We start from the raw sequence: 72,089 nt of genomic DNA on the forward strand, positions 1-72,089 counted from the left end.
ATCAAATAGCATGTCCCTTCAACTGTTCACAAGGCAAAGTGCTAACTGTACTCAACCAGCCCATGGTAGCAACTTTCAAAACAGAGTGTCCAACTTTAGATGTGTTTCTGCGATTGGACAACACTTGAAAACAATCTTGATTGTGGTAACAATTACACTGAAAGCCAATTTTAGATTGTCAGTTTGGCTTGCAAACTGACACGTGACAGAAGCCACATATATTAACACACAGGACCCTGTCCTTTGCAGACAGAAGAAGCATGTCCATGCTTTGTGCCTTTTCCAACTAAAAAAAAAAGCTTGGGGGACCACCATTTCCTGGTTCATTCCCTTTGACAATGCCTTGACCAATCAGAATCGACCTGCCTGGTTTGAATTTGAAACAAAGGCTTGGCAGGCAACAGTTAACTGTTCTCTGCTATATTCTCCATGGCAAAGCCTCTACCAATCAGAGTCCACATGCCAACCAATCAGCACTCTCTTTTCATGCAGTATAAATTGTTGTTCCCTTTACTATTGGTTTATTTTGCGTAGCTATCCTGATAAGTGCAAGATGAAAAGGTTTGAAAGTATGTATCTCTTTTAAGCAAAATCAGTAACACATAACTATTTACATATGTCCAAGGTATAGCCCAAAGTAGGAGCTAAGATCATGCTGACATCTCCTTGACCCTTTTTTTACAACTCTGACTCCTGTCTACTGTTATGTGTCTCTCTACATCATACTAAGGATAGTACTGTTCTCCAGTCCCACATTAACACATTAAGCCTTGGTATGCCAAAAACCCTCATACTACGCCTCCCCCAAGTCTTTACCCAACATATTGACAGCACAATCCTTCTTTACGTGTTATCCCTTTTCCCTGCCTTGTCCCCCATCCCCCCCCCCACCCTGCACCACCCCGGACCCCCCTCCCTCAATCTCCCAAGCTTCTGAATTTGTAAATTCAGACAACCCAGAGGCTTCACAATTCTTCCAGGTCTCATTCTGGTCATGTTTGAAGGAGTGATAGGTTCAGTTGCTTTGGAAAAGCTTTGTTGACTTGGAGTTGAAATCATAGAATTCTGTGTTCCAGGCGCTTGGTAATCTCAATCTGATTAGCTTTTTGTACTCGTTGGAGTTGAACTTTTCCTTATCAACAACCCATCTACTTTGCGGACACCATAGGCTTGTCCCATTCCAGAGGGAGTGTTCATTCCATTCTTTCATAGTATGAATGCAGGATTTCTTTTTCCATGGAGTCTGCCATGATCTTTTTGGGAGTTGACAGTGTATCTCCATTCCATTTGAATGTTCCTCATCCATGAGCTCAACCTGCAGTTTGGCTTTCATTGCCACACTGTGTTCCTTTCTGTGCCCTTGTACCTCACTGAGGTGTGCTCTGGTGAGTTGATGGTGGCTAATTTCCTGCTCCAGCATCACCTTGCTACTGTGCACTTCTGCTGTAAATTGCAGTTTCATTGCCACAGTACTCCCAGGTTGTGTGACAGCAACTGTTTCAGCCTAAGGTTGGGGCTCATCATTCTGTAGCTGACCATTCCTATGTGTCTTCCACTCGATGTATAGTGGCACTTATCTGAAGGTTTGGCTAGTCTGACCAACGAGGAGGTTCGGCCATCTGCAAGGGAGTTGGAGAAACCGGTTCTCCAAAGAGTAAAGACAGTTCAGAGCTAAAGTCCCAATCGAGAATCTCTTCACTGGTGGGCCTCTTGGGAACTTCCAGTTCTCTGTAGTTCACAACAGAGGTTGCTTTTACATCTTCTGCCATTTTGAGGATGTTAAGGGCAACCCAGGCATCCCTGCTTAACAGGGAAAAGGATTAATTTTGGATGATGTACAAAATTTTGAATATTTGCCTGTTACCATACTGGAGTGGTTGTAGGATCATGCCTAAAAGCGGAATTCAGGTTCCTCTGGGGCCATAGAGTGGTATGTCTCTTGGTCATGGCCAGAGCTCTTTCAGCCATGGCTCCTTATCTGAGAGGACTGTCACACTGGCTCCCATGTCTAATTTGAAATATGGTGAGGTGACCATTTACAGAGATGTCAACATTCTAAATGGAGAATGCAGGATCCTTGATCTCACCCAAGAAGCACAGTTAAAGTTTCTGGGATCCTTTGCATGACTCAATGTCTTTGACTTGCACAGCTTTCCAAAGTGTCCCAGCCAGTTGCAGTTGAAACACTGTGTAAAGATTGCTGTACATTGCTCTCACCTGTGATGTCTTCTGGCTCCACAGCACTGACATTGTCTCCCACCATGGTGTGGACTGTTTAGGTATTGCCTTCCTTGGCCTGGAATCCCTGCCCTTTAATTGCATTATGAGCTGGACATTCGGGTTGCTCTGTACTATTGCTTAACCTCACCATGTAAAACAGACCAGTGTTTTGGCAAATTTCAGACTGCCTGACTATTTGGATGGCCTTTTCAAGAGTCAGACCTTCTTTTACCTGTATTATGTCTGAAAGGGTATGATCAGCCACTCCAACTATTATTCAGTCTTGTATTTTTTTAATTCATTCATGGGATGTGGGCTTTGCTGGCTAGGCCAGCATTTATTGCCTATCCCTAGTTACCGTTGAGAAGGTGGTGGTGAGCTGCCTTTTTGAACTGCAGCACCTGTGGTGTAGGGAGACCCACAGTGCTGTTAGGAAGGGAATTCCAGGATTTTGACTCAGCAACATTAGAGGAACAGTGATATATTTCCAAGTCAGGATAGTGAGTGACTTGGAGGGGACCTTCCAGTTGGTGGCTTTCCCATCTATCTGCTGCCCTGTCCTTCTAGATGGTAGTGGTCGTGAGTTTGGAAGGTGCTGTCAAAGGAGCCTTGCTGAATTCCTGCAATGCATCTTTAGATAGCACGTATTGCTACTACTGTGCATCAGTGGTGGAGGGAGTGAATGTTTGTGGATGTGGTGCCAATGAAGTGGGCTGCTTTGCCCTGGATGGTGTTAAGCTTCTTGAGTGTTGTGGGAGCTGCACTTATCCAGGCAAGTGGGGATGTTCCATCACACTCCTGACTTGCGCCTTGTAGATAGTGGACAGGCTTTGTGGAGTCAGGAGGTGAGTTACTCATCACAGGATTCCTAGCCTCTGACCTGCTCTTATAGCCAGCATATTTATATGGCTAGACCAGTTCAGTTTCCGGTCAATGGTAACCGCCAGGATGTTGATAGTGGGAGTTCAGTGATGGTAGTGCCATTGAATATCAGGAGATGATGATTGGGTTCTCTCTTGTTGGAGATGGTCATTGCCTGACACTTGTGTGGCACGAATGTTACTTGCCACTTGTTAGCTCAAGCCTAGAAATTGTTCAGGTCTTGCTGCATTTGGACATGGATTGTTTCAGTATCTGATGAGGCATGAATGGTGCTGAACAGTGTGCAATCATCAGTAAATATCCCCACTTCTGACCTTATGATGGAAGGAAGGTCATTGATGAAACAGCTGAGGACACTGCCCTGAGGAACTCCTGCTGTGATGTCCTGAGATGACTGACCTCCAACAACCACAATTATCTTCTTTTGTGCTAGGTATGACTCCAACCAGCAGAGTTTTACCCCCTGACTTCTATTGACTCTAGTTTTGCTGGGGCTCCTTCATGCCACACTTGGTCAAATGCGGCCTTGATGCCAAGGGCAGTCACTCCCACCTCATCTCGAGAGTTCAACTCTTCTGTCCATGCCAGGCCATGAGGTTACAGATTGTGTTCAAGTATAATTCTACTGCTGCTGATGGCCCACAGCACCTCATGGATGCCCTTAAATGCTTATGAGCTCTGACTTAAGGTTGCCGTAGTCACAGCCTTCAGCCAATCTGTATAATTTGTTTATGAAAGAGTAAACAGGATCTCCAGGCTGTTGGACACATTTGTTGAACCCTGCTTACTCTAAATTTTATTACTTCTTAAATTAAAATAGGTATAGAAGATCTCAGAACATCTTCAAACTTATTTGAAGATTCATTTATCCTTTGCCTCGCAATTATGTCATTGTCATTAGCTATCAGGCCGACTGAATATCGTAGTGTATTCACTTGTTCAGCCTCCATCTTCTTCTCCAATCCTGACGCTACCATGTTTCTTGAAAATCTTTTCTGCCAAAACCCCCAATTCTGCACCTGGTCTGGCCTTTGTATCAGCACAAATTGATCTGGTAGGGTTGATTTGTTATCCATTTTTTTCAACTCTGGGGAGTACAGCTTTAAATGCTTTTTCATTTTAAAGATGGAGCTGCTGTAACCATTTTTTTCAATGCTTCTTCCTGCCTTGTTGGGCTTTGGCGGGCTCTCTTGACAATCGTAGACCCCACCTCAAAGGGATTGATCTCTTGCAGCAAGTTTTTCAATCAAAGATTTGGGCCCTTTAGAACATTTTTAGAGTAAGTTAGTGTTGTAGTGTGGTCTAGTTGCCAATTGTAACAGAGTTGATCTGCATACAACTTTCTAAATGGAAAGATTAATCTTATTTACAATGCAGCCAGCAACAACTACATGTGTGCTTTCAACTCCATCTCTACCTCTACACTGACTTTGGAGGTAGCCTGTGCTTCTAACTATTGGTTTACACAGATCATGTGATTTTACATCACAGGCCTATTCTTAAAGGCACAGTCCAACATTTAACATAACCATGGGAAAAATGTTCAATGGCGGGGGGGGGGAGGAGAGAGTGCAGGAGCGGGCATGGGCAGGCGTGCCTCCAATCTGTGCCCCCGATCGGGGGCGTGCCACCATTTTACGTGGGCAGGCCAATTAAGGCCCGCCCAGCATGACGTCCACCAGGAAATGCTATGTGCTCCCTGTGCGGGCGGGGGTGATTCCCTCAGCCAAGAGTACGCTCTTACGTGCATGCGCGCAAAAGAGTGCACTGATCTCCCTGAGGCTAAGTGCTGCCTCAGGGAGATCGGCTCCAAATGTAAAAATGTTAAAGAGGTGAAAACAAAATTTCCCTGATGTGTCCCTTCATGTGGCATTGTCACATGAGTTGGGACATATCCATCACTTTTAGTGGAACCTTTATTAAATATTTAAAATCCCTCATGAAACCTCATCCCACCCTAAGGTTGGACGGGCAGGTCCATTAATTATGTTAAGTACTTTTTAAATGGCCTCAGTAGGCTGTTGACAGGTTGGCGGGCGCACAGCTGGTTCAGCTGCACCTCCGCTGACCTGAAAATGGAAATGATGCAGGGTGACATTGGGAGTTCCGCCCAACATCATCCCATGTGATTATCCTGTCCCATAATCACTACAGTTTGGGTGATTAAAAGGCGATTCCTGGCTTTGGGGCAGTTTTTAAAACTTCTTTTTTCAATGGAGCTAGGCTGCCGTGTGGTATGGCATCAACTATGAACACTGGCTCACTGCAGTGATTAACGAAACAGACTGCTCTAACTGATTAATAGCCTGAAGACTTTTAAAGTCTAGTTCAGTCTTAGAACTGAATTTTTCTCACTCTTGCTAGGTCGTTTGACTCTGCAGTTGATGGGGATTTATGTAATGGACTCCATGTGCCTTTCAGCTCCACACGTGCAATGGAGCTTCTCTTTAGGTGATCTCCAGCTGTGTTTGGTTCAGGTGCACTTCAATCTGGTCAGGATGCTGTTCTTTTAGTTTTTCAGACACTAGAGTCCTACACCAGCTTCTTTGGTTCTGGGTTCATATATAAGCTGTCACCATGTTGTAAAGGTTTGCTCAGTAGTTTTCGCTAAGAGGTTCAGAGGCTTGGAAGGTTGGACAGTAGTTCTTATTGGTAACCCATAGTTATTTATATACGTACAAAGCATAGCCGAAACTATGAACCAACTTCATGCTGATTTCTCCTTGAGTCTTTCCATACAACTCTGTATCCTGTCTACTCTCATGTGTCTCTCTTCGTCATACTGTGGGTGGTACTGTTCTCCAGTCCCATATTAACTCTTGCCAAGCCAAACACCCTTATACTACAGTTTTCAGATAACAATCCACTTTTCTCTTGAATGCTGAGAGGATATTTCCCCTTGCAGGGGAGTCTAGAACTAAGAGATACAGTTTAAAAATTAGCAGGTTTCCCATTTAAGGCTGAAATAAGGAAAGATTTTCTCTCTCAGAGGGTTGTCAGTCTGTGGAATTCTCTTCCCCAGAAAGCAATGGAGGCTGGATCATTGAATATATTCAAGACTGAGTTAGATTTTTAGGGAGTCAAGGGTTATGGTGGCAGGAAAGTGGAGTTGGGGCCACAATCAGATCAGCCATAATCTTATCAAATGACTCAGCGTTCAAGGGAAAAATAGTTTACTCCTGCTCCTAATTCTTGTATTCTTGTGTTTGTTGAATGCCTCAGTCGAACTTGCCTCCACCACACGCTCAGTGCATTCCAGATCCTAATCACTCACTGTATGAAAAAGTTTTTCTCATGTTGCTATTATTTCATTTTCCATTTACTCTTCCTTCTTAGGTAGTTCCTCGGCTTTGGCGATGACTTACTTCCACTCTAGTTCAGTGAATTCTGAGATGGCTGATAAGTCCAATAAGTCCAAAACTCTATCACATGTGGGGCAGGTGTTGCTTGGAGATTCAGTTAGATGAGTTGTTTGGAGGTTTTTGTGCTCTCATCACTGCTTTAGTTTTGTCTCTGTATGTTCCCCATGAAGGCTCTCTGTGTTAAATACCTTCTCAGATGAATCTTCTCCCATTTTGATCGGTCACCATGGCCTGAATTTTTCGAGCATCTGGTGGGTTTGGCGAGAGGCTTCGCACAGCAATTTTATGCGGGCTGGCCAATTAAGGCCCGCCCTGCATGGATTGCGAGCTGTGAATGCTACCTGTACGGGCGGGGGGAGGATGGACAGTCAGGTCTAGTGCGCAGTTTGCGCATGCGCACGAAAGAGCACTTCAATCACCCTGAGGCAAAGGCTGCTTGGCCTTTTCGCCTGCCCGCAAACCGTCAGGTTGGATGGGCAGTGTAAAATTCAGGTTAATTAGATCCTTAAATGCCTTAATAGGCCTTTCAATTATCGGTGGACACACAGCTGACTCTGGTGCGTGCCCGCCGAACGAAATATCGCGTGAGTGGGACATGGGAGTAGGACATTGGGACGCACGCCCGACGTCATCGCACATCATATTATGTTCCAGCATGTCGGGTGCACGCCCACATGCCAAAGGTAAAATTTAGGCCCATGAGTTGAAGATGTTTGACCTCTTCAGGGATGTTTTGAAGTCACCCTAAATTGTTTCAGTGGAGGTGGCTTTGCACCTCAATGCTGGATTCTTTCACTTGCTTTAAAACAGCCTTTCTGCTTCACCTGCTGCAGGGTTGAACAAGGGTCAGACTTGGGGCTCCAAAATTAATCAGAAAATTGCAGAATCAATTTCCTGAATGTAAGTACTATACCCGTATCTTTCACTCAAACAAGTCTTGACACATGGAAAGAAATTTTACCTGTGTACTGTACAATAGCAAACGAGGTGCCTTTCTCTCAAATACTTTAAAATGGCCTCTCCGCCTCACCCAATGTAAAGCTCCACACCAGGCACACCTGGGGCTCCAAAATTAAAATCAGCTTACAGTCAGAAATGGGTGATTTCTTCACAGAAACAAGCAGCCCTGGTTTCAACTCCTTCATTGAAAAAAAAATCCTGTCTGTTTGGATATCCTTCTTGGAAAGCTTTGTTCCAGAATTTTTGAAAAAGAAATCACTTTGAGTGCAGTAGAATGCCTCTCCTTGCACTTAATTCAGAATAGTGCTGATCCGGCCATGGGACTTTCTTCAAATCATTGTGAAATGACACAAAATGGTGTAAAGCAATGACCCGCGACAACGACGCAAAACAATGTAAAATTGGAACTGAAGAAGCAATTCAGGAATCCTGGCCCTAAAAACAGTGTGACTTTAAAGCAAAATGATTTAAAGTAGTGCAACATAAAGCAGGGACTTACTATATGCATGATTCTGTACCCTATCACTTAAGTTGTTCATAAATATAGTGAATAATTAAGGCCCAAGCACAGATCCTTGATTGACACCATTAGGCATATCCTGCCAATTAAAATACCTGCCCATTATCCCTATCTCTTTCTCCTACTATGCAGTCAATTTCCTAACCAGGTCAATAATTTCCCTTCTATTTCCTGGGCTTCAACTTCTGCTAAAGGCTGTTATGAGCGACTTCATCAAATGCCTCTTGGAAGTCCAAATGAATAACATACATAAACATTCCCCCATCCATTACTTTAATCACATTTTCAAAGAATGCAGTTAGGTTCTTCAGACATGACCTACCCTCTACAAATGATCAGCTAAAAATTTCAAGGCGTTAACTCACCCTATTCTTAAGTCTAGGCCTGGATTTTCACCAAGTTGGGATGACTCGGAAGGCCTTTAAAAATGGCAGGTGGGTCCAAATTCCAGGATCCTTGACCCCATTCTCAGGCTGTCTGATTTTCGGGAGTGCTTTTAAAGGGCATGGGCTGGTTCCTGTCAGAAGCCCACATCCAGCAATCCCAACCTGGCGGGCTTCATTGCTGAGATACATATGTCCTACTCTTTGGCAATTTTCATGGAGTCGGGCTAGGTTTTTAATGAGTCATAGTTCATGGCTTCTCAAAGGAATCATGAACCCTAGACAGCAAGAGGGGACCTTTTAAATGGTAAGTTAAAAAGGTCCTCTTCATGCCCCCTGTGCCAAGCTCTGCCCTACTGCCCACCCTCATGGCCCCCATGCCCCCCATGCCAAGCTCTGCCCTTCCATACGCCTCCATGACCCCTCATCCTCTCTGTGCCAAACATTTCCCTTCCACCCACCCCATGGCCTTTCATTCCCCCCATGCTAAGATATGATACTTTCATGTCCATTGACCCATGATACACCGTTTAGAATGAATGAACCCTGTAGTGAAAGTAGGATGTGTAAAAAAAAAAATTGAAAAAAGTAATTCATTCATAACTTTCCCCTATGTTGAAAAAAGGATAATTTCACTACAATCTAATAAAACAGTCAATCATCCAAACCCTTTAAAGCATCAGTATCAAAAACCACAAGCCCTTGAAACTAATTAACATTGTGTAAACAAACATTGAGAAATTGACAGCAGAGATCAGCAAGCCTAAGCTGTCAGTCAAACAATGTTTTCTCTGGGGCACAGGTGTTTCAACAAGAGTAATAGTTGTCTGGGCTCTCAGGGAAAATCAAAGGTGAATAAAGGAAGATGTAGGCTGATGGCTTCCATTTACAGGGCCCAGGTGCAAGTATCCATGGACATGCCTATATCAACAAAAAGAGGTCTCTGGAGTAAAGCTCGAGGATGGACTTGTCCATGGTGGGGTGGGCAGAGATCAGGGTGTGGGTGTTTCTAAGTATAGGGCCCCCCATTGGTCAAAAGTACTCAGGACAGAAGGGAGGGCTTTAAAGACTGTGCTGACCACATCTTTGCCTGCCTTTTGTTCACAGATCACCTTAGGCAGGCAAGATGGATCAAGTGGATCCAGTGCGTCTTCCACCTCTGGCATCTCTGGAGAGGGACCGGCAGAGGGTAGTCCAGGGCCGAGCGTGACAATGACCAGAACACCATCAAGGAGCACCAGTAGGGAATCAGGCAGCTCAGGATGCTGGCAACCAGGGGTCAGTGCAACATTGAGCATTGGCATGTAATCGAATATACTGCAAACAGTGCAACGACCAGCAAATGTCAGAGATGCAATGTCAGAAATGGCTGAGAATGTCATGGACTTCTGTCATTCACCTATGTCTGTTCCTCCAGGAAGACCTAAGTCCTCATGAATTGGGAGGCATTCCAATGCCAGTAGCTTTATAAGTCACTGCAGCACTGAATATCTACGCCGCAGGGTCTTTTTAGGATTTATCCGGGGACATGTGTGGCATCTTGCAGGCAGCCACTCACAAATGCCGTATTCACAACAGCCCGTGAATTTGTGAAGTTCAACACAGACTCTGAGAGTCAGACTGCCAGAACTGTGGAACTCGGTGCCATCACTGGATTTCCACAAGAATAAAGGGGCAATTTATTGCACATATGTGGTGCTGAGAACTCCTTGCGAACAGCCAGAAGCATTCATAAACCAAAAGGACTTTCACTCTCTCAATGTGCAGCTGGACCGTGATCACTACAAATGAATCCTTTAGATGTGTGCTCACTTCCCAGGTATTGTCACTCACTCTCAGATGCCACAACTCCCCGTCTGCAACTACAGGGGTGGCTCCTGGGTGACAGGGGATATCCACAGAAGACCTGGTTCATGACACTTGTGTGGAATCCACAAAACCCAGCAGAGGAAAGAGTCAATACTACCCATGCCTCAACAAGTGCAACAATAGACCAGGCCATCAGACTGCCGAAGATGAGGTTCCACTGCCTTGGACCACTCAGAGCACTGCAGTACATGCCATAGAGAGTCTCCAAGGACCATTGTGGCCTATTGTGCCTTACACAACCTTGCACAGCAAAGGGGTGAGGAATTTGCAGACAGGGAGATGGAGAAGCTAGATGCCTCTTCAGAGGAGGAAGAAGAGGAAGAAGCTGATGTTCATGAAGAATTGAATGATAAAGTTGAAGCTGCAGGTGCCAGAGCGATGCAGCGACATGCCAGACAGGCCTGCGACAGCCTCATTGCATCCAGATGCCAGCCAAAATGAGGCCCCTGCAAGTTCTCTTGATCTCCTCCTCAATAAAAGTCACAGTGGAGTGCCAGCAGAACTGGAATAGCCCTCCCAGACCATCCTACATTCCCACAACCTTTGGCACCTAGAAAAAAAAAGTGCTGCAGGGCTTGGCATGAGAAACCCATCTTCATGTTTTCATGGAAGTCAGATACACATGTGATTTGGAAGGAAGTTGCATATGACTTAGTGACACACGCTCCAAATGTTGGCAATGACTTACTAAAAACTCTTTGCACTCACCTGCAATATATGTAATGCCTCAACTACAGATGCTGTTTAGGCAACAGCTTCTGATGAATGATAAGCGGGTGAGCTTGCCAGGTTCCAAACCCCAGACTTACAAGAGTTGACTAAGATAAAAACCTGCGCATGTCAAGATACTCACAGATGTCATTACTTTCGAGGCCACTCAATAAATGTTTTTTCCATAGGGCCACATCACCCATCGCTGATTGTCCATGAAGTGTAACACCCTCTCTATGGAGAAAGCCAACCATTCACATGCTCGAGCCATGGCAGCACTCAGAAAGTATGCAGATGCATCCACCTTTTGCTCAAGATTGCTCATGTCCTTGGATATCTCCACCAGATGTTCCCCCGCCTGTTTCTGCAACTCGTTCAGATTTCCTCTGGCCGATTTCAGAGGTATGTCATCGGCATGGGCCTCAGCATGTCCTCCAACTTTCACATCCTCCTTCAGCTGCGGGGAGGTCTCTGTGATGTGCTCACCAGATTGTGACCCCAAGCTTAATCATGAACGCGTACTCACTGAGGTGAATGTCTTTGCATGAGTGGAAGGGCAGGGGAATTACATGACAGTGCATCCCCTGGGTGTTCTGTCTCACCATCCTCAGAAGTGGAGGTGGAATCTGGTGAAGGCTGCCTCTGCCTTTTCACCTTTCTGTGGGGACATGTGGAGAACAAAAATAATTAGTTCACCATTATGCACAATCCCTTCGGCCATCAATGTATCAGGAGTTACTCCTATATGACCAATTGTCAACACCAAGAGACACCCTCACTCAAATGTCTTGAGATTCCAGCCCCTCTGTCTGCACAGAATCGTACTTGTTGCTCCTGGCCAGTTTCACAACCTCCTCTTTGTGGGTCAATATTCCAGTGTCTGGGACATCTCTACCAGTCTTCGAGCACTCCTTGGGTGTTGTGAATGAGGTGCTTTGTCTTGCAGGCAGATGGAAGGATTGGGTGCCATCCCAATGATGCACAGCCATTTTATGAGCATGCATGCCTATGACAGCTCCTGTGCCTTGCATAGTAAGTGTTCCATATATGCACTGTCCTGCAACAGGTGCAACTTTCATGCCATGAAGTGGTTCCCACACATTCAGTCCACGTGATCCATCTGATGTTGAGGCCTGCAACCCAAACTGCTCTCTGGCATCCCTCTACACTTACACTTTTACATTGTTTGATGCCCTAATGGGTGTCACTTTACAAAGACTACACATTGCCACTTATCCTTGTAGAGTGCGGGAGATTGTTTGTTTATTCTTTTCCTGAACAGAACCCTGTTTCTGTTGTGGACCCTATGGCTGATGACCTCCATGCCACCTCCATCCAGGCCTCCTTGGTCAGGTGGGAGGCCCTTCTGCTGTTTACAGGGAAACAGGGCCTTCTGCTGTTCCCAGATGGCCTGGAGGTGGGCCTGCAGGGAGGCATCGCTGAACTGTGGGGCCACTCATTGTCTGCTCTGAGGCATCACTGCAGAATAGCAAGTGGCAGCATTAGTCAACGTTATTTGCGGAGGAGATCAGAAGGTTCTGACAACAGCTGGACTCTCAAGGTGTCCAGTCACATTGCCAGACTGATGCTGCTGGCTTTCAGGGAATGAATGACTGTTCAGATGCCCTTTAAATATAGCACTCGAACCTTTGACCCGGTGAGGTAACAGCAGTGTCATTGACTTCCTGCCTGCTGCATGACTGGCCAGGATCCTTGACTATGAACCGCTAATACACTGGCTGCCGAATGATCGCATATGGCCAGCTGTCCTGCCTACAAGTGGAAGTGCTGTGCGCTTCCAGTCCCACCATCAAGAGCCTCAATGCTACAGGAAGATTCTACCCATTGTCACCATTATCAATTTTTAAAGGGCCTACATTTCTCCTAACTAAACTCTTCTCCGCAATGTAATGATTTTTTTAAAAATGTGATTTTGATAACCTTTGCAAGTTAATTTTCATGCTCCCTTTTTGTAGCTCTTACTATTTGTTTTGTCACAATTTAGTGACCTGAATCTTCTGGTTGACATGCGAGGGTGAACCCCCACTGGGCGGGCCTTAATTGGCCCACCCATGTAAGATGGCGGCGCATAGCCCAGCCTGCCTGTCAGGAAGAAAATTCTCCCCACTGTCTTTTTCATCTCCCATTCATCAGGATCCAGTGCCATCTTTTGCATTTTTGTGTGCTTTTCTTTTAACTTTAAGTTGTCCCATACCTCTTTAATCATCCATGGATATGATTTTGGGAAATAGAGCTCTTAAGCCTTGGGGATGTAAACTGGTTGAATGGGGAGGATTTTTCCCTTGTCGATTGGGCATGGCAGGCGGGCCCGGGAGCGGCTGTACAACTTTCCGTGATCAGGCCCCAACCACGATTAATGGCCAGTTAGCATGAATCACGGCGCTGAAACATTCAGCTCTACATGGATGGGTGGTGAGGAGGGCGAGCGTTGAAGTTAGCGCATGTGTGTGGGTACACTCACAGAAAGCCTCCTGAAGGCACAGCTGCCAAAGATGGTAAAATTAAGCAAAATATATCGCCTCATGTTTATTTAAATGAGATTTAAATATTTTTATTTTATTTTAATTAACATCGGAAGCCTTATTCTGCCTGTGGATGAGGTTTCCTCAAAAATCCAAAGGCCGCTTAGCCTATTTGTGCACCCGCCAACTGTAAGGTTGGATGGGCAGTGAAATATTCAATTTAATTAATGACTTAATGGGCTTAACAGCCCTCTTAATTGTTGCCAACTTCTGTGCGGGACCGCCGACCAAAATATCACATGAGTGCACAATGACGTCGGGATGCTCGCCTGATGTCAACATGCGCTATTTCACACTCGTGTGTGTTGGGTGCGCGCCCGCACGCCAAGATGAAAATTCAGCCCTATAAGTTCTTTTTGAACACCTCCTACTGATCTTCCATCTTTTCACCCATTAACAGGTTTACCCAGTTTACTATGTTAAATCTCCATCCCTTGCCAATTAAGTCTGCAGCCTTCCCTAAATCTAGAATCAAAGTTGTTTGTGTCTCTCTCATGTCAACACTGCGTTGAACTTGATTATATTATGATGGCTATAAGATAAATTTTCAAGCATTGTTAGGCTGTTAAATAAATCCAGTTCACTACCAAATCTAATATGGCGTGTATTCTTGTTGGTTCAAGGGCATAACGTTGCATAAAAATCCCACCCGCACTCAAGAAATTCACTACCTTTCTGACATGTGTTAGTTTGCTTATCCAAACCTGTATGAAATTTAAAATCCCCCATTATAACTACTCTGTCTTTGCTACATTCTGTCTTTGCATTTATACAATCTATTGCTTCAAAGCTGCTACCAGGAAGCCTATACACAACTCACAGTGCAATCTTAAATCCATTCCTATTTCTCAATTCTAGTCACAAAGTCTTCACTGTCTGCTATAGATCTCATTAAATCCTCTCTAATCATTGACGTGATTTATCTTTCCTGTAGACTTTATAACCTTGGATATTTAGTTTCTAGTCCTGACCATCTTGCAGAAAACTGAACCCATTCCATTCTGCTTCAATTTGGGCCTCCTTCCTTGCTCCACGACCTGCTTTATATAACTGCTCTGCACCCTGGTTCTTTATTGCATTCCTTACTGACTGCTCCACTCCCTGGCCTATCATGAATTACCTTTAAACAGTAGTATGCAATATCTACTCGTATTAATGCAAATTTATGGATTATAAACACAAGCCATGGGACAACCAGTTATGAACAATTTCTGTTAGAAATCAGCAAAGTTTTTAATGTTTTGTTGTTAGATTTAAGAAGCAAAATGCCAAGTCAAATGATTTTCTGTTTAAACGTTCAGGTGCAGATCCCTTTCATTCACAGTCTGTTTTTGTGTGTCTATTACTGCTGATAGGAGAGACTGGTACATAACTATTCATATCAATGAAGATGTTAAACAATTAATTTTATTAATTTACACAGAATTGATTTCATTTAAATGAATAGCTAAGAAGCACATTGAAATTGAAAACAAAACATTGTTCTGTTTACATGAACGGCATCTCTTGTTAATGCATAACTTAAATGCCGTAAAATGCAACGATTTTTATCATGCAAATGGTATGTATTACAGGTTTCTCATGCACTCAAAGCTCAATTCTACAAAATGGCTGCAGTAGTTTAATCACTATTAAAGTAGTAGTTAAATATAACTGCAAGAAATAGCTTTACTTCATATTTTTAAATAAGCTTTACTTGAACTTTTTAGAAGTTCATATTTTGAACACATTCATTACAGTTTAATGAAATGTTCTGCAACAGGAAACATACATATAAATAGTTGAAAAGTAAATATTATCATGCTGTAAACTAGATATTTAATGCAATCATCATATAGTAGAGCCCCTTCTCATAAACAGATTGGCTTTGTGATTTCATCATGAACCTCAGCAACAGTATCAATGGGCAGAATTTTGCCCTCGGATGGCATGCGGGCCCCACCGGCTTGGCGGCAGGCGGCCAGCTGACCCCCACCACTGAAACGGAGACCGCCACCATTTTAAGTGAGTGGGCCAATTAAGGCCCACCCAGCGGCATCCCCAAGCGCTTCCTGTTCCGAGGAGGAGGGAATGCCCATCAGTCAAAGTGCGCTCTTTCATGCATGCGCATGAAAGAGTGCACTTCTCCTTGAGGCAAAATCCTGACTCAGGGAGAATACTGACAGCGGAAAAAACTTTAAAAATAGAAACATTAAAAAATTATTAACATGTCCCCCTCATGTGACAATGTCACGAGATGGGACAGGTTAATAAAGAACACATAAACTTTATTAATTTTTTACAAACCGGACATAAATCTTCATCCTGCCAGTGGATGAAGTTTCATGAATAATCTGGAGCCCGCAGGGGCTCCTGGCTATTGACAGTTCGGTGGGCAAACAGCTGATTTCGGTGTCCACCCACCTTCCTAAAAATTTAAATGGACCGGGATGGCGTCGGGGGTTCTGCCTGACGTCATCCTGCGACATTTTCCCCTCAGCGAGTGGGCCCCGCCCCCAAATCGCCGAGGGGAAAATCCTGGCCAATATATCTGCAAAAAGCACCAAAATGGTCACGTGCAGTATGCAGGCCTTCACAAACTACATCATTCCATTATGGATTAATAAATTGAGACTCAGATTTTCTCTTCACAACATCCCATTTTGGGACAATATTTAGGTAGAAATCCTGACAACAGATCCTGGCACACTTTAACATCCTTGTAATGCTCCAATGTCAAGTCTAACAGATATAGTGGCAGAATTTTCCGTTCGTCGGTCGGGCGTGCCCGACTGACTCGGCATGGGGCGGGCGGCCAATTGCCACTGGAGAAACGGGCAGCGCCACCATTTTCCAGGTAAGCAACTCCCGTGGAGAATGGGAAAATAGTCGCAGGGGACGGGTGGTCTCAGACCACCGGTTCCAATGGGGAACCGACAGCCTGTATAAAGAATGGCCAGGCAGCCTGCTTGAGGCAGTGCATCTTGGCCGCTCATGGAGAGAGGGAGGGAGGACCAACTGGACAGCAGCATGAGCAGGAGGAGGGGGGCAGGCTGCAGGAGAGAGGCCAGCGGGGGGCCATTGTGCCCCCCCGATTTTCAGATGCATGCCTTGCTGTCCTCCTCCAAGAGGTATCTATCCGTCGGCACATGTTGTATCCAGATGATGGGAGGAGGAGGGCCCCCCATGTCACTAGCCAGGCATGGGAGGAGGTGGGTGACGCTGTGAGCACCCGTGATGATGTGCGGTGCATTGGCACCCAGTGCAGAAAAAGATTCAATGATTTGCTGTGCTCTGGACGGGTGAGTGCCCTGTCGGTCTTGGCCATTTGTCCCAAAAGGAAGCCTTAGCCTTTGAGCCCCCCCACCATGTCTTGCTGTCGTTACTGCATAGGGCATCTGGTGCACGCTGGGTGGGCAAATGGGTACTGACAATGCTTACATCAGCTTTAGTGGTTGAGGGGAAGAAGGGTTCTCCCCACAGCATATGTTGGTATTTGTGGCATTTGAGTAGTCTGAGGCAATCTGCAGGGTAGGCCGCACGACACATACTCAGATCTCCAACACATGTCATACTGATGGCAATGAGATGGTGCAAGGGGTGCCTCAAGGTGTTTTGACCAAGTGGCATCTGCTGGCATCGGCGCTGCACCTAGTTGCGCTTCCTTTCCATGGGCGCTAAGACCCGTGTGCTATTCAAATGTGTCCAAGGTGGCCATTGGAGAAGGGGGTTGGGACCAGCTGTACTATCTTCTGGGGACTGATCACCAGTGGTGTGGACAGGAGCCGCTAGAAGCCTCAGATGGCCCACTGCATTGGAATGCGGCGTGCGCATGCAGACTACATGAGCAAACGGCCTCAATCAATCCTCTTCTCTGTTTTGCAGGCAAAAAGTCACCACAATGCCCAGGAGCACCAGAGGACTGGAGGTGGGCGCGGCCTCCTCCAGCGCCTCACAATCTTTGAAGAACAGGCCATGGAGCTGGGCAGAAGGCAGGAGGCCAGGGCGGCCGAGGCCAGTGAGGCTGGGGTCCAGCGGCTAGGTATTTGAAGTCCACAGTCCCATCCACTCTGTCTGCCCACCATCCAAACCACTGATGGTTGCTGCAATCGTTAATGCTGAAACAACGCTCATTCACAGATTGAGATATTCTGACGTGTGGGTCAAACAGAAGTGACCTTCGTCCCCTTGAGGATCCACCATCTTCCAAAGTCACCTTATCCGATTTGTGACCACTATCACCATGGTCTAACATGCCATTGGATCGTTGCTGCACAGCCAAAGAGTTATTGCATCTTAGGGGGTTTGGGACCTCCAGCACCCCTTCAGCCAGTGAGCCCCACATTACTTTGTCCAAAATGTCCTCAGCACCTCAGCTGTGAACCTCATGGCACTTAACTTAGGTAAATGTCACCACTTTACTCATCTCTGTGCCAAGGGGAAATGTTCCCTTCTGCCCACCCTATGCCTCTCCTTATGGAATGAAGGCCAATAATGTGACCTTTCAATCTCCTGTGATCCACAGCAAATGTCGCAACTGTTTGCAATGTTTCCTTAGCCCTGCAATTATCCAGGCCAGAATGCATCCAGGTCAGGTACCTCTGCATTCTCCCTACTCCTATGGTACATAATATGTCATGTGGCATTCCTGAGGCCATCTGACAAGCCTGTCTGCATGTACATTTAATGGTTGGAACTCTTCTTGACTCTTTCCCACTTCACCAATGTTCGTCTCCTTAGGGTCTTGAAGGGTGAGCGACTTATGAGGCTGGGGGGGAAAGGGATGAAAAGTTGAACTGAATGTACGCTAACTGATGCACTGTCCTTGTTGTTAATTTCAGCATCATCACCAGAGCGAGCTGCACCTCGACACCGCAGCCCCCCCTCCACACCTGAGGGCCAACATGTGCAACTTGTGGTGCATCATTTCAGCCAGCCAGGCACCAGCGCAGACACACACACCTCGATGGGGACTTTACCATCGGCTAGTGTCCCGGATCACAGTGGAGAGGGCACATCACAATCGCTGGAGGAGATGGTAGGGGCAGAGAGTGCCGACGGCGCCAACAGCTGGAAGGCTGTAGGGGACGAGGCACATGCTGAGTCCGGCACTGATGACATGCCTTTGGAGTTGTCACCAATGCAGCAGCTGCAGGAACGGCGGCAGGAAGTGTGTTTGCATCTGGCAGGGTTGAATGAGGGAATACTTCAGTTGCTCTCTGCAACGGAGGAGTCTAGGCAGAGTGCACATGAAGGTTTGACCCTCAGGGCAGAGCTTCAGGCTTCCTCTAATGAGAGATAGATGACTCTCATAGAGAGGGGCTTCAATCGAATGGAACATTTTTTGATTGGGATACACTCTGACCTGCAAGCCCTCACAGCGTTACTGGTCATGGGTGGTTATTCCCAATGTGGGAGATGTTGTGGGCACCTAGCGTCAGCACTCGGTGCCCATGCATTTGTGGTAGGCAGAGAGGTCGTAAGGGACTTTACGTCGGCGCAGCAGCTGCCTGTCGTTGCTGCGAGCTCCTCTCAGGATGCTCCGGATGAGGGCAGCAGCTCCTCCACCCCTCTGCCAATCAACGTTTCTTCCATTGAGGCTGCGACAACTGGGGAGGTGCCAGTTCAGGAACTGGCCACTCCCTCCCAGACAGAGCCATCACAGGCTTCACAGGCCAGAGGTCGCCCACCAATGTTATCGAGGCCAATAGGACAGCAGACTCAGCAGGCTGTCTCTCAAGCCACCCCAAGCGATGGGGCGGCACCTAGACATAGCACCCGAAAACATAAGCATAAGGCACGATAAGCACTCCCCGGATATGTCACTGGTGATTTTGTGTTGCCCTTAGAATAGGGACCCAAATTTTTCTTATTGCAATGGAGTGTTGTTTGCTTTTCTTTTGGACAGAATAAAGTCCACCTTTCTTACTATGGCTGAGGGTCTTTTGTTTGTGGTACATTTTTCTTTTTCACATATTTATCATGAGTGTTTGAGTGGACATTGATGTTTCTGTAATAAGCCCTTATTTGCAGCTGAACAGGTGGAAGATGTGGCACTTACATGTGGAAGTTCCAGGCAATGCTGTTCCTGCTGATCCATGTGTGTGGAGCTAGCTGAACATTCTTTGGATTAAATTGTCCCAGGTGTCCCTCCTTCCTTGGTGTAAAAGCAGGTTGTCTTCTGCCCCTCATCATCACCCTGTGCTTCCTCATATTCTGAGGCACTGCTGGATTCATCATGTGCAGCCTCATCCAGCACGTCAAGGTTTTCATCGTCAACTGCATCACCCCTTTCCAGCACAAGATTATGCAGGGCGGATCAGACTACTACTATCAGAGAGACGTGATCTGGGGGGTACTGGAGTGCACCCCCTGAGCGGTCCACACAACAGAAGCGCATCTTGAGAAGACTAATGGCTCTCTCCACCACAGCCCTTGTGGTGCCCTGGCTCCTATTGTACTGCTGCTCAGCTTCTGTTCTTGGATGGCGTAGTGGCGTCATGAGCCACTTTCGCAGGGGAAAGCCTTTGTCACCCAGCAGCCAACCATCCAGTCAAGCCGGAGCACTGAAGAGCCCCTGCACCTGGGAGTGTCTGAGTAGGCATCATGGGAGCTCCCTGGGTACCTTGCACAGACTTGTAGAATCAGCATCCTGTGATCACACACTATCTGCACATTCATGGAGTGGAAGCCCTTCCTGTTGATGAAGGCACCAGGCTCACCTGCTGGCACCTTGATGGCCACATGTGTGCAGTCTATTGCACCCTGGTTGCGGGGGAAGCCAGCAATGGCCGCAAAGCCTCTGGCTCACTATGCCTGACTTGCCTGGTCGCAGCGGAAGTGGATGAAGGTGGATACCCGGCTAAACGGGGTCTGTAACCTGCTTGACACAAGTGTGGACAGCTGATTGGAAGACACCGCAAAGATCACCCACCGAGCCCTGGAAGTGGAGGGCAACTGTGAGCTTCAGAGCCACTGGCATGGGGTGTCCACCCACACAGTTAGCAGAGATCTCAGGGCCAATCATCTGTCTCCCTTGAGCATGCACCTCAGTCATATTGAGGTAGCTTCTTAGTCACCTGTATACCCTGGCAGCAGGATAGTGGCGTCGTCTGCGGCCCCTTGCGCCTTGGACAACCTTTCGGCCCTGCGGCCCTTGTGCCTGCGCCTGACCTCCCAAAGGTGGCTTCCTTGGAGGCTGATTGTCCAGTCCTGGCCTCCTCCTTATGCTATCCCTCCCTTCCTTCTCAGGGGAGCTGCCTCCAGTGGAGAGGTCAGAACCCATATCCCCAGGCTAAATGAAGGTCTCCGGAAAGCTGCAGGCCCAAGAAAGATTACTGTCTGCAGACTGGTTTCAAAGTACACAAGAATCTCTTGGAAATTGATGAAAACTGCTAATAATCACACAGGCAACTTTTAAACACTTTCAGCAATTAAAACTTTGTATAAAACATGAACAACCCCTCTGAGTCCACATATCCCAGAATTGCATGAGTTTTCTTAAAAAATCTCCTACCCGCCTGCCCATTGGGCCCGTGCTCCAACCCGAAGTTCGCACGGTCCCCTCACAATCCTGGACAATTGGCCAGTCAAGGGCCTTAACGAGGCCTTCAATTAATAGCAGGCGAACACCCCATGGTTGAGCGTGCCCGCCAGCTGAAACATTGCGATGCCACGCGCTGACGTCGGCACGCTCATGCAACATCAGTGTGCAACATTTTAAGCGCTGACGTGCGGGCTCTGCCACCCACACATCAGCCGGAAAATTCTGGCCGTTGTTACAAGGAGATCAAAGTTGGGAACTAAATATTCTGTACGTGACTTTCTGAAAGGACAGGCAGGAAGGAAAGGGTGGTGGGGTAGCTTTGTTAGTACAAGGCAGCATAATTACGATCGTGAGAAAGAATCTTAAAATGTCGCATGCTGACATGTGGGCTCCGCCACCCGCTCATCAGCCGCAAAATTCTCGCATGTATCTATAATTAAATGAGGCAGTAATGAACATGATGACATCATAAATACCATTTTCCATTCATTATGGCCTGATTTACACTTGGGGTAATCACATCTATATTTGGATTACTTGCCTCTGGAGAAAAACTGGAATTAAATCTAAGAACTAAATCCATTTTAAAGTTTTGTAGAATATTTCTTCACAGATCTAGGGTTGATTTTAGGTTTATTTCAACTACTTTTGACCACCAGTCTGTCATTTACTGTTGAGCCTGCAGTTCATTCTTAAACAAGACACAAAATGGATTCTGACACAGGGATCTCCCTCTACCTTTCCTTGCTGGAAGAAGAAGGGCAGAATGAGACTATATGGTTGAGATTGCACTGGAGACAAATAGAACTTTTGCACTCATATGCATCCATCAGAGGGTACTAGAAAAGGTATTGCTATTTGCAATTACTCTAGGAGCTGTAACAGCACCTTAAAGAGAAAGCAAAGGACTACCATTTTCTGGCTGCAAGGTGCCTTCATGCAAAACTTTTACAGGAGATCTTCTCTCAATTACTACACAATTTTAGTGATTTAGAAAGGGACCAAGCAGAGGTGAATTGGAAAAGGTGATTGCAGGAAGCAGAAAGGCAGCAATGCAAGGCATTCAGGGAAGAAAAACTCAGGTGCAAACAAGGCATATTACATTGAAGGAAAATTCTAGAATGCTAAAAATTGGATTTGTCCTGTTTGCAGGTGTGGGGTTCTGGTTTCAGAGGTGAGCAGCAGTTGGCATCGCTGCGGCGTATCTGCAAGTCTGAGAACTATGTGAATAGCATTTTTGTGGAGGTAATCATCCCGCAGCTTATGGGGAGAATTTTCCCCATGTCGGGCAGGCCAGTCGGGAGCAAGTGCAGGCAGACGCGGACCCGATCGCCACCTGCGATCGGGTCAGCGCCGCCATTTTAGGTGGATGGGCCAATTAAGGCCCGCCCAGCATACCTTACAACTCCCATGCATAGCAGGAGTGGATGGGTGGCAGCGAGTGCGCTCAGCCTGCTGGGTCCAATGGCGACCCGGCGGCCTGTATAGAGGCAGGCCTAGCAGCCTTGGAAAGGCTGCTCACAATGGCTGGATGAAGGGCTCTACAGAGGGGCAATGTTGGTGAAGCAAGTCCACAGGGTAGGCCATCGGGACAGGCCAGGCCAGAGGGTAAGCCAGCGGGGCAGTGTGCCCCTCATTTTTCAGAGGAGTGCCTAGCTGCCCTCTTGGAGGAGGTGGCAGCACAGCGGGAGGTCCTTCTTCCAAGGGGTGGGAGGCGGAGGACCACCCACCTGACCAAACGTGTGTGGGAGGAGATGGCCAAGAATATTAGCTCCCATGATTTGGTACGGCACACAAGGCTCCAGTGCCACAAAAGGTTCAATGATCTCCTGCGCTCAGGAAGGGCGAGTACCATGTTGCCTCAAGTCACTTAATACAGTCAGCAACTTTTCCCCCAAACCCCTCCCCCCACCCACCCCTCGCCACACCTCTGCCAACTCTGAGTACAGTAATGTCATTGAATCCCTCATGGAATGGATCCCTCACTGGGTGTGACAGCAGAGATTGCCCATGCCCAGTTCATCCTGAGAGGGTTGAGCTAGGATGTGTTCCGCATCCGCAGCATGTGTGACACTGACGCCCAGAGTATAGAATGGGGTTGAAAGTCAAGGGTCTGCACCTAGGCGGAGTGCTGGAACTGTGAAGCATGTTGAAGTCAGGGTGCTAAAATGCTGGGAGCAGAGCTACCAGTTGGCGGGGCACCAATGCATCATCTGGTGCTTGCGCTCCATGTGCTTGTGCTTCATTGCTTAGCAAAGTGGCATCTTGTGGTGCCACACGTGGAGGAGGCAGCATTTAGCCAATGTAGGGGAGGTCAGCCCTGGCTTGTTTGGGTGAGTGTGCAGCAGCTGCGGGGTGACAAAGAACTGGAGTCCTGCAATTCCCACTCTGGCTGCGTTGGCAGGTATGTGATGGGAATTTAGATACAGGCTGAACTAATCAATGCTCCTCTCTCCTTTTCAGGAAAAGACTGCGCACAATCCGTTGGAGTGAATGTAGACTGGCAAACAGTAGGCCCGGTTTGCCACTCTAATGGCTTTCAAGCAGCAGGCCATGGACCTTGAGAGGCGCCTTGCCCCCAGGTCCATGGTGGCGTTGGGGCTGGGGTGCCATGGGGAGGTATGTTTGGTGAGCTGTCAGGTCACCATATGTGTCACAGAAGCAATGGCACTGCTGAATGCTCCATGATCAAAGTTAGCAACATGGGTTTATCCTTGATTTTGGAAGGATGAGCGCATAACGATCCGGGGGAGCGGCATGCAAGTTAACATTGTCTGCACTGTAACTAATTAAATTTCATTTTTCTTTCTTTCAGCATCTCCGGAACCGGGCCGGGAAGAGGAGACAGAGGCGCCCACCTCTCACCCCTTAAGCCCCCAAGCAAATGCACTTACCAACATCAAACCATCTCAGCCAGGCAGGCACCAGCGCAGATATTTTGCACCTCGGTGGGAATTAGATCTCGGCTATTGTCCCAGGGCACGATGATGAGGGCACTTCATACTCGCTTGACGTGTGGGCAGGGACAGAGAGTGCCCAGGGCGCCAGCAGTTGAAGGACTGCTGGGGACTAGGTACTTGCTCAGTTGGTGGCTGATGATGTGCCTCTGGAGTCGTCCATGAGCGAGCGAACATTGGAATGCCAGGGTATGCAGGACAATCTGGCGGAGATACATGAGGCTATGTGTGGCATGGTGCCCGCACTGGAGGAGTCCATGTGGAGCATCACCGATGCAATGAGACTCATGGCTGAGCACCATGCTTCCTCTATGGAGAGAGTAGCGACGCCCATGGAAAGGCACCTCCAGAACAATCAGGTCCTCCTGGGGTTGTGCTCGGACCTGCAAGCCCTCACAGCGGCATTGGCCTCAGCTGGTCAGTGCCAGTGTGGGAGATGGTCTGGGCACCAAGTATTCCAACTCGGTGCCCATCCATCTACAGTGAGCAGGGAGGTCCAAAGCAGTTGCCTGTGGACTCTGTGGGCTCCTCTCAGGGTGCTACGGATGAGGACAGCAGACCCTCCGACCTACTGCCAGTGACCATGGCATCCGATGAGGCTGTGGCAACTGCTCCCAAGGGCCAGAGGATGTCCACCAAGGTCATCGAGGCCAACAGGACAGCACAGTGACCAGGCTGTCTCAGATGCCAGTGCCAGTGAGGGAACAGCGCCTAGATGTATTACCCATAAGCGTAAATTCAAGGCATCTTAGGTATGCCACGGGTTTTTCACTGGTGCTTTTATGTTGACCCAGCTGTTCCTAGCAGCTGGTATGAGTTTTGAAGTCTTCCTGCTCACTCAGGCAAGTAAAAGTTACTTTCACACTTAAATCCCTCAAACATCTCCTTCGCGACCCCACTCACCCACTCTTATCCCACCTGTGGATGAGGTTTATACAAATGTCCCCTACCCACCTGCCCGTTGCGCCCATGCGATATCCTGGAGATCACACGGGCTGCAAAAAATTGAGATCAATTGCTGCCTCAAGCACCTTAACTGGCTGTTAATTGATGTCGGGTGCGTATCTGAACTTACAGAACCCGCCTTCCCAAATATCGTGATGGCGTGCGGTGACGTTGGAATGCTTGCCTGACATCACCATACATCATTTTACACATGAGTGTGCAAGGCCTGCCCCTGCACACCAGCAGGAAAATTCTGGCTTATAATTATGCAGGCTGAGAGGTAATGTGCAGGCGGAGAGGTAATAAGCAATCACCAGATAGTCAATGAGGACTCAGAGTGCATCTTGTTCTCTAACCAGTTTTCAATCCTGAATAATGGTGAGGTTGATGGTTCTTCTGGTAAATACATCTCCCAGAGGCCTGGTGCAGGCACCATCAATGGGTTAGCTGGTGGGGCAGGGGTGGGAGAAGGAAGATCAAGAAAGTATTAGTGATTGGGGATTTAATAGTTAGGGTGTTTCTGCAGCCTCAGACATGACAGAATGGTATGTTGGCCCCCTGGTTCCTATTCCCAGGTTGTCACTAAGCGAATTCAGAAAATTGAGGTGTGGGGTGGTGGGTTGGTGAACAGCTAGATGTCATGGTATATATTGGCACCAGCAACATAATTAGAGGTCCCACTGGCAGATTTTAGGGAGCTAGGAAAGAAATTAATAAGCAAGGCCTTAAAGGTAGTAATTTCTGGATTGCGCCACATGTTAGTAAATATGGAAATAGAAAGATAGTGTTGTATGGTGTGCCTGCATGCCATTGTAATAGAAAGGTGCTCGGCAGAGCAAGGGTTAACATGGGACTGGAGAATAGCACCACCCACATTATGAGGTACAGAGTCACCTGGTAATACTCTGGGAGAACAGTCTCAGCCTGCATGGAGGCAACAGCAACACACATGACAGTAACCTGGGATCTGTAATTAGTTAAAGACTAACAACAAAGGGTTAATGTTTAAATATAAAAGTCTCAAGATCGCACCATTGCGGCATCTAAAAAACCCATATTACAACAGATAATACAGATGAAAGCCTGACTGAAGAGATAGTGCAGGAGGGCTTTAGATTCCTGAGGCATTGGGACTGCTTTTGGGGGAAGGTGGGACTTGTGCAGGCCATATGGGTTGCACCTCAACAGAGCTTGGAACCAATGTCCTTGCAGGTTAGTTAGTGCTAATGGAGAGGGTTTAAGCTAATTTGGCAGCGGAATAAGAACATAAGAAATAAAAGCAGGAGTAGGCCATTTGGTCCCTTAAGCCTGCCCTGCCATTCAATAAGGTCATGGCTGATTTGCCCCAGGCTTCAATTCCTCTTTCGTGCCAGCTCCTCATATCCCTTAACTCCCTGATATTTCAAAAATCTATCTACCTCCTCTTTAAATACTTTCAGTGATCTAGCCTCCACAACTCTCTGGGGTAGAGAATTCCAGACATTCACTACCCTCTGAGAGAAGAAATTCCTTCACATCCCAGTTTTAAATGAGTGTCCCATTATTCTGTAACTATGTCCCCTAGTTCAAGATTCTCCCACTAGTGGAGACATCTTCTCAATATCTACCTGGTCAAGCCCTCTCAGAATCCTATACATTTCAATAAGATCACCCCTTCTAAATGCTAATGATTAAAGATCTAACCTGGTAAGCCGTTCTTGATAAGTTAACTCCTTCAACCCAGGAATCAGCCAAATGAATCGCTTTTGAAATAATAGGAACCAGGTAACATTATAAAGGAGGAATAAAGTGCACAATGGATTTGGAGGGACAGGTAGCACTAAAGTAAGAAACAATAAGGTAATAGGTGGGAATATAATAAAATCAAAATTAGGTTTACAGTGCATGTGGATGAGCTGCAGGCTAAATGGCCTCATAGAATATAGGCGGTGGCGGAGAGGTATTGTTGCTGGATTAATAATCCAGAGACCCAGGGTGATGCTCTGGGAACTCGGGTTCAAATCCCACAATGGCAGGTGGTGAAATTTGAATTCAATAAAAATCTGGAATTTTTCATTTGTCCATTGTCGATTATTGTAAAAACCCATCTGGTTCACTAATGTCCTTTAGAGAAGGAAATCTGCTGTCCTTACTGGTCTGGTCTACATGTGACTCCAGACCCACAGCAATGTGGTTGACTCTTAAACGCCCTCCGAAAAGGCCTAGCAAGCCACTTAGTTGTATACCCCATGAAGTTTCATGCCAACAGGTCAGACATGGGCAAGGAAACTTCCTGCTAAATACCATGTACCGCTCACCCACAGCTGATGAATCAGTGCTCCTCTATATTGAACACCACTTGGAGGAAGCACTGAAGGTGGCAAGGGCACAAAATGCACTCTGGGTGGGGACTTCAATGTCCATCACCAAGAATGGCTCAGTAGCACTAATACAAACTGAGCTGGCTGAATCTTAAAGGACATAGCTGCAAGACTGGGTCTGCAGCAGGTGGTGAGGGAACCATTAAGAGGGAAAAGCATACGTAACATCATCCTCACCAACATGCCTGCTGCAGATGCATCTGTCCATGACAGTATCAATAGGAGTGACCACCATTCAGTCCTTTTGGAGACGATGTCCGATCTTCACACTGAGAATGCCCTCCATCATGGTTGTGTGGCACTATCACCATGCTACATAGGATAGATTTCAAACAGATCTAGCAAATTAAAGCTGGGCATCCATGAGGTGCTGTGGCCACCAGCAGCAGCAGAATTGTACTCAACCACAATCTTTAACCTCATGGCCCGGCATATCCCCCACTCTACCATTACTACCAAGCCAGGGAATCAACCCTAGTTCAATAAAAAGTGCAGGAGACCATGCCAGAAACAGCACCAGGCATACCTAAAAATGAGGTGTTAACCTAGTGAAGCTACAACTCAGGGCTATTTGCATGCCAAACAGCATAAGAAGCAAGTGATGGACAGAGTTAAGCAAATTCCACAACCAACAGATTAGATCCAAGCTCTGCAGTCCTGCCACATCCAGCAGTGAATGGTGGTAACCAATTAAACAACTCACTGGAGGAGGAGGCTCCACAAACATCCCCATTTTCAATGATGGGGCAGCCCAGCAGGTCAATGCAAAAGGTAAGGCTGAAGCATTTGCTACAATACAAATGGATGATCCATCTCGGCCTCATTCAGAGGTCCCCTGCATCACAGATGTCAGTCTTCTGCCAATTCAATTCACTTCACATGATATCAAGAAACGGCTGAAGGAATTGGATACCGCAAAGGCTTTGGGCCCTGGCAATATTCCAACAAGAGTACTGAAGACTTGTGCTCCAGAACTTGCCGCGCCCCAGCCAAGCTGTTCCAGTACATCTTCAACACTACATCTACATAGCCATGTGGAAATTGCCCAGGTATGTCCTGTACACAAAAAGCAGGAGAAATTCAACCCGGCCAATTACCACCCTATCAGTCTACTCTCAGTCATCAGTAAAGTGATGGAGAGATTATCAACAGTGCTATCAAGCTGCATTTGCTTAGCAATAACCTGCTTACTGATGCCCAGTTTGAGTTCCACTAGGGCCACTCAGCTCCTGACCTCATTACAACCTTGGTTCAAACATGGACGAAAGAGCTGAGCTCCAGAGGTGAGGTGAGAGTGACTGCCCTTGACATTAAGGCTACATTTGACCAAGTGTCAAGGAGCCTTAGCAAAACTGGAGTCAATGGAATTAGGGGGAAAACTACCTGCTGGTTGGAGTCATATCTAGCAGAAAGGTAGATATTTGTGTTTGTTGGAGGTCAGTCATCTCAGCTCTAGGACATCAGTACAGGAGTTCCTCAGGGTAGTGTCTTAGGCCCAACCATTTTCAGCTACTTCATCAATGATCTTCCTTCCATCATAATATCAGAAGTGGGGATGTTCACTGATCATTGCACAATGTTCAGCACCAGTCGCAACTCCTTAGGTACTGAAGCAGTCCATGTCCAAATGCATCAAGACCTGGACAACATCCAGGCTTGCGCTGACAAGTGGCAAGTACATTTGTGCCACACAAGTGCCAGGCAATGCAGGCAATGACCATCTCCAACAAGAGATAATCTAACCATCTGCCCTTGACATTCAATGGGTTTACCATCACTGAATCCCCCATTAGCAGCATCCTGGGGGTTACCATTGATCAGAACTGAACTGGACTAGCCATATAAATACTGTGGCTACAAGAGCAGGCCAGAGGCTAGGAATCCTGCGATGAGTAACTCACCACCTGACTCCCCAAAGCCTGTCCACAACCTACAAGGCACAAGTCAGGAGTGTGATGGAATACTGTCCCCTGGCCTGGATGAGTGCAGTTCAACAAGATGCAAGAAGCTTGATGCCATCCAGGTCAAAGATGGCACCCCATCTACAAACATTCACTCCCTCTATCACCGACGCACAGTAGCATCTACAAGATGCACTGCAGAAACACACCAAGGCTCCTTAGCACCTTCCAATCCCAAGACCACTATTTTCTAGAAGGATAAGGGCAGCAGACACAAGGGAACACCACCACTTGGAAGTTCCCCTTTAAGCCACTCACATCCTGACTTCGGAATATCACTGGTCCTTCACTGTCGTTGGGTCAAAATCCTGCAACTCCCTTCCTATCAGCACCATGGGTATACTTACACCACATGGACTGCAGCAGTTCAAGAAGGCAGCTCACCCCCCACCTTCTCAAGGAAAAAACCATAATGGGAGTTATGTACAGGACTCCGAACAGTAGTTAGGATGTGTGGCACAAGATTACACCAGGAGATAGGAAAGGTGTGTAAGAAAGGCAAGGTTACAGTGATCATGGGGGATTTCAATATGCAGGTAGACTGGGAAAATCAGGTTGGTAGTGGATCCCAAGAAAAGGAATTTGTGGAATGTCTACGAGATGGCTTTTTGGAGCAGCTTGTGGTGAAGCCAACTAGGGAACAGGCAATTCTAGATTTAGTGATGTGTAATGAGGCAGATTTGATAAGGAAGCTTAAGGTGAAGGAATCCTTAGGAGGAAGTGACCATAATAAGATAGAATTTACCCTGCAATTTGAGAGGAAAAAGCTGGAATCAGATGTAACGGTATTACAGTTGAATAAAGGCAACTACAGAGGCATGAGGGAGGAGCTGGCCAGAATTGACTGGGAGATGAGCCTAGCAGGAAAGATAGTGGAACAGCAATGGCAGGAGTTTCTGGGAGTAATTTGGGAGACACAGCAAAAATTCATCCCTAGGAAGAAGAAGCATACTAAAGTGAGGATGAGGCAACCATGGCTGACAAGGGAAGTCAGGGACAGCATAAAAGCTAAAGAGAAAGCATACAATGCGGCGAAGAGCAGTGGAAAACCAGGGGATTGGGAAGCCTACAAAGACCAACAGAGGACAACTAAAAAAGAAATAAGAAGGAAGAAGATTAAATATGAGGGTAAACTGGTCAGTAATATAAAAGAAGATTGCAAGAGTTTTTTTTAGATATATAAAGGGTAAGAGAAAGGAAAAAGTGGAAATTGGGCTGCTGGAAAATGATGCTGGAGAAGTAGCAGTGGGGAACAAAGAAATGGCGGAGGAACTGAATAGTTACTTTGTGTCAGTCTTCAGAGTGGAAGACATGAGTAACATCCCCAAAGTTCAAGAGAGTCGGGGGGCAGAGGTGAGTATGGTAGCCACTACCAAGGAGAAGGTGCTAGGAAAACTGAAAGGTCTGAAGGTGGATAAATCAGCTGGACCAGATGGATTACACCCCAGAGTTCTGAAGGAGATAGCTGAAGAGATAGTGGAGGCATTAGTGGTAATCTTTCAGGAATCACTGGAGTCAGGGAGGGTCCCAGAGGACTGGAAAATCGCTAATATAACCCCCCTGTTTAAGAAGGGTGTGAGCCAAAAGACAGGAAATTACAGGCCGATCAGCCTGACCTCGATCATTGGTAAGATTTTAGAGTCCATTATTAAGGATGAGATTTCAGAATACTTGGAAGTGCATGGTAAAATCGGGCAAAGTCAACATGGTTTCAGCAAGGGGAGGTCATGCCTGACAAATCTGTTAGAATTCTTTGAGGAGGTAATGACTTAAACAAAGGAGAGCCAATAGATGTTATCTACATGGACTTCCAGAAGGCCTTTGATAAGGTGCCGCACAGGAGGCTGCTCAGTAAGATAAAAGCCCATGGTGTTAGAGGAAAGTTACTAGCATGGATAGAAGACTGACTGTCTGGCAGGAGGCAGAGAGTGGGGATAAGGGGGTCCTTCTCAGGATGGCGGCCGGTGACTAGTGGAGTTGGGACCACAATTTTTCACTTTATACATTAATGATCTAGATGAAGGAACTGACGGCATCCTGGCTAAGTTTGCAGATGATACAAAGATAGGTGGAGGGACAGGTAGTATTGAGGAGGTGGGGAGGCTGCAGAAGCATTTGCTCAGGTTAGGAGAATGGGCAAAGAAGTGGCAGATGGAATACAATGTGGGGAAGTGTAAGGTCATGCACTTTGGTTGGAAGAATAGAGTTATAGACTACTTTCTAAATGGGGAGAGAATTCAGAAATCTGGAGTGCAAAGGGACTTGGGAGTCCTAGTCCAGGATTCTCTTAAGGTTAACTTGCAGTTTGAGTCGGTAGTTAGGAAGGCTAATGCAATGTTGGCATTTATTTCGAGGACTAGAATATAAAAGCAGGGATGTGCTGCTGAGGCTTTATAAGGCTCTGGTCAGACCACAGTTAGAATACTGTGAGCAATTTTGGGCCCCGTATCTCAGGAAGAATGTGTTGGCCCTGGAGAGGGTCCAGAGGAGGTTCACGAGAATGATCCCAGGAATGAAAAGCTTAATATATGAGGAACGTTTGAGGACTCTGGGTCTATACTCGATGGAGTTTAGATGGATGAGGGGGGATCTGATTGAAACTTACAGAATACTGAAAGGCCTGGATAGAGTGGATGTGGGGAAGATGTTTCCATTAGTAGGAGAGACTAGGACCTGAGGGCACAGCCTCAGAGTATAGGGAAGGCCTTTTAGAACAGAGATGAGGAGAAACTTCTTTAGCCAGAGAGTGGTGAATCTATGGAATTCATTGCCACAGAAGGCTATGGAGGCCAGGTCATTGAGTGTATTTAAGACCGAGATAGACAGGTTCTTGATTAGCAAGGGGATCAAAAGTTACGGGGAGAAGGCGGGAGAATGGGATTGAGAAACTTATCAGCCATGATTGAATGGCGGAGCAGACTCGATGGGCCGAATGGCCTAATTTCTGCTCCTATATCTTATGGTCTTATGGGCAATAAATGCTGTCCTCGACAGTGATGCCCACATGCCTTGAATGAATTTAAAAAGTATATATAATACTGTTGCACACATAGCGCAAAGATACATGGGTGGGTAAACAGATGCTCCGCAACAGCTGGTTCCAAAGGAAATGCATGCATGCCATGAAAGGGCTGTGACAGGCAGGGATGATGTTGAGTGGACCACCCTCAGATGTCCACTTGGCCACTCTGAGTGAGATACCCCCATCTACACTGCAAACCCGGGTGCAGGTGTGGCAGTGACTGCCACTTTCCCACTGACACTGTGATGCCAAGGTCAGACACCAAAGACATCACAGTTGCTGTAGGCATGAGCAAGCAGCCTGCCTGCATCTGTGCCTCCACCACAGGAGCGCTCCCCATAGGAGTGGGTATGTGCAGATGGTGCCCCATTTGTAGCTTCACTTTGTAGTTCTCCTGGGTGACTTTTGTAATGTTTCTGTTTACTGATGAATCATCAGTGTAATAAAATGGTTGATGGTTGCACCCTGAATTATATGTTCCCACTGCTTTGGAGGCACTAAGGCATGATGAAGTGTATGTGTGATGTAAAGGTACATCGCACATCGAGGACACCATGTCTGGGATATTCCATCCCTGTTGGCATCATGCATCATGATGGGCGTGAGCGGATAGTATGGCAGGAAGCCCAAAAATTGGTTTCACGCTGTCGTGAAACTAGTTTGCAATCGTCCACTCTACCTGTCAATGACGGGCCACCTTCCTGCCATTGCACGTCAGGAACATCATTTTAATACATCTGCATCTAATTTTAAGTCCTGCTTACCAGAATCATCCCCCCACCTCAAATTTACCGCACATGTCGGAAGGAAAATACCCCGGCCCAGAACACGTCTTCACAAATGTGACGTGCAGAAGTCGGGACTTAATGTTTGGACCTTGCTCACATCATGGACACCCAAAGAGCAGAAAGTGCTGGAGCTCTACAGCTACTGGACCCTGGAGGAACATATGCATTGCATGCTGGGTAGATTCTGATGGACATGGCTCCACCAAGAAGCAGTTCATTGAAGGTGGAAGGTCATCGTTAATGTCTGGGGTCTACATCAGGGCATCAGTGTCTTGGCCATGGTCTGCTATGGATGATCACTGAGGGAATGAATAGGAAGGTCTAGGTTTAACTGGCAGAGGAAGGTGTACCAGGAGGGATGGGGTTGGGAGGGGGAAAACAATGGTATGGTGGGGGGAGTGAAATTGGGAGGGATGGAGTACAGAGGAAGACAGTATAATGGGGTGAATGCGGCAACTGAGGAGGTAGGTGAAAGGAGGGAGGAAGGTGTAAGGGAAGGAGTTCAGAGGGGGGAAGGAGTTTGGAGGGGGAAGGACTTCTAAGGGGGAAGGAGTTTGGAGGGGGCAGGACTTCTGGGGGAGGAAAGAGTTTGGAGGGGCAAAGGAGTCTTGGGGGAGGAGGGCATTCAGGGGGAAGGAATCCAGGGGAGGAAGGAGTTAGTGGGGAGAAAGGGGTAAGGGTGGAGGAAGGAAGGAGTAAGGGGGAATGTCCAGGTGAATGTGCAAGGGATGGATCTGTGGAGTTGCTGACTGCCTCTTGGGGAGAGAAATGAGGGTGGGTGTGGTAGAAGGGAATGGTGGGAATGAGAGAGGGCAGAGTGACCCAGTAGAGTAGGAGGGTGAGGATGCAATGATAGTGATAAAAGGGGAGGACTCAGGGGCAGACACGGACCTTAGGGGAGAGATGATGGAGGTCAGGGAGGCCAATGTGGGTGGGGTGGGATTCTCGGGAAGAAAAGAAGCACGTACATTCACCTGCACATCCCAGAAAGGGAAGGGTTCTGGTTGGTAGGAAACAGTGGAGAGATAGAAGGTGATGCCGGGAGGTTAACAGTGATGGGGGAAAAGGCATGGTTGACTGGGGGAAGGGAGAAAACAGGGGAACTGAAGACATACTTAACAACCACCATGCTTCTAAAATTGAAAGTGAAAGGAACCTCATGTTACGCGGTCACAGGTGCTGCATGGGAGTGTGATCAGTGGGTGGGCAGAGATGCAGGTCAGCTCAGATGGACAACTGAAAGAGAACCCCAGCAGGCAGCATTGAAAATGCTCAGGACAGTGAGATGAATGTGATGGAGGAAGGATCCGCATGCATGGAAGGATGCTTCCACAAGGCTCCAAAAGGCCTAGCCACACACAAACTTAACCTTCCAGGATCGCTCATGGGCCAGCTGCATGCAGTTGAACTGCTAGTGAGGCAGGATGCAGGGGGATGACTTATGAGGCCTATAAAAGAAGGTGAAAGACACCATTACACACTATTCAGTGAAAGTGAATATATTTTCAGATTATAAAGTTACAAAATGTGTTCACCACTTGTGATCAGAAATCCTTAACTTTTCTAAGTCTACCACTTCTAGGTGCTACCCTGACATCCTCAGCCTGAGCAATAGTTGAGTTGGTTGCCTCTGGTGACTTTGGCGTGGATCCTCAGTAGAGACAAGGCCTTGAGGGCCCTGGCTTGCATTGGCTGTCCTCCTGTGGGCCAGCTGCTCCCTGGTGACAGAGGGCATGGTTGAGGGGCTTACAGGCAAAGGGGACTCGGAGGAAGAGGACAGCCTGTGAGATTCCTGAGTGGATGACCCAGGGGTGTCCAACTGCAACTCCACCCTTCAGGTGCCTGAGGGCCACAGCCTGCTCTTTGAGGGGAAGGAGCACCTGGAGGGATGTCGAGGTGCCCTGTTTCCCCCCAACGTTGCCACTGCAGGAACTCACCCATGGCTACTGCAATGGCGTGCAGGTCTGCACACATTTCCGTGTTCTGTTGGATCGGATCTCTATGGCATCCACCATCCTTCCCATGCAGACCTCCATATGTACACATGTGGGCACCATCTCATCAGAGAGCAAGCAGATGCACTCTTGCAACTCACGTGCCACTCTGTTCTGGGTTTCCAACAGCTCTGTGTGATGTTCCCCCACCTTCTGCTGACTCTCCATGATGAGTTGCAAGGATGAATCCAGAGGCTTGTCATTTGTCCCGGACCTCACAGATGCCTCTTCCTCAGCAGTCCTCCAAGTGCCGGGGAGCTCGGCTGAACTTGCTTCCTCCTACTGCAGACACCTGTCCGTGCAGTAATCATCAGATTGTGAATGTGTCTCTGAGCTGGCGAAGGGTGTGGGTAAGAGCTCTGATGGGTCTTCCAGGCTGCTTATCGCCAGTTTTTCAATGGAGGACGTGGCCTCTTGGTTGGTGGTGAGGACCTGAATGGGGCTGAGGGGCTGGCTGTCTGAGGGTGTCATTCATTTGACAGATCTCCCTGTGAACCAAAGTAGAGATCATTAGTGCATGGCAGCTGTCAAAAGCAGGAGAGAGAGCACCCACAGTTGCATTGAGAGAGGAATGATATGGTGCAGGATCCTCAGGAGGGAGTTCACCGCCAACCTCACTGTTGGCGCATGGTCCACTTTCTCACCAGTCAGCGCGATGGCACACTCGTCAAACTGAGTAAGGGGCCTGATGTGGGCCATTCCAACTCCCAGTCTGGGACCTCTCCCTGCTGTTGTGAGCCAGCTTCTCCTGCATGAAAATAGTTGGAGAAAGTGTGAGCAGGACACATGGCACTGCATGGAATGTTTGTATAATGAGCGGAACCATGAACAGGATGAGGACATGAGCTCCAGAGGATATGAACCTGATGGAGATGTGAGGGTGTGTGTAAGAGTTAGTGGTGTTGTCCTTGAGGTGTGAGTTGAGAGTGATGAGAAGAGTGACTTAGCCTGGCGGAACGGGTAAGACCATTCATCCTCTGTCTGCACTAGATGGCTGTCCTCTTTTGCAGGGTGTTGGCGCTAACCACCACTGCCACTGCCTCCCATGCTGGATTGGTGACCTTGCTTGCTGGCCTTCACCCAAACAGGGGTCGAGGACATCACAGCAAGCCTCCACTGCATCCAGTAGGCACTTCAGGACGGCATCACTAAATCTGGGGGCAGCATGTTTCCTCCTTTTGGCAGCCGTCAGTTCCCAGCAGCTTCCTATCTCTTGAAGAATGCTAGCTTTTTGCAGGTGCAGACTTTAAATATGGCGCCTGGTTTACTTATGGCCTGAGGTGATGGTGCGGCAGACAAACCAGGGGACTCTGGCCAGTGACCCGCTGTTTCCCAGGAATGTATAATTAATAAGGTGGGAATGGGATGATATGGCGTGAAAATCAATCATTGCAGCCAACGGGTAAAACATCCTTTTTCCCACCTGCTACCGCATTTCAAGCAAATCTGGGACAATTCCACCCTATGTGTCTAGTGGTGACAAGTCTTCCAGATATTGTGGGGAAAGAGGGGATATCTCTGCGTGGTAGGTGTTTTGGATGTGCTCGTTTCTTGTAGGAGTTTCTTGCAGTACAAGGCCAAATAGCATCCATGATGAGCCATCCTCAAAAGAATCCTGCCTGGATTAGTGCAGCCCAATCTTCCCTGCCAGTTGGCTGAGTGACAGGGAACAGAGTAGTGGTGAACAGTTGCTTATCAAGCTGGGAGAACGTATATAATGGATCTTCCCAGGGTTTGGTGTTTGGGCTACTGTTTTTTGGTAGGAAGAATGAGAAGAGATAAAATAAACAAAAGAGTGAAATTCTAAAAGAAGTGCAGGAACAGAGACCTGAGAATATGTATGCACAAATCACTGAAAGTAGCAGAGCAGGTTGAGAAAGTGGTTAAATAGAGATTATGGGGTCCTGGGTTTTATAAATAGAGGCATAAAGTACAAAAGCATGGAAATTATGTCGAACCTTTAAAAAACATTGGTTCTGAACCAAATGAAGTAGTGTGTCCAATACTCAGCACCACATTTTCAAAAGGATATGAAGGCTTTACAGAGGCTGTAGGAAAGATTTACCAGAATGTTTCCAGAGATAAAGCACATCATGGCTTTCAAATGGGAATTAGATAAGCAACTGAAGGAAAAAATGCTATGGAGCAAGGGCAGGGGAGTGGGAATAGCTAAATAGATCTTGCACGGGCTCAATAAGCCAAATGGCCTCCTTCTGTGTAACCATTCTATGACTCTACCCCAGGCCCAATCAAGATAACATGTAAATTTCATGCTGCCTGCTCATCTCCATGGATTGTACCATGCAGTCCAGTGCTACACATGCTACTGAATGCACTTTCAGCAGGAGACCCAGGTTCGTGGAAGGCGCTGAAGTCCTGGCTATGGTGCCTGAACAAGTTCAATAGCCTCACATCTGTGGTCAAGGTCAGTGAATGCATCTTCAAATGCCATATCCTGCCTATCACACTACCCCCCTCACACTATACTCAATACACTACAACCCCATTACTAAGCCATCATCAATCTCTACCAATCAGCATTCATGCTTAACATTCAGGTGCTCCATCTCACCTTCACATGTTTACCACTGCAGCGGGCCTCACACCCTATCTCACCGTTTCCACACACTGCCAGCTCTACATTCATGACTGGCACATCATCCATGCACGTTGCAACACAGATACTGAAACTCTACACTCTCTCTTGCAGGATATCTCACTTGGTGCCTGATCAAGAGGTTCAGCATCAGGAAGTAGTGGACCTGCGGAAAGCCAAACCCCCTGCCATTTCTGCTGACTGCCCTCTCCCATAGCCAGTGACTCTCTCCATGTGACCCTCATCTTGCCCTCATTCACCTATTGGCCTGGGATCCATTGCTGAATGTGCAGTCAGTAGCTTATGTAGCACTGGACCATATGGTACAATCATGGAGATAAGCAGACAGCACAAAGTTTACATGTTATCTATATCACCTTGATTGGGCATGGGGTAGAATCATAGAATGGTTACAGCACAGAGGGAACCCATTTGAAGTGCTGTCAGCAGCCACTACCCCTCTTTGGTGCTGACGAGCATTGAGAGCTGCCGGCCTCTGATTGGACAGGTGGGACTTCTGCCCCTAGGGTCCTTGATCCCAGAGAAGGCCCCCCAAAAGTCAATTAAGTGCCTGAGTGGTGCTTAATTTGATGGGCCTTCTTTAAAAGAGGCAACATAGGCCCCTCGCCAGCTCCTCAGCTGGTGGGCAAGGACCTGAGCCTTCGTTGAACAGCATCCATTAACTCTGTTTTTCTCCATAGATGTTGCTGAGCACCTGCTGAGTAGTTCCAGCATTTTGTTTTTATTTAGGATAAGTGAAATGCCACTCTGGGAGAATGACATAGGCTCTGTGATGCACAAGCCTGCTGTCATCTCTCAGGATGACAACATTCATGCTCCCACCTCAGCCAGGCAGCCCAGAATGATATACTGCACATGCTGAGGTGATGAGGTTTAAACCTGTGTCCTCAAGATGAGAATTGCTCAAGAACATCCTGCAAGTGCATTTACAGTTTCCTCCACTGCCAACAAACAGCTTTCTACTGGCCATGCTGCAGCCACAAGGTAACACCTTGTAGGAGTACCAGGATGGGCAAAGACGCCAAGAAGACAGACATTAAGGGATAAAGTTGATATGGAATGGTTGTTTTTTGTGGTCTCTTTTATTTCAATTTTTGACAAGGAAGATGCTGTGATGGTTTGTAACAGAGGGACAGTAAGATGGAGAAGTGCAAAGCAATGACCTGAGGATTTTTTTCACCAGAACCAGAGTCTGATGAGCCTCTCATAGATAGCTTGTTTAGAGTAATTAAGTTCAGGATGCTTTGTCCCTTTCTCCTCCTCATATTCCTCCTCCAAAAGTGGTCAATATAAGTCAGCCAAGGGCTGCAGCCTAATGAATGTCAGATGAGGAAGGATGCAGCTGATCACCGCAAATGGTGATACATGCTTCACTAAGTGATGGAGGGCCCTCCTGAGCAGTCCAGGCAATAGAACTGTTGTTTGAGGACTCCAAATTTCTTCTCCACAATGTTCCTGATTGCAGCTTAGCTTTCATCGTCGAAGCACTGTGTTCATCCGATGAGTTAATGGATGGAAATTATGAATCATGTGTAGATTGGGAAGCCCTTGTCACCAAGCATCTGTTCTCTGTGTTGACATAAAAGCTCAAAGATGGTGGGAACAGTTTACTGGCACAGGATAAAAGCATCATGACAGCTGCCAGGATGGCTGACATTCACCAACATGATTCTTTTTAAAATTCTTTCATGGGATGTGGATGTCGCTGGCTAAGCCAGGATTTACTAGCCATTCTAATTGCTCTTCAGAAGATGGTGCTGAGCTGGTTTCTTGAACCACTGTGGGAACAGCCACAGTGCTATAAGGAAGGGAGTTTGAGGATTTTGACCCAGTGACAATGAAGGAACAGCGATATAGTTCAAAGTCAGAATGATTTGTGGTTTGGAAGGGAACTTGCAGGTAGTGATGTTCTCATGTGCCTGCTGCTCTTAACATTTTAGATGGTGGAGTTTGTGGATTTGGAAGAAGCTGTCGAAGGAGACTTGGTGAGTTGCTGCAGTGCATCTTGTAGATGGTAGACACTGCTGCCACTGTGCATCAGTGGTGGAGGGGGTGAATGTTGAAGGTGGTGGATGGGGTGCCATTCAGATGGATTGCTTTGTCCTGGATGGTGTCCTGTTTCCTGAGTGTTGTTGGAGCTGCATTCATCCAGGCAAGTGGAGAGTATTCCATTACACTCCTGGCTTGTGCCTTGTAGATAGTGGATAGGCTTTGGGAAGTCAGGAAGTAAGTTACTTGCCACAGAATTCCCAGCCTCCGACCTGCTCTTCTAAGTACAGTATTTATATGGCTGGTCCAGTTCAGTTTCTGGTCAATGGTAACCCCCTAGATGTTGATAGTGGGGGATTCAGTGATGGTAATGCCATTGAATGTCAAGGGGTAATGGTTAGATTCTCTCTTGGAGATGGTCATTGCCTGGCACTTGTGTGCCATGAATGTTCTTGCCACTTATCAGCCCAAGCCTGAATACTGTCCAGTTTTGCTGCATATGGACATGGACTGCTTCTGTATCTGAGGAGTCTGCTCATGTTCTCCACATGATCACACCAATTCAAGGCCCCAAACGCCTCCTCTTCACCATGGATGTCCAATCGCTCTACACCTCTATCCCCCACCAGGATGGTCTGAGGGCTCTCCGCTTCTTCCTTGAACAGAGGCCCAAACAATCCCCATCTACCACCACTCTCCTCCGTCTGGCTGAACTTGTTTTCTCACTGAACAATTTCTCCTTAAACTTGTCTCACTTCCTCCAAATAAAAGGTGTGGCTATGGGTACCCGCATGGGCCCCAGTTATGCTTGTCTCTTTATGGGGTATGTGGAACATTCCTTGTTCCGGTACTTCTCAGGTCCCCTCCCACAACACTTTCTCTGGTACATCGATGACTGCTTTGGTGCTGCTTCATGCTCTTGCCTGGACCTGGAAAAATTTATTAATTTTGCTTCCAATTTCCACTCCTCCATCATTTTCGCATAGTCCATCACTGACACTTTCCTTCCATTCCTTGACCTCCCTGCCTCAATTTCTGGTGATAGACTGTCCACCAATATTCATTACTAGCGCACCGAGTCCCACAGCTACCTTGACTACAGCTCCTCATGCCCTGCTTCTTGTAAGGGCTCCATCCCCTTCTCTCAGTTCCTTCGCCTCCGTCGCATCTGTTCTGATGATGCCACTTTCCAAAACAGTTCTTCTGACATGTCTTCCTTCTTCCTTAACCAAGGTTTTCCACCAACGGTGGTTGACAGGGCCCTCAACCGTGTCCGGCCCATCTCCCGCGCATCCGCCCTCGCACCTTCCTCTCCCTCTTGGAACCATAATAGGGTCATCAGCCACCAGCCTCTGCATTCAAAGGATCATCCTCCACCATTTCTGTCAGCTCCAGCATGATGCCACTACCAAACACATCTTCCCTTCACCCCCTCCTGTCGGCATTCCATAGAGACTGTTCCCTCCGGGGCACCCTGGTCCACTCCTCCATCACCCCCAACACATCAACCCCCTCCCACGGCACCTTCACATGCAATCACAGAAGGTGCAACACCTGCCCCTTTACTTCCCCCCTCCTCACTGTCCAAGGCCCCAAACACTCCTTTCAAGTGAAGCAGCATTTCACTTGCACTTCCCTCAATTTAGTCTACTGCATTCACTGCTCCCAGTGCAGTCTCCTCTACATTGGAGAGACCAAACGCAGACTGGGTAACCGCTTTGCAGAACACCTTCGGTCTGTCAGCAAGCATGACCCAGACCTCCCTGTCGCTTGCCATTTTAACACAGCTCTCATGCCCACATGTCCATCCTTGGCCTGCTACAATGTTCCAGTGAAGCTCAATGCAAACTGTAGGAACAGCACCTCATCTTCCGATTAGGCACTTTGTAGCCTTCTGGACTTAACATTGAGTTCAACAACTTCAGATCATGAACTCTCTCCCTTTTTTGATCCCCTTTTTTCTAATAATTATTATATTTTTTTTATATATTTTTATTTTCCAACTGTTTCTATTATTATTTTTAAATTTATTTCCATCCATTGTTTTATCTCCTCCTTTTGGTCAGGTGGTCAGGATTGGCAGATAAACGTTCCAGGATTTAGATGTTTCAGGGAGGATAGAGAGGGATGTAAAAGAGGTGGGGGAGTTGCACTGCTGGTTAAGGAGAATATAGCTGTATGACAGGAGGACACCTCGGAGGGCTCATGCAGCAAGGCAATACGGGTAGAGCTCCGGAATAGGAAGGATGCAGTCACAATGTTGGGGGTTTACTATAGGCCTCCCAATTGCCAGCAGGAGATTAAGGAACAGTTATGTAGGCTGATCTTGGAAAGATGTAAAAGCAATTGGTTTGTTGTGGTAGGTGATTTTAACTTTCCCTATATTGACTGGGAATCACTTATTGCTAGGGGTTTGGATGGTGCAGAATTTGTAAGGTGCATCCAGGAGGGCTTCCTGAGACAATATGTAGGTAGTCCAACTAGGGAAAGGGTAATACTGGACCTGGTATTAGGGAATGAACCCGGCCAGGTGGTCAAAATTTCAGTACGGGAGCATTTTGGGAAAAGTGACCATAATTCAGTAAGTTTCAAGGTACTGATGGATAAGGATAATTGGAGTCCTCAGGTTAAAGTGCTTAATTGGGGGAAGGCTAATTATAACAATATTAGGCAGGAACTGAGGAATCTAGACTGGAGGTAGATGTTTGAGGGCAAATCAACAACTGACATGTGGGAGGCTTTCAAACGTCTGTTGATAAGAATTCAGGACTGGCATGTTCTTGCTAGGATGAAGGATAAGTATGACAAGTTTCAAGAACGTTGGATAATGAAGGATATTGTGAGATTAGTCAAAAGGAAAAGGGAAGCATTCATAAGGGCTAGAAGGCTGGGAACAGATGAAGCCTGTGGAGAATATAAACAAAGTAGGAAGAAACTTAAGCAAGGAGTCAGGAGGGCTAAAAAGGGTCATAAAAAGTCATTAGCAACCAGGATTAAAGAAAATCCCAAGGCCTTTTATACTTATGTAAAAAGCAAGAGGGTAGCCAGGGAAAGGGTTGGCCCACTCATGGACAGAGGTGGGAATGCGTGTGTGCAGCCAGAAGAAATGGGAGAGATACTAAATGAATACTTCTCATCAGTATTCACCAAAGAGAAGGACTTAGCGGTCGATTTGTCTAGGGAAGAGTGTGTAGATCATGTTGAGATCAAAAAAGAGGAGGTGTTAGGCATCTTGAAGAATATTAATGTGGATAAATCCCCAGGGCCAGATGGGATCTACCTCAAAGTACTGAGGGAGGCAAGGGAGGAGATTGCTGGGACCTTGATAGAAATCTTTGTATCCTCACTGGCTACAGGTGAGGTCCCAAAGGACTGGAGAATGGCCATTGTTTAAGAAGGGTAGCAGGGATAATCTAGGAAATTACAGGCCGGTGAGCCTTACGTCAGTGGTAGGGAAATTATTGGAGAAGATTCTTCGTGACAGGATTTTACTACCATTTGGAAGCAAATGGGCATATTAGTGAGAGGCAGCATGGTTTTGTGAAGGGGAGGTCGTGTCTCACTAACTTGATGAGTTTTTCAAGGAAGTGACAAAGATCGATGATAGAAGGGCAGTGCATGTTATCTACGTGGATTTCAGTAAGACCTTTGACAAGGTCCCTCATGACAGACTCGTACAGAAGGTAAAGTCGCATGGGATCAGAGGTGAGCTGGCAAGATGGATACAGAATTGGCTTGGTCATAGAAGACAGAGGGTAGCAATGGAAGGGTGATTTTCTGAATGGAGAGCTGTGACTAGTGGTGTTCTGCAGGGATCAGTGCTGGGACCTTTGCTGTTTGTAGTATACATAAATGATTTGGAGGAAAATGTAACTGGGCTAATTAGTAAGTTTGCAGACGACACTAAGGTTGGAGGGGTTATAGGTAGTGAAGAGGATTGTCAAAGGATACAACAGGATATAGATCGGTTGGAGACTTGGGCGGAGAAATGGCAGATGGAGTTTAATCCGGACAAATGCGAGGTAATGCATTTTGGAAGGTCTAAAATAGGTAGGAATTATACAGTAAATGGCAGAACCCTTAAGTGCAACGACGGGCAGAGGGATCTGGGTATACAGGTCCACAGGTCACTGAAAGTGGCAACGCAGGTGGATAAGGTAGTCAGGAAGGCATATGGCATGCTTGCCTTCATTGGCAGGGATATTGAGTATAAAAGCTAAGAAGTCGTGCTGCAGCTTTATAGGACCTTGGTTAGGCCACACTTGGAATATTGCATGCATTTCTGGTCGCCACATTACCAGAAGGATATGGAGGCATTGGAGAGGACGCAGAGGAGATTTATCAGGATGCTGCCTGGTCTGGAGGTTATTAGCTATGAGGAGAGGTTGGAGAAACTCGTATTGTTCTCACTAGAGTGACAGAGATTGAGGAGCAACTTGATAGAAGTTTACAAAATTATGAGTGGCATGGACAGAGTAGATAGTCAGAAGCTTTTTCCCAGGGTGGAAGAGTCAATTACTAGGGGCCATAGATTTAAGGTGAGAGGAGAAAACTTCAGAGGAGATGTGCGGGGCAGAGGGTAGTGAGTGTCTGGAATTCGCTGCCAGAGGAGGTGGTGGAAGCAGGTACGATAGTGGTGTTTAAGAGGCAGCTTGACAAATACATGAATAGGATGGGAATAGAGGGATACGGACCCCAGAAATGTAAAATGTTTTAGTTTGACTGGCAATATGATTGGCACAGGCTTGGAGGGCCAAAGGGCCTGTTCCTGTGCTGTACTTTTCCTTATTCTTTGTTCTTTGTTCTATTAGCCTATTTCGATCCCTTCCCCCCATCCCACCCCCACTAGGGCCATCTGTCACTTGCTCACCATGCTTTCTACCCTCAATGTCACCATTAGCACATCCTTTAGCTAATATCACCACCATCAACACCCCTTTGACCTTTTGTCTATGACATCTTTGGCAATCTCTCTTTTGCCTCCACCTATCACTGGCCTTCTACCTAGCTCCACCTGTCCCACCCCCTTTAAACAGCTTATATTTCACTTCATTTCTAATACTCTTTAGTTCTGATAGAGTCACATGGACTCGAAATGTTAATTCTGTCTTCCTCTCTAAAGATGCTGTCAGACCTGCTAAGTTTTTCCAGCTATTTTTGTTTTTGTTTCAGCATCCGCAGTATTTTGCTTTTATCTTAAGTCATTCTTCTCATCATTCTCAACTTACACACTCACAAACACATCACACATCTAAAGGGATGTCATTCACTGCTTGTTCAAGGGACATAACCACTCAATCTCTCACACGCACCTTCATCTGCCCTGCGGATCGTGTCCTCATGTCCATGACACCATTCAACCACCTACACATGCTGGGCATTCTCATCTGGCTTGGCAGGTGTCCTGCTTACACTCTCTCCATATTTCTTCATGCAAGACTAGCTGGCATACAACAAAAGGGAGAAGTTCCAGACTAGTGGAGGAATGCCCAACCTCAAGGTCCTGACAGACTTTGAAAATAGAGTAATTCAACTGACCATCAAGGATGTGGACTGTTCCTATGCTGATGGTGAGTTTGGCAGCATTCAACCAAGTGAGAATCAAACACTGCAACATCTATCAGACAACCCTGCTGAGTGACATCTTCTGTTTCACAGGCCACTGCCTTACACTAATTATCTCTCCTTTCTTTCGCAGGCACATGTGGGAATCAGCCAAGGGGGTCCACAAGCCAGATCCTCGACTTCAGTCCAAGGACACCAAGGAAGAGGAATCCGCAGACACCAACACTGAGGACCCATCACAGCACTCAACTGCACCCTCCACTAGCGCAGAAACATATGCCTCGGTGGGACCTAGTTCTGAAGTAGCCTCTGGGTCACAATCTGGTGAGCACATCACATTGTCTAATCCACTGTAGGCAGAGGCAGAGACACCCCAGGGTGCGGGAGCTCGGAGTATTGCTGGAGGCCAGGAATGTGCTGAGTCTTAGTCAGATGAGGAGTCTCTGGACTGGGTCATACCTCAGTTGCTGGAGCTGCAAAGACAAGCTCAGCTCAGGAACATTGGGAAGGGATGTCTGCTGCACTCCTCAGATTCCAAGGCATGATGGAGGAATCAGTCCGCCTTCAGACCATGGTGATAGTGCTGGCATGCCAACACACCGAGGTCAAGACTGGTAGGGTGGCGGGCGCTTTGGAGATCTTGATCCAGGACATCGGTCCTGCAATGTTGCAGGGGCTGGACTCCATCACTGAGGCACTTACAGGCATCCATCAGTGTCAACACAAGAGGAGGGGTGCAGTATCCCGACCTCACTCCAGCTGCCCCTTCCTCTCAAGGAATTAGCCAGTGGCCCTCGAGCTTCTATAGGGAGGAGGATCAGCAGGAGCACACCCCGAGGCCATCCACCCAGATGACTCCAGGAGTGACTATCCCATCTGAATCTCCTCCTTCTGTGACCCCAGCAGCTCCATCTCAGCAGGCCAAGAAGGGAGGCACTGTCACACAGCAGGACCCCAAAAGTAGGCTGGGGCCCTCCAGGTCTCAGCCCTCCACAGGACGCCGGCCAAGGTCATCACAGACAACAGGGCATCCTCCCCCACTGTGGATGTTGGGGATGCACTAAGACGTAGCGGCAGGGTTAGAAAGGTCAGGAAGATGTAGTTGCACAACATGGATGCAGGTGTTAATCATATGTACATAATGTTGACTATTGTAAATACACTTCCAAGAATGTCTCCTTGTCTATGGTTCCTTGTTATGACGAGCAGTGTTCATGTCAATCGGATGTGAAACCTTCTGCACAAAAGGAAGACAAGTATTGCAAGCCAGTGTCTCTAATCTGTATTGCTTGTTGCCAGGGAGATTTAAGGGCCATGTGAATGCAATCAAGGGCACCCAGAACCTCTAGTAATCCAGAAATCTCAGCAAATCCAATCGTTCTTGCGTCCTGGCTCACTTGATCTCGGTCAAAGTTGACAAAGTTGGGTGCCTTAGCAAAAATGGCGTCCATGACCTCTTGCATACAGTTATGGGTGGAGGCTTGTGAGGTGGAGCCCTGGAAGGAGCCACTGCCATTGAAATAAAATGCAGTGGTCACCTTCACTACCACTGGCAGTGAATACCCTCCGAGTCCTGTAGTGCCAAATCCTGCAGAAGGTGGCATATGTCTGCACTGGAGTGCTGCTTTGGGCTGCATTACAGTGCTTCAGCTGGGGTTTGGTGAGAGAAGGAGATCATTGAAGAGGGATGGAGGGATCCTTTCATTTTCTACCTTTCCTCAGTAAGAAGAGCAGCGGCCTTGGTAAGTAAGGCCTGGTAAGTATTTCTTCTGTCCTTAATATTTTCTAAACTAGAGGAAGTAAAAATAAAGGGAGTAAATTAAGGGTAAATCGTGGCAGCTCAGCAAAGTGGAATGCTCCTCCTGTGTGATGTGGGAAGTCAGGGACACTTCCAGTGTCCAGGGCGAACACGTATGCTGGAAGTGTCTCCATCTGCAGCTACTCGAGATCTGCATTTCAGAGCTGGAGCAGCAGCTGGAGTCACTGTGGAGCATCCGTAAGGATGAGATCTTCCTAGGTAGCATGTACAGTGAGGTGGTAACACCGCAGGTAAAGAGTGCAGAGGCAGAAAGTGAATGGGTGACCGCCAGACAGAATAAAAGCACTAGGCAGGTGGTGCAGGTGTCCCCAGGGTCCATCTCCCACTCCAACAGATTTTCCATTTTGGATAATGCTGGGTGGATTGCTTTTGCAGGGGAATGCTGCAAGAAACAAGTTCATGGTACCACAAGTGTCTCAGCTGCAGAGTGGAGGAAAAGAGTGGGAGATCAATAGTGATAGGGAATTCTCTTGTAAGGGAAACAGAGAGATGTTTCCGCGGCCGTGGGCATGGTGCCAGGATGGTATGTTGCCTCCTTGATGCCAGGTTCAAGGATGTCATTGAGCGCCTGTAGGACATTCTGAAGGGGGAGGATGAACAGCAGTGGTCATGGTCCATATCGGTACCAATGACATAGGTAAAAATAGGGATGAAGTACTGAAAGCAGAATATAGGGAGCTGGGAAATAAGTTAAAAAACAAGACTTCAAATGTAGTAATCTCAGGATTACTCCCTGTGTCACGTACTAGCGAGATCAGGAATAGGAGAATAGACCAGATGAATGGGTGGCTGGAGAGATTGTGTAGGCAGGAGGGATTTAGATTCCTGAGACATTGGGGAAGATGGGACCTGTACAAGCTGTACGGGTTGCACCCCAGCAGGACTAGGACCAATATCTTTGTAGGGGTATTCGCTAGTACAGTTGGGGAGGGTTTGAACTAGATTGGCAGGGCATGGGAACCTGAGCAGGGAGACACAAGAGAGGGATACAAAGAAGGACAGAAAGTAGAAAGAAAAAGTGAAATGGAGAGGAAACAAGGGCTAGCAACGAATAGTGCCATAATACAAAAAAAGTTGTGTAAATATGTTAAAAATACAAGTCTAAAGGCACTGTATCTGAATGCATGGAACATTCGCAATAAGGTAGATAAATTAACAGCACAAATGGATGTAACGGGTACAATATGATTTCGATTACAGAGACATGGCTGCAGGGTGACCAAGGCTGGGGACTGAATATCCAAGGGTACTCGATATTTAGGATGGACAGGCAAAAAAGGAAAAGGAGGTGGCATGGCGTTATTAGTTAAGGATGAAATCAGTGTGATAGTGAGAGAGGATATTGGCTCAGAAAATCTAGATGTAGACTCAGTCTTGATAGATCTAAGAAGCAACAAAGGGTGGAAAACATTATTAGGAATTGTCTATAGGCCTCCAAACAGTAGTGATAAGGTAGCAGGGAGCATTAGACAGGAAATTAGAGGTGCATGCAACAAGGATGCCACAGTAATCATGGGTGACTTTAATCTACATATAGACTAGGCAAACCAAATTAGCAATAATACTGTGGTAGATGAATTCCTGGAGTGTGTACGAGATGGTTTTTTAAACCAGTATGTCAAGGAACCAACAAAAGGAACAGGCTATCCTAGATTTGGTATTGTGCGATGAGAAGGAGTTAATAAATAATCTTAAGATAAAAGCAAAATACTGTGGATGCTGGAAATCTGAAATAAAAACAGAAAATACTGGAAAAACTCAGCGAGTCAGGCAGCATCTGTGGAGAGAGAAACAGAGTTAGCAATTCGTGTCCATATAACTCTGAAGAGCTCTGAAGGAGTGTCATATGGACTCAAAATACTAACTCTGTTTCTCCCTCCATGGATACTGCCAGACCTGTTGAGTTTTTCCAGCATTTTTTGTTTTTATTATAATTAATAATCTTGTGTGGGGTCCTTTAGAGAACAGTAACCATAACATGATAGAATTCTTCATTAGGATGGAAAGTGAAATAGTTTGATCTGAAACTAGTGCCCTAAATCTTAACAAAGAAATCTACAAAGGTATGAGGCATGAGTTGGTTAAGATGGATTGGGGTACTTCATTCAAAGGCATGAAGGTGGATAGGCAATGGCTAATATTTAAGGAACAAATGTATGCATCAAAACAGTTACGCATTCCTCTCTGGCACAAAAATACAACAGGAAAAGTGGCCCAACTATGGCTAACAAAATAAATTAAGGATAGTATTAGATCCAAAGAGGAGTCATATAAAGTTACTCAAAAAAGAAGCAAGCCTGAGGATTGGAGCAGTTTAGAGTTCAGCAAAGGAGGACCAAAAGATTAAGAGGGGAAAATAGAATATGAGAGTAAACTTGCAAGGAACTTAACAGCGGACTATATAAGCTTCTATAAGTACATAAAAAGAGCAAGATTAGTGAAGACAAATGTAAGTCCCTTACAGCTTGAAATGGGAGAATTTATTATAGAGAGCAAGGAAATGGCAGAGCAATTAAACAACATCATGGAGGAAGACACAAATAACTTCCCAGAAATACTAGGGAACAAAGGGTCCAGTAAGAAGGAGGAATTGAAGGAAATTAGTATTGCTAAAAGAATAGTATTGGAGAAATTAATGGGACTGAAAGCCAATAAATCTCCAGGGCTTGATAATCTACATCCCAGGGCACTAAAGGAGGTGGCCATGGAAATAGTGGATGCTTTGATTGTCATTGTTCAAAATTCTATAGATTCTGGAAAAGTCCCAGCAGTTTGTAGGGTGGCAAATGTAACCCCACTATTTAATAAAGGAGGGAGGGAGAAAACAGCAAATTACGGACTGGTTAGATGTTAGGTCTATAGTAAGGAAAATGCTAGAGTCTATTGTAAATAATATGATAACAGGACACTTAGAAAATATCAACAGGATTAGGCAAAGTCAACATGGATTTATGAAAGGGAAATCATGTTTGACAAACCTACTAGAGCTTTTTGAGGATGTAACAAGCAGAATAGATAAGGGAGAACCAGTGGATATAGCATATTTGGATTTTCAAAAAACTTGATAAAGTCCAACATAACAGGTCAATGTGTAACATTAAAGCACATGGGACTGGGAGTAATGTATTGGCATGGACTGAGAATTGGTTAGCAGACAGAAAACAGAGAGTAGGAATTAGTGGGTTTTTTTCAGTGACAGGCAGTGACTAGTGGGGTACTGAAGGGATCAGTGTTTGGGCACCAGCTATTCAGAACATATATCAATGATTTGGATGAGGGAACCAATTGTAATATTTCCAAGTTTGTTGGCAACAATGTGGGAATGTGAGTCAAGAGAAGAGTGTTAAGAGGCTTCAAGGTGATCTAGGCAGGTTGAGTGAGTGGGCAAAAACATGGAGGATGCAGTATAAGGTAGATAAGTGTGGAGTTATCCACTTCAAAACAGAATGGCAGAGCATTAGTTAAATGTTGATAGATTGGGAAATGTTGATGTACAAAGAGACCAGTGTGTCCTTGTAGATCAATCACTGAAAGCAAGCATGCAGATGCAGCAAGTAGTTAAGAAGGCAAATGGTATGTTGGCCTTCATTGCGAGAGGACTTGAGTACAGGACCAAGGATGTCTGACTGCAGCTGTACAGGGTCTTGGTGGGACTACATCTGGAGTATTGTTTGCAGTTTTGGTCTCCTTATCTAAGAAAGGATATACTTGCCATAGCAGGAGTGCAGCAAATGTTCACTTGACTGATTCCTGTGATGGCAGGATTATCGTATGAGGGGAGATTGGATCGACTAGGCCTGTATTCACTGGAGTTTAGAAGAATGAGAGGGGATTTCATTGAAATGTATAAAATTCTGACAACGATAAATGCAGGTACGATGTTTCCTCTGGCTGGTGAGTCTAGGACAAGGGGCCACAATTTCAGGATGCGGAATAGACCATTTAGGACTGAGGTAAGGAGAAACTGCTTCACTCAGAAGGTGGTGAACCTATGGAATTGTCTACACAGAAGGCTGTGGAGGCCAAGTCACTGAATATATTTAAGAAGGAACTAGAAACATTCCTGGACTCTAAAGATGTCAAGGGGTATGAGGAGAGCACAGGAATGTGGCATTGAGATAGAGGATCAGCCATGATCGTATTGAATGGTGGAGCAGGCTCAAAGGGCCGAAAGACCTATTTCTGCTCCTATTTTCTATGTTCTTCTATGTGAGTGACCAGTTACCTTCACATGCACATCATCAACAACACAAGTTCTCACTCATCTGCAAGAGGCACATGCACCTTCTGTCTGGAGTTCTCCTCTGTGTGTGGAGGAAGCGTTGCCGCCCCTTGATCTTGAGTGTTATGCTCCTTCCTTTGGCAAAACATGTGCCTCCATCACATTCTTCTCTGTCTTCTCTCTTGCCTATAAACAATGAGGCAGGCAGTGAGAGCACCAGGTGCCATCTTCCTGATGGTCTCCTCACTGCAGTATCAAAGAGAGAGGTGCGAGGGTCAGCAATTGTCTCCTAAGGACCTTTCTTGGTCAAGTCATCACCTGTGGCTGCATCTAAAGGCCCCTTTATGCACATCAGAGAGTCCTGGCCACCCCATAGATGCCCAATGTTCAGTGCGCATGATGGTTGACCAAAAGCCATCCCACCACCGCCCCAAACCACATGACCAAGCGACGACAGCTTTGGCCATGCAACTGCTTCCTGAGCTCTCATCTCAGTCACAGGCATTGTCCTAACCTGCATTCCAAGGCTTCACAATTTGCTTGGACCATGAAGGTGACTTTTCAATGCATCCTTAAATATAATGCAAAGGATTAGCTTCGCAGTCCACTGTCAGTGTTCCCTGGCCACCTTTCTCAAGAGGATCCTCAATCTTGCCCAGCTGCCTAATGATTTTTTAAAATTTATTCATGGGATGTGGGCATTGCTGGCTGGGCCAGCATTTATTGTGGATCTCTAACTGCCCCTGAGAAGGTGGTGGTGAGCTGCCTTCTTGAACCGCTGCAGTCCATGTGGTGTAGGTACACTGACAGTCCTTTTAGGGGAGGAGTTCCAGGTTCTGCACCATAGTACTCATTCAATTTTGAAGTCTGCATGTGAGGGGTTAAAAGTAGAGGAGCAATCATTGGCACTCTCAGGAATTTGTGCTGCCTGGGTGGGCAGAATTGCTTGACTAGCCTGACTCCAAACATGTCAATTGAGCTCAAGCTAGATGGTCTCAGCTGCAGAACAGAGCTCATCTTTGACATGTTTTTCCATTTGCATGGCCATTTTCCTCCCTTCTCCTCCCTACTCCCCGGCATGTGTTAATGTACAACCTTCAGTCTGTGCTGCCGTGACCCTGCCCTAGACCTGAGTTCCCCTTCTCGCCACACTGTTGCCCTACACTCAAGGTCCCCTTCTCTCTGGCACTGTTGTTCTAGCCCTGAGGTTCCCTTCTCTCCAGCACTGTTACCCTAGCCTCGGCACCACAAGCCAGCCACAAAGAAGCTGCTATGGAGATTTGCCTGTTAACCCCCTCCTGAATCTGAGGAGCCATTTCTTTGCATTGGGATCCTCATAGCCACTGTGCTAAGTTCTGTGCACTCACTTTTGAGTTCCCCTCAGAGTTCAGGTTGCCAGTTTTAAATTACACCATTCTAAAATCATGCTGACGTGGGATTTAAATTTGACATGGGGGATGATTCTAGCATATGGCCACAATAATGATATGTAAATATATTCAAGCTAAATTCCCGATATCCAGCGGTGGGAAACAAAGGGCGGAGGGGACAATTGCCTCCGGCAATTTACGTCACCGGGAAATGCTGCTAGGGAGATTTTCCAATCTCGCCACTGAATACATTCATCCCAATTGGCACAGAAAATCCTGGCCTATGTCTTTAACTATTTACATTGCATTTCTGCATATCCATTCGTACAACTACTGATATTTCAAGTCCTATTTTTCCCCTCCCTAAATCATGGTTCTGGATGATTCAATTTCCCTCAGTGTTCTTGTCATGTTATTATGATGATACACTACCTTGAGCTTATTTACTGAACAAGATGTGATGAGTGGTGTGCCACAGGGACCAGTGCTGTGGCCTCAACTTTTTACAATTTATATAAATGGCTTAGATGAAGGGACAGAAGGAATGGTTGCTAACTTTGCTGAAGACACAAAGATAGGTTGGAAAGTAAATTGTGAAGAGGGCTTAAGGAGGCTACAAAGTGACATAGATAGGTGAAATGAGTGGGCAAAGATCTGGAGTATAATGTGGGCAAATGTGAAATCATCCATTTTGACAGGAAGAATAAAAAAGAAGCTTATTATCTAAATGGTGAGAGATTGCAGAGCTCTGAGATTCAAAGGGATCTTGGTGACCTCGTGCTTGAATCACAAATAGTTATTATGCAGATGCAGCAAGTAATTAGGAAAGCTAATAGAATGTTATCATTCATTGCGAGGGGAATTGAATACATAAGTAGGGAGGTTATGCTTCAGTTGTACAAGGCATTGGTGAGACCACATCTGGAGTATTGTGTACAATACTGGCCTTCCTACTTAAAGAAAGATGTTCATGAGTTAGAAGCAGTTCAGAGAAGGTTTACTAAACTAATACCAGGAATGAGAGATTGTCTTATGAGGAAAGGTTGGACAGGTTAAGTTTGTATCCACTGTAATTTAGAACTGTAAAAGACGACTTAATTGAAATCTTTAAGATCCTGAGGGGACTTGACAGGGCGGATGTGGAGAGGATGTTTCCTGTTGTGGGAGAATCTAAGACTAGGGGTCACTATTTAAAAATAACAGGTCACTCATTTAAGACAGAGGTTAGGAGAATTTTTTTATCTCAGTGGGTTGTGAGTCTTTGGAACTTTCTTCCTCAAAAGGTGGTGGAAGCAGAGGTAATGGATGCATTTGACGTAGTATACTTGGACTTCAGCAAGGCTTTTGATAAGATCCCGCATGGGAGATTGATAGCAAAGGTTAGAGCCCATGGGACCCAAGGCAATTTGGCAAATTGGATCCAGAATTGGGAGAGTGGCAGGAAGCAGAGGGTGATGGTCGAGGGGTGTTTTTGTGACTGGATGACTGTGTCCAGTGAGGTTCCACAGGGACTGGTGTTGGATCCTTTGCTGTTTGTGGTATATATAAATGATTCAGACTTGAATGTAGGAGGGTTGATCGGTAAGTTCGCGAATGACACGAAAATTGGTGGGGCGGTTAATATTGAGGAGGATAGCCTTAGATTACAGGAGGATTTAGACTGGCTGGCCAGATGGGCTGATCAGTGGCAAATGGAATTTAATCCAGATAAGTGTGAATTGAGCACTTGGGCAGGACAAACAAAGCACGGGAATACACGATGAAAGGGAGGATCCTGGGAAGTACCGAGGATCAGAGGGACTTTGGTGTGCATGTCCACCAGCCCCTTAAGGTAGCGGGACAGGTAGATAAGGTGGTTAAGAAGGCAAATGGGATACTTGCCTTCGTTAACTGAGGCATAGAATATAAGAGCAGGGAGGTTATGCTGGAATTATATAAAATGCTGGTTAGGCCACAGCTAGAGTATTGCGTGTAGTTCAGGAATCCGCATTATCGGAAGGATGTGATTGCACTAGAAAGAGTGCAGAGGAGATTTACTAGGATGTTGCCTGTGCTGGAGAGTTTTAGTTATGAGGAGAGATTGAAAAGACTGGGGTTATTTTCCCTGGAGCAGAGGAGATTGAGGGGGGACATAATTGGGGTGTATAAAATTATGAGGGGCATAGATAGGGTATACAGGAAGGAACCTTTCCCCTTGGTGGAGGGATCAATAACCAGGGGGCATAGATTTAAGGTAAGGGGCAGGAGGTTTAGAGGGGATGTGAGACAGAATTTTTTCACCCAGAGGGTGGTGGGAATCTGGAACTGCCTGAAAGGGTGGTAGAGGCAGATACCCTCATAACATTTAAGAAGTATTTTGATGTGCACTTGCGATGCCATGGCATACAAGACTAATGGCCTATTGCTGGAAAATGGGATTAGAATAGTTAGGTATTTGTTTGACCGGCACAGACTCAATGGGCTGAAGGGCCTTTTTCGGTTCTGTAGACCTCTACGACTCTATGACTCTCTGACTCTATGACAGAGTCTTGGAAGGTTTTTAAGGCAGAGCTAGATAGATTCTTGATTAACAAGAGGGTGAAAGGTTATCGGGGGTAGGCAGGAATGTGTGGTTGAGGATACATTCAGATCAGCCATGATCTTATTAAATGACAGAGCAGGTCGAGAGGCCGAGTAGCCTACTCCTGCTCCTAATTCGTAGGTAAGACACATGGCATCAATCACTCATGAGGGACTGGCCAAACATGTTGTGGGTTCATTTATTAAGGTGAGGTACATGAGAACAGTTATACATAGCTTGAAGATATCAGAGTTGTGTGTATGTTCTGTTCAAAGCAAAATTGAAAATAAGACTGGATCATATGACACCTTTCCCTTCTAGTGATGTCATGCTGATATCCCTTAAAGGCATATTACAACAATCATCATCTGCAGAATAGGACAACACTTAATTAGCATTGCAGTCAGCATAGCTGGAAAGCTGAGTGTAGGTTTCAAAATGACTGAACTGCAAGGACAACCAAGATTTTTCAACAACGGACTGATCCAAAGGCATGTAGCTCTTAGCCATGCTACCAACTTCTCTCTTTACAGTCTAACAGATGACTAACTGGTGTCAGTGTTACATCATCATCTATGTCATACATTAGCATGTCCCCTCTATTAACCCTGTGTACTACAATGGATGCAGTTCAGTGACCATCTCCCTGCTGAAGCACAACTGCCTCAGACTTTGCTGCTCATTGAGGTGGAGGTAGAAGTACTCTCTGAAGACCCTTGGCAGGTGTGGCCTTCTGCTAAAAGCCCTCCTCCTCCTCCCTCTGTGAAGATTTTCCTCTTTGCTGCTTCCGCTCCAGCTCCTTGTCATGCTGCAGCCCAAGAGGGCATGCAATGATAACCACTATAACTGAAAAGAAGTTTTCTCCTCAGAAGCCTCCAGAATCCACTCCACACCCTGCAAAGTTCCAACACCACACCATTTTGAGTCAAAGAACCTTCGTGAGCTCATTAACAAATACAGTACACCGCACTTCCACTAACTCTGCACCAGCAAAAGAAAGTAAAAAGCACATCACCTGAAAGTTCCATGGTGACCCCTTTAAATGGGATTGGTGGGAATCCCTCGTGTAGATGAACACATGATCAGCTGTGCATGTTTAAGAGACAGCATTACCAGAATCTGTGAGATCCAAAATAGCTGATTGATGTAACAAATTGCCCACTCTGCATGCTTCCATGGCACAAATAGGAAAACGGTACTATCGCCTTTCCTAAGATGGCGATCAGTACAAGCCATGCCAGGAGTCAATTGGTGTGCACTGCATGCCATTTTTTTTAACTCTGTTCTCCCATGGCACCAATGCCAACAGCACCAGGAGCCAAGTTTTGCAGCCAGAACATTTAAAGATAATGTGCCCTCCATGACAAAGGGAATAGAGGTTAAAATAAATCAGATAAAGAAGACTTATGATAAATGTCAGGTGACAGATTCAGGTAATATCAAGGAGGATTATGGAAGGTACAGGAGGGGGTTGAAAAAGTTAATATGGGAGGCAAAACTGATAAGATAGTAGACAGTGATGAGGATGGTTATAGACTTCAGGATGACATTCATGGTGAAATGAGCAAAAGCATGGCAGATATAATTCAATGCAGAGAAATGTGAAGTGATGCAATTTGGGAGGACTTATATCAAGAGGCAGTATACTATAAATTACAGTGTTTTTACAAGTGTAGATGAGCAGACGGATCTTAGTGTCTATGTGCACAAATCCTTTAATGTGGAGGTGCAAGTTTATGAGCTAGTTAAAAAAACGGGTCACTTAATTGGATTTATAATTAGAGGAAGAGAATATAAAAGCAAAAAAGATCATGCCAAAGTTTTATTAATCACTTGTTAGGCTGGAGTATAGTGGCAATTCTGAGCCGAACACTTTAGGAAAGATGCAATGGCCTTAGAAAGGCTACAGAGGAAGTTTACCAGGATGTTACCGAGGATAAGGTCAGAAAAGTTAGGACTATTCTCCTGGAACAGGGACGGTTTAGAGGTGAGCTAATAAAGGTTCCCAAGATGATGAGTGGTTTTGATAGAGCAGGTGGGGAAAAATAATTCTCTCTGGTGAGTATGTCAATAATTAGAGGTCAATAGATTCAAAATCATTGGGAAAAGGAGGGATGCTGGGGTTTACAAATCTCTACCTTGAAATGGTGGTGGAAGCTGATTCCATAAATCATTTTAAAAGAGAGTTGGACAGGTACTAAATGAAAAGGTACTTTCAGGACCACAGGTAAAATGAGGGGATTTTGGATTAAACATGGTTGCTTTGTCTATGAGCCAGCAGAGGCATGATGGACCTCCTTCTGCGCTCAAGATTCTACAATTCTATGATCTAACCAATTAAGTCCTATGTATATTTCCTCCTTCCCACTGCCATTATCCTTACAATCTTTCCTTTGCACATCAACCTACAGAGTTCCCATCTATACCACACTATCAAAGTCACTTACACTAAAACCTTGAAATTATGCCATGAAATACTGCCAAATGAATGCTTAATGCACATCCTGAAATGTGACTTCTTTATATTAGCAGACACATACACCCTTTTAATTTAAATGGAATTCTACAGCATGATTTTAGAGACCATGTTTGAAATATGTATAGTTCAACATATTCTGATCTTCGTGTGTTGCTAAAAAGCACAGAACCAATTTGATTTCAGATTTTTCAATGCATCCTATGGCCACAAGGTGGCCACAACGTTCCAACAATGAAAGCTAATTTGCCTTCATATTTGCATTAAAAATCAGTCTATGCACAGGTTTCTTCCTGTCAGTTATCCAATTCCATCTAGTAGGAATAGATTCCTGATATGCCTATTTCCGCTTAACAAAGTGAACTTGTTTTTAATTGTAACATAAAGAAAAATTCCTCAGATCTTTATGTGAAACAATACTGTAAATGTGTTAATCAATCTATCATTTTGAATGTGGTGACAAGGCACTTAGAAACTCATGATATGATGAGGTAGAGTCAACATAGTTTTATGAAAGAGAAAATAATTTTTTGATTAATTACCTAGCAGCGTAGAAAAAGGGAAACTAGCGGATGCAGTGTACTTGGATTTTCAAAAGGCATTCATACCATACCCTAAAAAAGATGAGGGCCCATGAGATTGGGGCAATATATTAGCATGGATTGAGGTTTGTTTAATGCACAGAAAACAGAGAGTGGGAATAAACAGATAATTTTCAGGTTGGCAGGTTACATAAAATTACATGGAAGATACATTACAGAAGTAGGCCATTCGGCCAGCATTTATGCTCTGCTTAAGCCTCCTCCCATCATTCCTCATCTTATTCTGTCAGCATAGCCACTATTCCTTTCTCCCTCATATGTTTATCTAACCTCAATTTAAATGTATCTATACCATGTGCTTCAGCCAATCTCTATGGTAGTAAGGTCCACATTCTCACCGCTCTCTGGGTAAATTAGACGATACGTCAGAATTCCCTGTTTGATTTCTTGTTAACTATCTTAGTTGATGTCTTCCAGTTTTGCTCTTCCCCACAAGTGGAAAAACTTTCTCCTCGTTGAATTTTAAGGTGCTGACTTGTGGGAATATTGGCAGCACATTGACAGCCCTAAAGTTTCAGCAGCATTTTTGTCAGTGGCTTTTTAATACAGCCACTCCATTTGCACCTAATTTCTGGGTCTCCCAAACAATTAGAGTGAGCAGGCATGATAACCATCTGCAAAGCAGTTTGTTTCAGCTGAAGCATCTTCATGTACAGATGAAGTTAAAACATGGTTGAGAACTTCGGACAAAGTTAGAGGCTACAGGAATGGAGGCATAAAGAGGCACGCAGCACCGTGCTTCAGTGATGTGCCTCTGGACATGATGCTATGGGCTGTAGGGGCCAGCAGGTGGATTCTGCTGCCTGAAGACAAAAGGAAGAAGTCTGAAGAACCAATCCCTGTTGGAAGTGGCAGAGTAGATGAGCAACAGGAGTGTGGTGCTCAGCTACTGGATAAATTGCCAGAAGGGGTTCAATGACTTAATCAGAGAAGGAAAGGTGAGTGACCTGATGTGTGTTTAATATCAACCAGACTCCCAAGCTTTCCTCTGGACCTTACTCCTCATATTAACACAGCTTGCAGATGTACCCATTCATCTCTGTGTAGGCACCTCCTTACCTCCCCACCTGACCAGTCCACCACTGACACTCATCCTCATTTTAATGCAATGCCACACCTATCCCCAACAGTGAATCTTCACAAATATTGTCCATCCACCCACTGAAGATTTATTGGAAGTCTGAACCTTTACATGTGGCCAGGGAGCTAAGACCTCAAACTCTATATTTTTATAAAACTGGACAAAGATCTCTTTTAAAATGGCTAAAGCTATGTCTGTCTGTGACCCTTGAACAATGCCAACTAATATGGCAGTTTACTGACACTAACACCTTGTTGTCTCTGAAGACCCTAATAACCCACTGTGGGCTGCAGAGGTCAAATTCAAAGGGAAGTATGCAAAAGCCATCTACATTTCATAAGCCAGGCCTAGCCAAACTGAGCCAATTCATCTGCTAGGACAAAGGACTCCATAGCCTCGCCTTAAGACCTAATGGTTGGAACATTAACAATCTCAGGAACCCAAACAAAGGGATACACACCCTTTGTCAAAGCCAGAGTGGAGAGATGGGTGCCATGTGACATGAACCCCTAGCTGGGGGAACCAGTAATATTACCTTGTGGAGCTGCAAAACTCAGTCTGCCATTTTTCCACCAATCAAGCAGCAACATAGAAAAGGCGCTCTATTCAAGTTTGAATGCCTGACCCCATTTACACTGTTTTGACTGGAACTTCTGTACCATCGCCTACAAGACTGATTCATTTCTACGTGCCTTTTTCATCATGGAAGTCAGCTCTACTGGAAAAGTGAATTATCCAGCATCACTTCAGTCTGACAACCACTGTGAAGGAATATACCATTGGACTTCGATTCTGGACTCTGGACTGACGTGAAACATTAATTCTCCTCTCTGTGGGTTTTGGGCCTGTAATTCTTCGGTTCTCTATCCCTCTTTTACCATATTGGTGCACAGGCGGCTACGTAGTGACCCCCCCACCACCACACTGCGTTTTGAGCATGTGCAAATAAACTAACACTTTGAGTTCATCCTATCTTGAGTTTGCTGTGGGGTTATTAATAGAAAATTGAGTCGCACCAAAACTGACAGGTTGCGAAAATCTTACCGCTTATAAAGGGGGAAACAAATCAAAATGCATATCAGTTTACAGACGGCTGCTGAGAGGAGAAATCAGGGCTGTCTAACTTAACACCCCCCCCTGTCCATAACGATGTCCAGATTTGGTCAAAGGCTGCTCCGAACGTGTCAATGCATGGGATATTTTAGCAGAGAGAAAAGTGAGAGAAGTGCAGAACTGGTGATGGCCCTCCAATTATCTCAACTATAACCATAGCAAAGAAGGATGAGATGCAAATAAGTCGGGTCTTAGTACAATTAGCCATTGGAGATGGAGTGCTGGGCATCTCACAGCTACCCAGTGACAGAATTAAATATAGCGCAGTCATGTAGCATACAACATTAACTCATAGTGACTTCATGCTGGCAGCCACTGAAAAATGATCGTGTGCACAATGATGACAGCACTCTTTTACCTTTCTAGCAAATCACCTCTTTCATCTCTTCAGGCCCTTCAAGCATCTCTCAAGAGGTGATGCAGAGGATGATAAAGACTGCTCAGAAGAGATCACTCACTTCGAGGATACATTATCACAGAACTCATGCACACCATCCACCAGCTCAGACATGTTTACCTCAGTGGGGTTCCAGTGACAGTCGTCAGATTTTCACAGTTCACAAGTGAACAGGAGGTAAAGACAACACAGCAATAAAGGGTTCCTATTGAAGTGCGCAGAACCCTCCAGCCTCTGCTCAACTGGACACAGATGCTAAGCTCTGGGGGCCATTGATGAAGAAGACTATTCTGGAGCAGCAGCAAAAAACATGTGGATGATTGGAAAGAGATTGGAGGTGTCTGTCTCTAGCATGAGTGCCAATGATGTCTCAAGCATTTGCATTGATGACAATGTCCATGAAAAGAATGTCCATGAAGCATCAGACATGACAGACCACAGAATACATTCTGTCTCTCACCAATGGCCTGCACATTCAGAATGCCACTTTAAGCAGGATTGAGGAAAACCTTATCTTGCTCACCTTGGCTGTTCAGTACCTCACTGAAATGCAGCACAGCTCCAGCTCTTGGTCAGCAGGAAAGTATGGGTATATCATGAGATGCAAGATAGAGAAAGGAGACATGGAAGTGGGAACTCTGCTTAAAGCACTTTTACTTCTGATCTCTTTCTACTCTCCACTTAAATTAGTGCCCTACATGCTGCTTCTGATCCCCATGGCTGAGCCTGGCCTTGCATAGGTGCAGGCTAAGCAGTTTTTGGTGACGCTTTCCCAGTCTCCAAAGGCCAAGAGTATCTGAGCAATCATGAACAGCCTGTTCTAGCTCTGCTGAAACATCAGCACTATATAAGGGTAGCAGAGAAACAAAGATAAAGGATTTAGAGATAAAAACAAAAAAACTGCCGATGCTGGAAATCCAAAACAAAACAAAAACAGAATTACCTGGAAAAACTCAGCAGGTCTGGCAGCATCGGCGGAGAAGAAAAGAGTTGATGTTTCGAGTCCTCATGACCCTTCGACAGAACTTGAGTTCGAGTCCAAGAAAGAGTTGAAATATAAGCTGGTTTAAGGTGTGTGTGTGGGGGGGCGGAGAGAGAGAGAGAGAGAGAGGTGGAGTGGGGGTGTGGTTGTAGGGACAAACAAGCAGTGATAGAAGCAGATCATCAAAAGATGTCAACAACAATAATACAAAAGAACACATAGGTGTTAAAGTTAAAGTTGGTGATATTATCTAAACGAATGTGCTAATTAAGAATGGATGGTAGGGCACTCAAGGTATAGCTCTAGTGGGGGTGGGGAGAGCATAAAAGATGTAAAAAAAAAATAAAATAAATAAATATTTTTTTTCTTTTTATAATGGAAATAGGTGGGAAAAGGAAAATCTATATAATTTATTGGAAAAAAAAGAAAAGGAAGGGAGAAACAGAAAGGGGGTGGGGATGGGGGAGGGAGCTCACGACCTAAAGTTGTTGAATTCAATATTCAGTCCGGATGGCTGTAAAGTGCCTAGTCGGAAGATGAGGTGCAAACTGGAGGAACAACACCTCATCTTCCGACTAGGCACTTTACAGCCATCCGGACTGAATATTGAATTCAACAACTTTAGGTCATGAGCTCCCTCCCCCATCCCCACCCCCTTTCTGTTTCCCCCTTCCTTTTCTTTTTTTTCTAATAAATTGTATAGATTTTCCTTTTCCCACCTATTTCCATTATAAAAAGAGAAAAAGAAAAAAAAATATATTTATTTATTTATTTATTTATTTTTAACATCTTTTATGCTCTCCCCACCCCCACTAGAGCTATACCTTGGGTGCCCTACCATCCATTCTTAGTTAGCACATTCGTTTAGATAATATCACCAACTTTAACTTTAACACCTATGTGTTCTTTTGTATTATTGTTGTTGACATCTTTTGATGATCTGCTTCTATCACTGCTTGTTTGTCCCTACAACCACACCCCCACTCCACCTCTCTCTCTCTCTCTCTCTCTCCGCCCCCCACACACACACCTTAAACCAGCTTATATTTCAACTCTTTCTTGGACTCGAACTCAAGTTCTGTCGAAGGGTCATGAGGACTCGAAACGTCAACTCTTTTCTTCTCCGCCGATGCTGCCAGACCTGCTGAGTTTTTCCAGGTAATTTTGTTTTTGTTTTCTAAAGGATTTAGAGTTGCCCAAGGGTATTCACATAGGTGGAGCTGGCTCATAACTTGCACTATACCCTGTATAAATGTACATAGTTATGTGTTACCAATAAACAGTTAATGTTCAACCATACAAGACCCAGAGCCTCTTTGTGACACTTACTCAACATACAGCATGGTGGCAACCAAATGAAAAACCTAGAACCTCAGAGAAGCTGGAACAGAAATTTAAAAACTGGAAAATTATAGGAGCAGGATTCTGGCCTGATTGAAAGCACCTGAAGTGAAGACACAGAGGGAAATTGTCTAAAAGGAGTTCTACTGCAGAATTGGAAGCAGAAAGGCAGAAAAAAACTTCCATGACTGCTGACTCCACAAGATCTCATGGAGATCCATTGTGAATTCCCACAGGGTACAGAGTCAAAGGACCTAGCAGGGGTGAGCAAAAGATTCAGTTCTATGCCAAGGCTAGTTTGAAAAGCTTCAGTGCTGTAAATAGAAGTCAGAGCAGCCCGTTTCCAAAAACACTGCAGCCAGCCCGGGTTCAGAATCAGCACAGTGCCACGTGGTGGCTGAGCTCGTTGTAAGAAAGGAAAAAAATGATAACAAATCGGAAGGTTTAAAAATTTCATCAAAGCCAGGAATCCACTGTAAAACATCCAAAAATCCTCCAATATCACAGGGAAGGCCTAGAATAGTTGATTTAACAAATTGCTGAAAAAAATTAAACCACAAAGAGGTCAGGACCACCATTGCCATGGAGGCCCACAAAAAGCAACAAGTGCGGGAAGACTCTTTGGAAAAATGGTTACCACAGTGTCATCTTTAAAATCTGCTGAGCATTTAAATCTGTACTCACATGAACTTTAAAGCAATAATGGACAACAAATCAATATTACCAGACTAATTTGGTAACTGATCCAAGGGCCAGACCAATCACAAAATTGGGGACTTTGGTGGAAAAGTTTCTTAAGATACATGATAGCTTCAGGATTAGATAAAAAGACAGAAGCTGAACAAATGAATATGCTACTTTATTCAGTAGGTCCAATAGCTGACGATATTATGGCAAGGCAAGGAATAAACTAGTCCTCAAATACATGTGATGAAGTTCTAAAATCCTTTGATACATATTTTAATCAAAGAAGCAGCAAAACTGAATGTGTCCAACAATCTGCAGAACCGGTTGACTCTTTAAAAATGAATTATACAGATTGGCTGAAGGCTGTGACTACAGTGACCTTAAGTCAGAACTCATAAGGAACACAATTGTTATCAGAGTGACTGATGATGCCTTTTCAGACATACAATAGGTAAAGGAAGATCTGACTCTAGAAAAGGCCATCCAACTAGTCAATCAGTCTGAAATCCGCCAACAGCACCAATCCATTTTAGGGACATAGGACATAGGACATAGGAGCAGGAGTGGCAATTCAGCCTGTCATGCCTGCTCCGCCTTCCATAAAATCATGGCTGATCATCCACTTTAATGCCTTTTTCCCATACTATCCCCATATCCCTTACACCATTTTACATGGAGAAAGCAAGCACCGGTACAGAGCAACCCCAACTGTCCAGCTAGTAATGCAACAAAGGGGCAAAGGGACTCTAGACTAAGGAGGGAAATACCCAAAACAACCACAAAATGGTGGGAGACCATGTCAGTGCTGTGGAGCCAAACGTTCTCACAGGCAAGAACAATGTCCAGTAATCGCAGAGTTGAGTTTCAATTGCAACTGCCTGGAATGCTTCAGAAAGCTATGCAAAGTTAAGACACCCAGATGGGTGAAGAATCCCAAGACAATCCATGAGATTGAAATACCACACCAGGAAGAGACACAACTGTGTTTCTTGAGTGAGGTTGAGGATCCTAGACTATGTTTTTGGAATACAAACATCTTAATAAATGGTCACCTCACCAGCTTCAAATTGAACATGGGAGCCAGTGTTACGGTCCTCTCAGACAAGGAACCATAGCTGGTGACACAATACCTGATGCAGCCCACAACACAGCTGTACGGAGCAGGCGGCATTACGCTTCTAGTTAAAGGTACATTGCAGATGACATTCCACTGAGGACATTGGATGGACTTCTTTTGCCACTGCCATGTTACATTGCAGGTGATAAATGAATATGAACATACGAAATAGGAGCAGAAGTAGGCCATTCGTTCCTTTGAGCTTACTTCACCATTTGATAAGAACATGACTGATCTGTTTGTGTTTCGAGTTCCACATTCCCATCTACCCCCAATAACATTTGATTCCCTTGCCTAGCAAGAGTCTATCTACCGCTGCCTTAAAAATATTCAGTGTCCCTGCTTCCATCGCCTTCTGAGGCAGAGTTCCAAAGTCGCACAATCCTCTGAGAGAAAAAAATTCTCCTCATCTCTGTCCTAAAAGGGCAGCCCCTAATTTTAAAACAGTGCCCCTTAGTTCTGGACTCACCCACAAGAGGAAACATCCTTTCCAAGTCCACCTTATCAAGACCATTCAGGATCTTATATACTTCAATAAAGTCACCCCTCACTCTTCTAAACTCCAGTGGAAACAAGCCCAGCCTGTCCAACCTAACCTTATAAGACAACAATACGGGATATATTATTTGTAGTTCACAATCAAGAATTTTCCCTTTTAAACAGGAAAGACTGTGTCAACCTCAAACTCCTTCAGGCAATTGACGAGGTCAACCAGCGAGAGTCTGGTCCCAAATTTAACAGAAGAATTTCCCAAACTCGTCACCGGATTGGGGTGAGTGAGGACCGCACGCAGCATTACATTAAGGGGTGCCTGTTCACACTACGGAAAGTACCACACCCATTCATGAAGTAAGTGCAGCAACAACTGGACGAGATGACCAAAATAGGGTTCATCTCCCCTGTCACTCAGCTGACTGAAAGGTGTTCTGGGATGGTCCCAGTTCCGAAGTCAAATGGGTCCATCCTTATTTGTGTTGACTTGACACAACTCAACAAGGTAGTAGCAAAAGAAGTCCACCCAATGTCCTCACTGGATGACAGCCTGAGCAAGCTCTCCAAAAGCACAATGTTTTCAAAGCTCAATGCTAACAGCAGCTTCTGGCAAATTCCACTAGACAAGAAATCGAAATTGCTGATTCTGTTTCAACCGCTTGCCATCATTATCTCGGCACCCGAGGTTTTTCAATGCATGGTGTAGGCCATTTTGCAAGGCCTGGAGGATGTCAACTGCCATATGTTGATGTTTTGGTCCATGGCACGACCATGGAGGAAAATGACAGGAGGCTCACGGCTGTCTTAGAATGCTTGCAGGAAGCAGGGTTGACACTAAACAAGAAATGCGAGTTCTCCAAGACCTCTATTCTGTTCTTAGGACACACTGTTAGCAGCAAATGCATCACAGTGGAACCACAAAAAATGAAAGCTGTCAGTGAGTTTCCATCCTCATCATCTATTCCAGATCTCCAGAGATTGTGGGTATGTTGAAGCAGTTAGTGAAATTTCTACCCAACCTAGCGCAGGTCACAGAACCCCTGTGACACCTTCTCAAAAAAGGCCAGACATGGTGCTGAGATGAGCACCATGAGCAAGCGTGGCCACAGTAGAGGCCAAGTGGCAGCATCATGAAAATTTGGTTTGAACAGCAGAAACACTTTACCATGATAGATAATCTGCTAGTATACACCAAGCGGTTGGTCATTCCAGTCTCGCTTTGGCCAAAGATTCTCAAAAAAATTCACCAAGGCCACCTGGGTACTACAAAGTGCAGAGTGCATGGCCAATTGTAGTATTGTGGCCAGCTATATCAAGAGTATTTGAAGAAAGGATCACAAGCTTCCAGATGTGTGTGCTGCACAAGCCAGACCAGAGAGGGCCCCTCATACCCACACAGTTCCCTACAAGGCCATGGGAATTGTTGGGAATCAATCTATTCATCTTTAATGGTAACTCTTTCATCATTGTGGTTGCTTACTTCTCCCACTGGATCAAGGTGAAGCAATTACACACAACAAAGACCAAGGCAGTCATGAGATCCTTGAAGGAAATGTTTGCAATCATGAACCATGTGTTGTCTGACAACAGCCCACAATTCACAAATGAATACTTTACCTAATTTGCCATTAGTTACAGTTTTCAACAGCATACCTGTTCCCCAAGGTATCTATAATCAAATGGTGAGGCAGAAAGGAGTGTCCGCACCATTAAAGCTCTTTTGGGGAAGAACGAGAACTTCCCTTTGGCACTTTTAACTTATAGATCCACTCTGCTGCAATGTAGATTAGCCCCATCAGAGCTCCTAATGGGCAGAAAACTCCACATCCCCAATTCCAAATACTGCCAAAGAAACTAATCCCAGTGTTGGCATTCAAGGACTACCGAAATATTCAGGGCCTAGGACAGTCCTACAGGCAGCAGCAGGCGGCACCTAAAATAGAAGTTACCACTAAAAACTGGCCACAGTGACAGAGGGGGGACAGGGTGTGAATCAGGGAACTTGAAAGAGAGGATGTCATTGCCTGGAGAGGCGATGACCAGCCAAGGTCAGACCTCATCCATACACCAGAAGGTACAATCAGGAGGAACAGTAGGAGCGTCCGCCTCCTCCTACAAGGTTGAGCAAATTGGAAGATGACAACCAAGTGACAGAGATACAGACTACAACTAAACTCCCAATTAACAAAGGTTTCCCAAATCAACAGAGCCTATCACTCCTACAAATGTGACCAGAACGAGAGCTGGAGCCTCCAGGCTGTCTGAATTTATAAAGTCAGAGACTTGAGGGAGGGAGAAGGGGTAGCATGATTGTAAGGTAAATAAATTGGTTAAAGACCTGGGGGGAGGTGTAGTATCATAAGGGTCTCTGGCATAGCAAGGATTAATGTGGGATAAGTGAGGTGAGAGTGACTGCCTGCGACATCAAGGCCGCACTTGACTGAGTGTGGCATCAAGGAGCCCTAGCAAAACTGGAGTCAATGGGAATCAGGGGGGAAACTCTCTGCTGGTTGGAGTAATACTTAGCACAAAGGAAGATGGTTATAGCTGTTGGAGGTCAATCATCTCAGTTCCAGAAAACCCTGCAGGAGTTCCGCAGGGTAGTGTCCCAACCATCTAGGTCAGAAGTGGGACGTTTGCTGATGATTGCACGATGTTCAGCACCATTCGTGACTTCTCAGTTACTGAAGCACTCCATGACTGAATGCAGCAAGACCTGGACAATATCCAGGCTTGGGCTAACAAGTGGGGTCTAGGTTTGTGAGTCCCACCCTTTTCTTTGTGGGAAGGTATCTGTTCCTGAGCCTTCCCTACCTCCTCCTTGCATGCCTTCCACTGCTCTGACACTGATTTATCTTCAAGTAGCTGTTCCCAGTCCACTTTTGGCAAATTACATACTCAACTTAGTACAATTGGCCTTTCCCTAACAACCTATTCTATTACAACTCTATGTCTAACCAAATTACAGTCACTAAAATGTTTTCCCAATGACACCCCTTCCATCTGCCCAGCTCTATTCACTAAAACTAAATGCGTAACTGCCCCTTCTCTTTTTGGGCTTGATATGTACTGCCTATAAAAGTTCTCCTGAATTCATTGTATGAGTTCTGTGTCTTCTGTATGTTTTATATTGAATTTATCCCGCTTAATGTTAGGGCAGTTGAAATCCCTATTATTGCCTCTTCATTTCTTTGCTTCTCAGCAATTTGCCTACATACCTGTTCTTCTATCTTCCACTGACTCGTTACATGTTTATAGTGCACCTCCAGCAGTGTGATTGCCCCTTTTTTGTACCTCAGTTCAATGCAAATGGGGTTCATTTGATGCTCTTTCTAGCATATCATCCTCAGCTGTTCTTATGGACTTGATTTTCCAGACAGGTTCCCATTAGAAACATTGAACTTTATATACAAGCTACAGCAGCAGTTACATGCTTCCATCAAGCTCCACAACTAGAAGAAGAACTCCCGTTCTAAAGTTCCCATGCTTGGATTTGATTCGTTCACACTGTCACATGATACTCTGCAACACAATAATCTGAAAGCTAGTCACTATATTCCTTAAAGCGACAATTACTACATTCCTCCCCCTTTAATTATTTTGTACAGTTTACAAGACATCGACCTTCATGGCATTATAAATATATACACGGATCATGGAATTATAAGTTCAGTCTCTCAGGTGGTTCCTTGATCTGGGTAAAACATCGTTGCTCCATGACTTACGTATTTCTTACAGGACCCACATTATCTGGAAATGCAGCAAAATCAGGTACCTCTTTAGGCACAGGCAGCTCATTGTTATCTACTCTGACAGAGACATTTGGTATTTCTATCCTTGGTTGAACAATTTCAACAGGGACCAAGGGTTCTACAATGGTTACAGGTGGAACATAAATTTCTTGGGGTACCTCCCTTCTTCTCAAGTGAATCACCTATTTGCAGGTGATCGGCGCTCCACTTCTACATGATACGACAAGATCCGGTCACAGACCGGTTACACCAGGTAACCAACCCAAAGTACAACTTAAGTTTTATACCTATACTGCTTCACCAACAGTAAATTCTTGCTCATGACTCTGCAAATCATGATTCGCTTTTTGATTTCCTTGATTTTTCCCCACCGTCCCCATCAAATTGAGAAGTACCAGGCTTAATCTTGTTCAAAGGCATCGTTTCATAAGTAACTCAAAGGCGTTGAACCTGTAGTAGTGTGGGAAGTTGTTCTATAGTGAAAAAGGAAACATGAAAGTTTACTCTCCAATGATCCTCCTGATAATATTTTCATCCCAGCTTTAAAAGTCTGTACTACTCTCTCAGCTAATCCATTAGATGATGGATGATATGGTGCTTTCTTTACGTTTGATACATTTAGGCTCATAAATCTTTGAAATCCAGCACTGATCAGTGCAGTACCATTGTCCGAGACAATTACTTCTGCCAATCCATGTATAGAAAAGCTTTGGTGAAACTTTTCTATAGTTGCACCTGACGTTGGTGACCCAACCTCATACACATCTAGCCATTTTGAATGTGTGTCAATTATTAGTAGGAACATGGTGCTCAGAAAAGAACCAGCGTAATCTATGTGCAGCGTAATCTACCAGCCCATTTCCATGAGTGTAGTAGGGCCACAACAGATATCTTCTGTAGTTATTGGCATTGTATACAATGTTTTACAACCTTCTCGATATGTCCAGCCACCAAATGTAACTTTGCGCAATCTTGAGATTCCCGGATGTGTGCAGTGCAACTCCACTAAGAGTGGTTCCCTTCCTTGTGAAGGAACAACTAGTCATGCACCCCTACCATTTTGACTGTTCAATTCATTCCTTCAAGTGAAGAATGGCTTCAATTCATCAGGGACTGGTTCCTGGACCATACTTTCAACACTTGATCTTTTACTCTAGACAGGACTAGATCGTGATTCATTCAGTTTCTTATCTGCCTTGCGCAGACTGGTAAGGAATCCGGGAAAATCATTGCAAATACAATCTCTTGGGGGATTGGGGCACGTTCATTGCTCTCCTACAAAGGAAGGTGACTTAGGGCATTAGCATTGGCTAATATGCATCCACAGTCTGTGCACAAAAGTGTATTCACATGCAGATAAAATTAGAGCCCATCTTTGAATTCATGCAGAAGCTACGGGAGGGACAGCAGTTTTTTTCACCGAAAAGACCCAAGAGCAGTTTGTGGTCAGACATTATCATAAACTGTCGGCCAAATACGTCTTGATGGAATTTTTTAACTTCAAAAATAATTGATAATCCTTCTTTCTCGATTTGCAAATACCCTTTTTCAGCTGTGGAAAGGGTCCTGGACATCTAGCCTATCACCCATCTTGTGCAATAGTACCGCTTCCACACCATAGACAGACACGTTGCAGGTTAGTACCAGTTCCTTTGTTGGGTCGTATGTATTAACCAGTTTGAAGAGTGCAAGAATTGTTTAACTTTCATGAAGGCTTCTTCTTGGGATTACTTCAAAATCCAACCCTGTTTTTTCTTTAATGAGTGTAGAGGAGCTAGGACCATTGATAAGTTGGGTAGAAATCAACCATAATAATTAACCATACCTAAGAATGACTTTAAGTTCAGAGACATTCTTAGGTGAAGGTGCCTTCTTCATAGGTATAACTTTTTCTGTAATCGGGTGTAACCCTTGGGTATCCACCCGGTGGCCCAAATAAATGACTTTGTATGCCTAAAAGGTACATTATTCTTTTTTTCCAGAAACCATTTCAAATTAGCCAAGCGTTCAGCTTCTGTGAGCCCCGTTATTAGGACGTCATCCAGCTAGACCACGATTTGAGGTAGTCCTTGTAACAAATTTTCCATCATCCTCAAGAACATCGCACAGACTGAAGAGACACCGAAGGGCAGATGTATTTATTGTTATAATCCTTTGTGGGTGTTTATGGTCACAAACTCTCTGGAAGTATCATCTAGTTCTAGCTACTGATACACGTGTTCTGTTGAAGGGTCATGAGGACTCGAAACGTCAACTTTTTTCTTCTCTGCTGATGCTGCCAGACCTGCTGAGTTTTTCCAGGTAATTCTGTTTTTGTTTTGGATTTCCAGCATCCGCAGTTTTTTGTTTTTATTTTTGACTCATATCTAGTTTAGTATAAGTTGTTCCTCCTGCTAATTTAGCATAGAGACACTCAATCTTGGGGTAGGGCATTTGTCCAACTTGGCAGCTTTATTTACTGTTAGCTTATAGTCCCTACAGATCCAGATGGTCTGATCCAGTTTTAACACAGGAACTATAACTGCTGTCCAATCTGAGAATTGAACCAGCTATGACACCCCAGCCTCTCTACATGGTTCAATTTCAAGTCAACCTTCTCCCTCAGAGCATATGGCACCAGCCTTGCTATGAAGAAATGAGGAATTGCTTCTGAGTCAATGTAGATTTTAAATCCTTTGATTCTCATAGTTCAACTCGAAAAACTTTTTCATATTTCTTTAGCAGCTCTGGCAGTCCTCCTCCTCGTAGCTGGAAAATTTCAGGCCAATTTAGTTTAATTTCTTTCAACCAATCATGACCTAGAAGGCTTGGTCCTTTGTTTTCTACTACCATCAGTGGGAGTTGTGCTGTTTGGTGCTTATAATAAACAGGTACAATGGTAATACCCTTCACTTGGATAGCTTCA

This window comes from Carcharodon carcharias, chromosome 2 (genome assembly GCF_017639515.1).
Source record: "Carcharodon carcharias isolate sCarCar2 chromosome 2, sCarCar2.pri, whole genome shotgun sequence".
Lineage (NCBI taxonomy): Eukaryota > Metazoa > Chordata > Chondrichthyes > Lamniformes > Lamnidae > Carcharodon > Carcharodon carcharias.